Below are 64,151 nucleotides of genomic sequence, written 5' to 3'. Positions count from 1 at the left end.
GAGCATGATAGACGAGTTGTGCCTTCCCTCCTGAGCAAGATAATCTGGCTGTGGATATACAACTGAGTTGAGCTTACCCCATGCAGTGTTCTGTAATGTGAATAGAAAGACAACAGGTATTGAGTCCAGCTTTATAGAAGGAGCTTGAAAAGGAGAATGAAGGAGAAACAAGTATAATTAATGGCAGTATCCAATGCTCCATGACTGGAGTTCCACTTGCACAACAGGACTTCCCCTACTTCTCCCCCAGTATAATGGAAAGTTGAAAAGAAATTCCTGTGGACCCACCCCAATACTCTGAAAATCTGCTCTGGAGGATCACCCAAACTCTAGACGTTGAGGGTCTGCCAGAGGGAGGAGAGAGGAAATCCCACTGTGAACAGAAATCTGTTCCTTTTGTGCAACATCAGTGTTGGACACCACCCATTGTTTTTATTTCGTAAGGCACTGTGTCCAAAATCTTGATTGGTCTTTGGAAGGGGATTTGATGATTAGAACATGATTTGTCCATATGTAAGTTGCTTGTAAGTCCCAAATCCCAACAAAATTAAATTCTGTAATGTGTTAAATTAGGCTAAATAGATCTGCATGCATACACAACATGAGAAAACTTATCAATCCCTACACTGGGTTTGAAATTTGTTTCCCCTTGTGAAACTTAAAAAGGGGTGGCTTGGGACTAATGGAGAACATGTAGATCACTAAGCACTTAAGACAAATATTAAGAATACACATAATTCAAAATACTAAGTGAATCATGCCTCACTCCTCAAACTTCCCTTCAGATTGGACTCTCCCCTGTTTAAAGCAACAATTACCTGCACTTGTTCTTCTTTAACATCATGATGGCTAAATGGTGTACAAGGTATGAAAGATGAACTTCTTGGGAACATGGTCAACCTGTACTGCATTAGATGCCATTTTTCACTGTGCCGCTATCCCAGTTATGCAAACTTCTAGAGCAACCTTGGCTATGTGACTTGGGTCTCAATTACATAGCCATGGCAAGAATTGGATTTGGCATACCAGCGATCTCGTTTCTGAATGTATTGATTTCTAATCATTTACAATGACTGGCCAAAATGTAAATAAGGGTTGCCAGTGAGTGTTTGTAGATAGATTTATTATAAGAGGAGGATTGGTTGGGATAAACTTTCCTTTTTAAGTGAATGCAAGTGTGGCACTTACAAATCTCAAAAACTCAACAAAATCACTTTTCAGAAAAACATCGCAGCTCAGGTATCTCAGGGCTGAGCTAGACATTACAGTAGTCATAGGGTTGACATCTCTTTGGCAAATTTCCCAGTCCCCTGCTATAGTATTTAGGAGAACTTACCATGTGAGTCAGGATCATCATAAAGGACCCTCCAGGTGTTTTGGACTCCCAAGTCCCATCATCCCTGAGCATTGGCTATGCTGGCTGAGGCTGATGGGAGTTGTAGCCAAAAACCTGGTGGTCACCTGGCTGAGGGAGGGTGGTGTGGCGGGCTTTCCTGCCTTAGCAGCCAGCAGCAGGTGGGATGGGGTGGAGAAGAAACTCAATGCTGGTCCCAAATCTAACAGTGGGCTCTACTAAACAATACAGCACATCTTGGGAAACACAAGGATGCTAGTTCCTGTTCTGTTAACATCTACGTCAGCTCTTGGAAACAAAACTCCCCAAACCTTACTCTGTGATTATTTGATAAGGGTTATTGTTGGGCCAGTTTCTTTCAATTAGGTTCTCTTTTGTAATAATCTCATTATAATATTCCCGTATCAGAATTTCTAAAGAACTTTCCCTTCTCATAAAATCCCTGTCCAGATTCTTTATCGTAATGCTTCGGTGATAGGTTTCTGGACCTACTGGATTCCATTTGCTCTGCTCCTGTTCAGTATGCCATAGCAAATCCTGCTTTACTTGACTCTTTCTGCCTAACTTTTCCAACAGTCGCTCAGAATAATAATCTTGTAAAGGACAGCCTTCATCCTTTTTTAAAGCTGTGATCTTCTGGAGAAAGAGCTTGACTTTATTATTAAAACAGCCTTGATTGTTTGCCGTCATGTGATTGTCCACGCTGGAGTACGTTCTCGGTGGTGTGTTATCCAACTCCAAGAAAAGATGCCTAGAGTTAGGTCTCCATTTGTGATTCCTTTGGCTTTTGCTACTCCTTTTTTGCTCCAGAAAGCCTTCTTTCAGTCCTTTATTTACAAGTTCTTCAGGGCACAAAGACACACTAGGATCTGTAGCCACAGATGCTGGATGCTGTACCTGTGAAGGGGGGTTCATCACAATCTCTTGATATCTATAACTCGCCTCAGACAGCTTGTCACATTTCTGATGATTGGCAGTGTAGGGTCTTTTGTATTGGAGATTGTTGATGGACTGACTTAAATCAGCTTGTCCTTCCCAAATGCAAATGGAAACCTTTTTAGCATCTGATGTATTCTTCCTATGATCTCTTCTTTGTATATTAATTTCCTTGACGGCTTCAAGGCATTTCTGTGGATCCTTAGTCTCTGGTTCCTTACCTAGCAAGTCTTTGCAACTGTGATTCTTGGCAACTGAGACTGGTGCCAGATGGGTCTGGATTCTACATGGAGCTGAAATAGCTCTAGAGGCTTCTGCATTCTGTAATACAACTCTTACAGCTTTCTTGCTACCATCAGTCACAACCGTATGCAAATTTGGAAAGAGGCTCCGGGACAGCTGTTTGACAAGATCTGTATTGCTGTGCAGCTTAGCATGAGCCACTTCTGATCTCCTGAGTTTGAGGCTGAATCTGTTGTACAAGATTCTTTGATCAAGAGTGAGGGAGGTTTCTGCCTGCTTCTTCAGGGATTCCAGCATTCTAAGCTTCTTGTTTAACAGGATCTCTTCTTTTGCGTTGCAAGACAAAGCCAGCTGGGATTTCTCACTATCTCTGAATTTAGTCCTTTCAACCATTGTGAAAGGGCAGGTTGAAATTTTATATTTGAAACCAGACAAGTCCTTAATTCTCTTCTGACTCTGCTTTCTCCTTTTCACAGCAGATCGTATATAGTCTTCTGTAGTATCTGTAGTTGGAGTAAGAAGTCTTTGAATTTACTCCAAGGTTGTTCTTAAACCTTGAAACATCTTGCAATGCTACACCAACAAACAAGGGTTTGTTGATGAGATCAAGTTCCTCATTTGTGTTGTTAGGGAAGCAAAAATGGAAAGCTTTTCAATGCTGAGAATAACTACAGATGATAGCTTTATTAGTTTGGTTCTTGCCATGAATGGCCACCTTAAGCTGAGTAAATATCTCTTGCAGGATAATGCCACAGTTTCTATAAACACTATATTTCTAAAGAAGTATCTCCCTCAGAGGAGGACAGTCAAATGTCTTGGGCACACAAACCATTTTGTTGGAGAGCTAGTTGAAATTGGCACAGTCAGAGAATGTAAAATGAGTTGCCAACCATTGGGGCTGCATAAACTGTTGTGGGCACCATGTATGCACACAACCTACTCTATTGGCTGGGATGGGGAACCTATGACTTGGAGCCAAATGTGGTCCTCCAGGCCTTGCTACCTGGCTCTCAGAACTTTCCCCAGTCTGCATGCTCTCACTGTCCTGCTTCATATATCTAGTGTTTTTACCTGTCTGGAATGGGCCCTTGACCTCTGAAAATGCCTCTTGTTTATCTGGATGGATGATGGATAGAAAGGTGTATGAGTGTGTGTAGAAACTAACCTATTATTTGTTATGTGCCTTCAAGTCGATTATGACTTATGGCGACCCTATGAATCAGCGACCTGCAAAGCATCTCTCATGAACCACCCTGTTCAGATCTTGTAAGTTCAGGTCTGTGCTGTCCTTTATGGAATCAATCCATCTCTTGTTTGGCCTTCCTCTTTTTCTACTCCTTTCTGTTTTTCCCAGCATTATTGTCTTTTCTAGTGAATCATGTCTTCTCATGATGTGTTCAACGTATGATAACCTCAGTTTCATCATTTAGCTTCTAGTGATAGTTCTGGTTTAATTTGTTCTGACACCCAATTATTTGTCTTTTTTGCAGTCCATGGTATATGCAAAGCTCTCCTCCAACACATTTCAAATGAGTCAATTTTTCTCTTACCTGCTTTTTTCACTGTCCAACTTTCACATCCATACATAGAGATCAGGAATATCATGGTCTGAATGATTCTGACTTTAGTGTTCAGTGATACATCTTTGCATTTGAGGACCTTTTCTAGTTCTCACATAGCTGCCCTCCCCAATCCTAGCCTTCTTCTGATTTCTTGTCTATTGTCTCCTTTTGGTTAATTACTGTGCTAAAGTATTGATAGTTGTTGACAAGTTCAATGTCCTCGTTGTTGACTTTAAAGTTACATAACTCTTCTGTTGTCATTAGTCTTCTTGACATTCAGCTGTAGTCCTGCTTTTGTGCTTTCTTCTTTAATTTTCATCGGCATTCATTTCAAATCATTACAGGTATTATATAAAGGTAAAAATTTACATTTGTTACTCCTCTCATTTTTGCTCCCCCCCCCCCGGCATGCGGCCCTTGGATTGCTCAAAAGGAAACACATTTCTCATGCTGAAAAAGGTTCCCTATGCCTGTAATTGGCTATATGCAATCAATTGTAATTGGAAACAGATGCCACTATATTGTCAGGGACACATATGGGTGTACACAACTCAAAATAGTCATTTTACTTGATTGTCCATTACACCTGCTCTCTGCTGCAGCCTTTGATATGTGATATGCATCAGCTAAGGTTGATTAGTAACCAATCAGTACATCAATCTGATCTTTACACTTGAGAGTATGTGAAATGCATTTCGTGTGATTGTGGGGTGGAGGAAACAGACTATCGCTGAGCAAATTCTTTAGAAAAAGCTTATGTTAACATTCTCCAACGTATTTTTCCTTCCTCTGTGTGGTGCTTTTTCTATGGAATTTGCATGGCTTTAAAAGAAGATTAGACAAATTCATGGAGGACAGGGCTATCAATGGCTACTAGCCATGATGGCTGTGCTGTGCCACCCTAGTCAGAGGCAGCATGCTTCTGAAAACCAGTTGCCGGAAGCCTCAGGAGGGGAGAGTGTTCTTGCACTCGGGTCCTGCTTGCGGGCTTCCCCCAGGCACCTGGTTGGCCACTGTGAGAACAGGATGCTGGACTAGATGGGCCACTGGCCTGATCCAGCAGGCTCTTCTTATGTTCTTATGTATCATGCTTCCAGAAGGCAACAAGCAGTGAGTGCAGCCCTGTGCCTATGGCAAAAAACAAACCCTGGGTGCAGTTGCCACAGTTACATGGACTACAAGCATTTCCCCATATGGAAATACTTTCTATGTAGGAAACTTGTAAGAGTCCTGCTGGATCAGACCAAAGACCCATGTAGTCCAGTTTCCTGCAGTGTCCAACCAGCAGGGGTGTAGTCATCTAGGGTTCCAGACCCCTTACTTTTGGGGGAGCAGGGAACTATGTCTTCTGTATCCTTTCCTGCTGATTGGAGCCAATCAGAGTGAAAGGAGGTGAGTCAGCCACTGAAAAGACTCTTCTCAGTAGCTAACATACTCGCCTTTAGTTTTAGTATGGCAACCAAGTCGAGAAACTCAGCCAAGAAAGTTCCTTACCTTACAGCATCTTAGTACATTTGTTCAGGTACATGCACAGAAAATAGTAGATCTCGCTGAAAGGCAACAATCTACATTTATCATTGCACTACATCACTATGGGAAAGTACTCCAAATAAAATACTCCAACACAAACTGAAAGTTCATTTTGTTGTATAATCTTGGACAGGGAAGTGACTGTGAGGGGGCATGGTGTGACGATCATGAAGGGACCCTGCACTTCTGAATTTGCCACTATATTACTGCCAGCCAAATGATAGGGGAAGCCTGAAAGTAAGAGATGAGCACAACAGCACTCACTCTCTGTTTCCCAGCAACTGGTATTCAAAGGCATGCTGTCTCTGCACATGGAGGTAGCATATAGCCACCATCACTTGCAGTCTTCTCCAACCACCTTTTAAAACAGTTTAAGAATGTTGCCATCACCTCAGCACTGTGGCAGCAAATTCCAAAGGTTATCTATGCACTATGTGCAGAAGTATTTCCTTTTGCTTGCTCTGAACCTCTTGCCAATCAGTTTCACTGGATGACCCAGACCTGCTTAGCTTTAACAAGGTGGTGACCTCATGCGCCTTCAGACCATACCCTGGGTTAGAATTTTGGACTATGACTGGGGAGACCAGGGCTCTAATCCCCACTCAATAATGAAGCTCACTGGGTGCCCTTGGGCCCATCACTGTCTCTCAGCCTAACCTACCTCAGAGGATTGTTGTGAGGATAACCACATACATCACTCTGAGCTCCTTGGAGGAAAGGTGGGATAGAAATGTAATAAATAAATAAATCATCCTCCACTCACCCTGCGCTGTCCCTTGGGACAGGACAAGCGCATGAGCAGCAATGACACTGCATGGTAAAGAGAAGGAAGTGGTACAGAAGGACCCTAGTGAGTGATCCTTGCCCTCAAAGCCTAGAGCCCACACTGCTTGATCATGTTCCTCCTTTACTTGCCTCTCCCGCTCCTAAACTAAAAGGCCCCAAACATTGTAACCTTCCCTCATAGAGGAGTTGCTCTGCTCCAGTCCGCTGATGGTTTTGATTGCCCTTTTCTGCACCTTCTCGTTCTCTACAATATTCCTTTTGAGATGAAGAGACCAGAAACTGTACACAGGAGTCTAAGTAGCCCTTAATGGTGGGTAGAGTCCCAATGGCATCATGTGAATCAACAGTGAATATTCTCCGGATCATGTCTTAGCTCGCTTCGTCAGAACCTTTAAGAGTCTGATTTTCTGCTCATTCTATGTTGACTCTGAAGAACCAAACAAGGAAACTAGAGTCTTGGTTCTGAACTGATGGATTATCTGACAGTGTCATGCATTTTAAAGAAAGGACTATTAAAGAATTTTTGAAGAAAAGCCAATCAAACACCAAAACCAGAAAAAAATGCCCAATGTTCTTTAAACTACTGATGGGTTAAAGATCTTGGATCATTAAAAGGATTAAAAACAGGAAATCATAACACAATAAGGTGATAGAGGTTTTCTACAACATTCTTCACTGGTGGTCACTTGGGAATGGACATGTGTGTCACAATCATCATGTGAAGGGGCTTTGAAATTACCTGTATATGAATAACTTCCACACAGTGGCTGTAACATATGGAGATGTTTAATGCTGCAGTCACTCAACACATCACATAGCGTGGCTGCAATCCTATATTCACTTACCTGGGTGTAAGTCCCGCTGAACTCAGGAGACACCTTTGGAGGATTGTACTGCATGTCTCAGTTTCATTGTTGGGAAGTTGCCAATGCTGACAGAGCAAATTCCTATATGATCAAAGATATGCTAGCCACTCTTATAACAACTGCAAAATCAGGACAGCGTGGTGGTAATCATATAGGTGTTATTTCAAGCACCCTCCATGAGGTGAGAGTGCTGTATGGACCAACTCTGAATCTTAAATCTAAAACAGATTTGAAATGTGTACAGCATCTATGCAGATATACCAGAAAAATTTAAGCATGCTTACACTAAAAGTCAGGGGTGATGGTCAACATGATTATTATTTAAAGTGTCATTTTGTACAGTTAAAATTTTATTCAGTGCCTAATTTTTTAAAAAATGAACCAATTTTAATAATGTTGAAAAACTGTTACAGGGAGAAGGGGGAGGTGGATACATGATGTCACAGGCACCAGCCAATCAGCACTATGCACAACCAGCTTCTGCTGCAAAAATGCAGAACTATTGTTTTGAGCTTGGTCCTGGAATGAAGATTATGCATCTGAACAAAGTCAGGAGTGCACTTCCACAGCAGCCCTACTGCTCAAATTCTATATATCTGTACATCCTCAGAGATCAAAAACTCAGTATTCCATCAGGCCTTTCCAACAAGCAAAGAACATCAAAAGTAGAAATATATGATTTTGAGATTTGTGACAAATAAGTATACAAATAGCTCATTCACAATGCAATCGTAAAAAAACCCTATATATAGTTTTTTCTTTTTAAAAAGTGATGTCTTTAAAATGAGCAGAATAAATATATGTGAAAGCGGTCAAATTATATTCATTGGGAGGCAAGATAGAAATGGTGCAAGTAGCATTCTTAGTTATATGTATGCATCTGTTTCATCAGTCCACTATTCGTTTACAGAAGACCCCCTTGGCACCGAATACACAGTGAAAAGTGACAATTGCAAATGCAGTTGTATCTGCACAAGCTCTACCATCAAGGAGGTCTGATCATGACTCATAAGAAATCTGTAAGTAACCAATACAAAATGAACCAAAAAAATTACGTTCCTGTAAGGGGCGTAATTTGCCTTCACCCTATTTAAGGAAGACGCGGGAAGGTTCTCGAAAGTAAGGCAGGGCACCACGTGAGATCGATCATCCAACGGTAAGGGCGCAGGAGCAGCAGTTATAAAGCTGCTCCTTCCCCCAAGCGCGTGCCTTTTTTGCCTTGCGGCACCCACCCTCCCTCCCTTGTCAGTATGGGCTTCGCTGGTCGCCAAAATGGGGCTCAGTAGGAATTTTTTGGGGGGGATCCTGATTTCAGAATCCCTTTGGTTTTGCCTACTCCATACTGCTTGGGTTTAATTCAATTGGCTTCTCGGGTTGGGTGCGGTGTGTCTGCTTTGGCTGGCATAGAATTCGGGCAGGTGAGGTATTTGGGGGTTAAATTGAGGTGATTAAGGCAGTCTGGAAAAGGGACACACCCTAAGGAACCATCAGGGCTTCAGGTCTGGTGGGGATCTGGGTAGTGTCCTTGTGGGACCGGCTTGCGCATCATGGTGAACGCCTATACGGCGGGGCCATGGTGTGGAGGTTGGAACCACATAACTGGCTCTAAGAGCAAGGAGGGAGGAATTCACCCACGTCCTTGACTCTGGAGTTACAGATTGAGGAGAATTGTTACCTTTAGAAGGCGAGGGTGTAATCCCTCATAGTTAGGCTTAGCCTCACCTGCCCGAAGTATTTTGAGATAATTGGCTGTATTCCATTTGATTTAGTATGTTATATTTAATAAATATAACATTATTCCAGTTTTGTGTCATGAGTCTTCCTTGGTGTGGGGGCAATGGATGTGCAGCTCTGTTACTAAAAATATCATAAAACGTAAGAATTTGGTATTCACAAGACAATTGCTTCAGTTGAAAACTCTACAAACCCCACTGCTTTTGGTCCATATAAAAATACCCATGTTTACATATTTATCTTTTCTGATGCAAACTTTGTGCTGAATGAAGATCAAAATGCTCCCTTAATTCTTTTACTCTTCCTCTGCTTTTTCTGCCTCGTCACCTGACAGAGTACCACTTCCATATTTCTTCACTTTGGCCTCCACTTTTACAAGTCTCTGTTTGACTTTGGCTTGAGATGCAGTGTACTCTCCATGGAGTCTAGCAAACCTGGTCTGGAGAATGTCTAGAGCTGCTTCAAGCTTTTCTATTTTCTCTTCCAAATCTTTGGGGTCTGCTTCTGCTTTTGCTGCTTCCTCATCAATTAAATTGTCTTTCATCAAAATTTGCCTCCCTTTTTCTTCTAATGCCTTTTTGGCATCAGGGTACTCTGTGAGAGCTTCCATGAGGTCATCTTTAGACAAACAGAACAGATCAGAATATCCTATGCTCCGGATGTTAGCTGTCCTCCTGTTGCCAGATTTGCTGCCTTTGATATTTAAGATGCTGATTTCTCCAAAGTAACTGCCATCACTTAGGACCACAAACTGTGTCACACCATCATCAGCCACAACAGCCAACTTCCCTTCTTTAATAATATACATTTCTCTTCCAATATCACCTTTCTTGCAGATATAATCGCCAGGACTGAAGACTGTAGGTCTTAGCTTTAACACCAGCTCGATAAGGAGCCCGGCTTCACAATCTTGGAAGATACGCACTTTCCGTAGCGTGTCTAGGTGGACATTTATGGCAATTTCAGCCTTCAGTTTATCAGGGAGGTACTTAAGAACTTCTTTCTCTTCTACCGTTTTCTTGTTGGTCCACAGGTAATCAAACCACTTAATAATTCTTGCTTCCAAGTCTTTAGTGACTTTTCGGAAATGCAAGTACTGTTTGATGGAATCAACCTTGGCCTGGAACTCTGCCCTAGAGGCATTCATGTTAGAAATCATAGAGCCAACGTTCCCAACAATGGAAGCAAAGATGAGCACACCAACTAGAAAGTCGATGACCACAAAGAGATATTCTTCATCTTTTACCGGAGGCGGAGTCTCTCCAATGGTTGTCAATGTCAATGTTGACCAATACAAACTATAAATATATTTCCTGGACAGACGTCCATGTTCTGGATGGGATATATTGGGATAGACCCAAGTGTCTGCTCCAAATCCAATTTGCTTTGAAATGGAAAAATATATACATGCATTCCAGTGGATAATAATGAGAATGTACAAGACAAGGTTCCCAATACGAAACATATTTGGGTAGTTTGTTCTTGTTTCTGTGCGGTCAAAAAACTCAAATAGCCTGGCAAGCCTCAGCAGCCGATTAAACCGCAGTTCAGGATAGTTCAACCCAAATTTAAAAAAACCCAGGTCTGTGGGGAAAAGAGACAGAATGTCCAACTTGAACTGGAAAGTTGATTGATAATTTTGTCTCAATTTCTTTTTGTCTCGAACTAGTAGTCCTTGTTCCAGGAAACCTTAAAAAGCAAAACAAATTTTAAAAAGGCAAGAGATTTCTTAAGCAGAAATGCCTGCATTAGAAAGCTGTCCACATATTTTCAAATACATCCATTTTCCATATTTTAACCACTTTGTGACCATCTATGGTGAAAAGCCATCTAAACATATTGGAAATAAATAAAATCAAATATACAAGACATTGCAATGCTTGTTTTAGTTTAGCTTATTTATTTATTGCATTTCTATCCTGCCCTTCTTTCCAAAGATGCCCAGGGTAGCAAATGCAAAAGTGGTAAAATATAATATTACTATGTTATGTACCAATACTCATCTTAACACCTATGGGTAGAATCCAACATGGCATGAGCAGACTTCTGCTCACCCAAGGGGACTTCCCTTTTCTCTCCTGTCCTCTGCAGCTCCCCCCCCCCCGTGCACTCTCAAAATCTGCTCTAGAGTGAGGTCCCTTTGTGCAAACAGAAGTCCTTTCTTCTCACACATAGACAGGGTTGGATCCAAACCCCAGGAAAGAATGCTTTCTACAGAGTTTTGACATTTCCTTTTTTCAAAAACCTCCAAAATAATTTCCTCTTAAATGACCAAAGGTACTGTCTTCATTCAAAGATCTGGACAAGCAAGCGAACAGTTATAGGCTTCATTTTTGCAGTAAAAGCAAGCCAGGGCTGCTGCTGATTTGCCCAAGTAAACAAAAATAAGCAGTGAGCAGATTTAGGGACATAACTGATGTGAAGCCAATATGACAACCACCCCCTAATTCAACTCAGGCCCAGTTCACACATATGGATTGCGACATGGAACCTGCTACCCCAGCCATCTTAAATATGCAACCTCATACTGTAAAAATGGGAAACAATGCACCTATGAAAGCTGAGATACTGTGGTGTGTATTTCCAGGAAAAGCTACCTGGGGTGCAGGGTGGGGAATTGAAAGTGGAGAAGCATCTGGGGAGAACGTTACCCTTTCTCAGCCTACTCCAAATCCTGTCCCCCAGAGGTTTCAAATGCATGTTTGCCCTCATAAATATGCATTTGACTACTTTCAGGGGAAGGGAGTCACTGGCAGAAAACAGCTGGAAACCTGCAAGTGGGGAAAATGTTAAGTACGCCCTCCCCTGTAGCTTCTTGACTCTCAGTCGCCAACAGGAGGACTTGTCTTTTTTTTAAAAAAAGCATTGCTGGTTTAATCAATGTGTTGAATTGTGCTGAGTAAACACTGCTTTAAGTAGGAAAGGATGTCTTAGCTCAGGACAGGGTAAGGGAACCTGCAGCCGTCTAGATGTCACAACTCCCATCATCCTTGATCCTTGGCAATGCTGGCTGATAGGAGCTGGCATTCAACAACATCTTGTTTTTAATTGTTGTAAACCACCCAGAGAGCAATAAATAAATAAACAAACAAACATCTGGAGGACCATAGATGGAATTTATGGCTGAAATGATTACATCCAACTCTATGATTCTACTCTTTGATCCAGTATGGATGCCATTCTTAAGCTCATCAGAGAGTCATTTTTGACTCATCAGTGTAATTCCACGGTAGGAAACTGCTCAAAGAACTCACCTGTCCTGAATCTGACAAATGTGTCCATTACATAGACAACATCAGAGGAATAATCTAATATCAGCCAGAGTGTAATGTGTTCCATTTGAAGCTCATCAAAACAGGCTCTAAAGAAGCACAAAGAAGTTGAAGATTTGATTAGACCTAGCAACTGGTTCAAGGTTACTCCTAGCAACTTTCAGCAAGGGAGAACTAATCACAAGCTTATATTTCCATTACAAATAACAAGAGTTTACAAATGCATAACATTGCTTGGTTTGTGTCCATAACATTTAGAGTAGGAAGCTGGAATTCTCCCTGTACTTGTCTTCCTGCTACTGAATGGTAGGGAGAACAACAAACAAATGGACTAAGCTGAACTGCAATGAGTTATTAATTCAGGAAAAATGGTTTGAGGAGCGTGGTCCATTCAAAAGATAACTCACAGTCTCCATCTCTACTGAACGCGCTAGAGGGCGCCAACAGGTTGTGACAAGCATAGAGATTGCTGCAAATCAGAGTGAAAAAAAGAATGCAACTCCTGCTTCTGAAAGAGCTATATATGGATCAAAGTTGTTTGCTACATGCATAGAATTGTAGGGCTATTATAAGATCTAGATAAGATGAGGTAGAGATAATGGGTGAGAGATGCATAGGCTGACATTCCAGATTTCATAGTGATTTGAAAATGTATGATATGCAAAAAGTTTCAAGGACAATATTAATAAAATATGAATACAAGATTTTCAATTAGCCTGAAGTATTAGATTAAGAAAAACAAGGTTGTGGCAGCTTACGTTAAATGACAGAAAAAGAGGCAGTGATGAGCCACAATGGCATTTGAAGCAAGCTGTGAAAGGACAGAAAGCCAGTGGTTGTGTTGGATTATGACCTGGGAGACCAGGGTTCGAATCCCCACACAGCCATGAAGCTCACTGGGCGACCTTGGGCCAGTCACTGCCTCTCAGCCTCAGAGGAAGGCAATGGCAAACCCCCTCTGAATACCGCTTACCATGAAAACCCTATTCATAGGGTCGCCACAAGTAAGGATCGAGTAGCTGAGAACACACTTTTACTAGTTCTCTCTTTGTTTTGCAGGCATTTCTCTATATATGAAAGTGAAACAGGCAAAGCAGGTGCGCAACTGAGGAGGGAAGTGCTATAGCCTAGAAACACAGCATATACTTTACATGCAGAAGGCTCCAGGGTGAATACTCGGCTTCTCCAGTTAAAAAAGATCACAGGGGGCAGTGCTTAGAAAGATCCCTCCCTGAGACCTTGGCGAACATCCCTCAAGGATGAGGGAGGAATCTGTGCTCAACAGACTTATACACAGATTTTGGTGGTTCAGAACTGATCAAGGTTTGCTCACATCAGACCGCCTCTTGCATTGAGTGCCCATTGATGTCCGAGCCACTTGTGCATCACTGGTTTTTTTTAAAAGTCCAACTAATTGTGTGCAAAATTATACATTTAAAAGAGTCAAGCCCTGTGTAGTACACAGCATACTTGTGTAAGTGTTAATGGATAAGCATTTTTATACAATGATCTGTGTTGTCATATGTATCTGCTTGCGCACAGATTACTTTAAAATCAGTAATCCTAAAGTAATGGATATAATATTATATGTATAATGATGCATATACTATGCAAGAATTATTCATTTTCTCCCCAGTTTCTTTTAGAGATTAAGGAGCAAGATGAGAATTAGAATAAAATCCACACAGATAAACTCAGTATCCAGATTTTCAGAAAATTCCATCCCAAGCTACTCCAAATCAGGACACTCCTAGGCAAGGGGGACCAGCCATTCCATATAAGGCAGCAGCTTCATGTGTATTATTTATAAAACATATTTGAAAACTGCTACTGTTTCAATCTGCACGATTCAGGGCCATTTTAAGGCCCCTCCCCGCCACTTCCATTTTTATTCTTTTTTCCCCATTAGGTTTATGGAGCTCAAGTTAGTGGGATTCTGAAGGAAAAGAGTTGGAAATAATGCAGCAATGCCAATGTCGATGCGCCCCCCTCCATGTGTGAACCTCCCCCTATATGTGAGGTCTGGGGCAATTGTCTCATGTGCCCCTAACCTTTAAAATGGCCCTGGCATGATTGTCTCAAGAGAAAGAATGCAAATGAAATTTAAGAAAAGATAATGAAACAATAACCGGGGCAGGGGTAAGGAGAGTAAAAGGAAAATTGACCAACATTGCATTCAGATACAGGGCATTAGAAACTTTCCATGTTTTTTAGAAGATCCAACATGTGCTGTGGAAAAGAGCAAAACAGACGAACAGCTAGAGTACACATTAAAGAACAACCCTTACCGACACACTATCAAACACCAGTTATAGAATACTGGTGTTGCAATGATTGTCAGCCACCGATAGTACAGATTACTTGAAGGATCCATCACAAAGACTTCTTTCTTCTTCCTGAAAAGAAGAAACATACAGATGTGAACACATGAGATACCACTGATCATGGAACTTCTCTATGTTCTAGAGAGATCACTCTTCCAGCAGGCTAAAGGCTGCAAAGGCTGCAGTTTGTTAAGGAATATATTATCACTAATATTGACCCATCTAGTCTGGTGCAATATAACACCCACATGGACATTCTTAACTTGAACCTGGCAAGCGTATCTTATCAGTCAGCAAGTCAGCTAAAGTGCTTCCATCATATGCTTTTAAATCTAAAGTGCTCCATTCACAGCATCTTCAGGCTTGAACTGATCAGGGTGTTCAATGGATCCATGCTGCCCATACAGATGTGAAAGCCTTTGCTCACCAGACTATCAATTCACACTCAGCCTACCTCAAAAGGTGTAACATAAATCCATGCCAGCATTACATATCGTGACCGAGGGAAATAGCTGTGACATAGAGAGATCCTCCCCCATTCTTTCTTTTTTCTCTCCCATTCCGTTGCCCCACCCTACCAAGTGCACAATACAGTAATACCTCGCATTAACGTACTCAATGGGACCAGAGCGAGTACGTAAACTGGAAATGTCCTTAAAGTGAAGCACTACCTTTTAAAACGTTTTTTATCTCTCCTTCATGCGGGGCCTCAAAGCCCTGCGCTAAAGCCTCTGCTGCTGCGCCTCTCAGCTGATTGCGATCGCACCTCCCAGCTGATTTGCGGTGGTGCAATTGCGTCTATTTCCACCCCCACGCACTAAAGCCTCTGCTGCTGCGCTGCGTTTCTGGAGAAATACAGGCATATGGAGCATGTACATTATAGCGAGGCAACGTTAAGTGAAGCGACGTTAAGCAGGTTATGCTTGTAGTACATCACATATATACACTTGCTAGTTCATGTAGGATAGGGCAGAAACCAGACTTTGTGTTCTTCACCAGCACACTCACTACTGTTACAGTACTGCAGCACTACTCTCACTACAAGCTTACTGTGATGTTCCTGCTTATAGTGTAAATATGGTAAGTGCTGTTTATATAGAAGACATATGGTAAGTGGAGTGAAAGAGGAGGGGGGAGTACATGAGCAGTAGAATGCTGGATGATTGGCTGAGCGTTTGAATGGCTGGGAGTATAAATGGAAGAATGACAGTTGAATCTGGGTGGATGTTGGGAGTGTGGAGAAAGAGGTGTTTGAGGGTGGAGGTCAGGAGTGTGGAGAAAGAGGGAGTTGTTCTGATTAATAATAAGTCAAGTACAAAACAGGAATAGATGAAACCATACGCTTGTGAAACATTCTAAAACTAATCTTGTTATTTCTGATATTTAATAAATACTTATTTGGTTTACCAAAGGCCTGATCCTTGGCTGGGGGATATACATACCAGAAGGGAGGGCAAGGTAATTACCAAGGCTGAACAGAAACAGTATCTAATGGTGGCAGCGGTGAAGGGAGGAATAATAACCATTCAAGTATCCAGAGCAACCCAGAGTTGTATGCGTTATCTATAAAGAGACAAGGGGGTTGGGAACAGCATAACCACGCAGTCACAAAAGTAACCATCTAGAGAGAGACTCAGGCAAAGTCTCTGGGAGTATTGGTTATAGGATGTGACTGGTGGTGCTGCCTAGCAGGGGGATCTAGTGAGATCTGTGCTAGAGCGGAGTGAGAAACCATATAAAGGACGGTCCGGACTGGTGGTATCCCTGGTGGTGCCTAGTGAAAGGCAGTAGCCACAAGCAGGTGGGAACCTGACAGGGAGAACCAGGGAAGGACGTCACACTTACCACCAGCACACAAGGTATGCTACTAACCACTATTGTTATACACTTTTTCACATCAGTAGTGTACTTGAGATGCAATCTTTGCAACATTCTTGGAATCAATGTTCCCTTTGCCTTCAGTGCACCCCATGTATCTGCATAGAAGCAGATCCTCATCAATAGCAACAAGGCTTAGACATCCTTGGATTGCAATCCAAAGCACACTTCACAAATCCTGTTGAACTCAGTGGAATGTCAGAGTAAACATGCTTAGGATTGTGCTGTAAGACTGAAATCCTGTGCACACTTAACTTCCAAGTAACTCCCATTTAACTCAGTGGAATTTATCTCCAAATATACATAAAGAGGCTGGTGTTGCATAAGACTGTAATTTGTTTAGGGATGATGTCAGTGGAATTTCATCTGTTCATACTAGCAGTAAACATAACCTTGCTATTAGAAACCTCAGCTATCAGCCTGATTTTTCACTCTGGCTGGTACATCAGTGGCATGATGTGCCAAATCCTCCAACCACCGTGGCCAGTTAAGTTTGCACAAGAAGCCCAAAGGATAGGATTAGCAGCAGCTTACTTCCTATAGCACAGCCTTTGCCAACCTCCCGCCCTCCGGGATGTTTTGGACTACAACTCCCATCAGCCTGCGCTGGCTTGGGCTGATGGGGTCATCCAAAACATCTGGAGAGCACCAGGATGGCAAAGGCTGCTGCAGTACATTCCTTCTCGTCCAGCCCCCCCCCCAGCTCGTTTTGCTACCCTAACTGGCCAATGCGCCAAGGACTCAGAAAGAGGTAAGGGGAGGAGTCACTCACACCAAGCTCAGAATTGTCTGCCCTGGATGGCAGTGGGTCTCTAGAGTTTCAGGCTGGAGTCTCTCCCTGCCTACCTGGAGATGCCAGGGATTGAACTTGGGACCTTCTGCAGGCAAGGCAGATGCTCTACCACTGCGCTACAGCATGCCTGACTCAGGAATTCCTTATGTGGTTACAGCAGCACTCTGGGGGCCACTTTTTCTTGATTTGTCTCATGGTCCTGCTGTTAACTTTCAAAGATCTGTGACCACATGGACAGGATCAGTCACAGGAGGCGTGCACAAAAGAAGGGAAAGACCCATAAGTCTTGATAAGCCCCATCTAGCTGACATAGCTGCAAGCAGTGGCATTGCCAGGTATTTAAAGGACTCAGGGCACAAGCCCATGACACAAATTTGTATCAAAGTTGCATGTGCTAATTTACAGGTATAGACGCCTCTGGGTAAATTAAGACAGAGGGTGGCTGGGATCTCACCAGCAGTCACTTTGCGGTGTAAGTAAAGTTTCTTTTAAGATTTTTTTTAAAAAGGGGGGGGAAGGAAAAGGGCAGGAGACCTGGGGCTTCCCACCACCACCAAAGCCCATCTTCGCAAGCCATTATACATGAAAGCAACATAGTGAGAAAAATGCACAGAAAAGGAGCTCACACAGGGCTGCTATCACCTGTAAAAGGCACCCTCAAGCACCAAATGGTGGCAGAGATGTTTGTTCACATGTGTAGGTGCAAGAGTCATCCCATGTTTGCAACATATTGTGGGAGAGAGAACTCTAATTTTCTGGAAGTCTTAGAAGGTTCCCAGAGCAGTTGCAGCATTCTAGGGCTGTGTACACAATTAATTTTATTCTAGAATCAATAGAGTTACTCGTGTTTTTTTCTACATACTTCACACACAATCTAGATCTACTGCATATTTCCCCCTGCAAAGTGCTCCTTGAGATAACTGGTATTATTCTGAAAACAAAAGCCCATTGCAGATTGTCTCTGCATTATCTTGCAGTGTGTTTATTTTTTTTGGGGGGGGGGAGGAAAACATATGTAGGCAGTCCCAGCAAGGACATTATGGGTGGGTCTATACCACTTCCTCCTTCATTCCCCTGGAGCGTGTGCTGAGAGGAAAAGGCATGAGTAACCCAATCAAGGAGAGGGTTTTCAAATGCATATCAAGCAACCACACCCAGCCTTGTGGATGGCAGGATCTAGAATCAATTTATTTGTTATTTATTTATTATTTGATTTATATCCCGCCCTTCCTCCCAGCAGTAGCCCAGAAAGCGGCATGCTGTGGATAAGCATAAACTATTTCGGATAGAGAAAAACTTCATTTTTGTGCTACAGAAAGGCTAGCGTATACACAGCCTAGAATGCACAAACATAGTATTCTAGGACGATAATTTGATTGCAGGTTTTGACATGACAACCACTCAAGATCTACGTGACTCAGTAGCAATTAGTTGATTATACTGTTCAATGCCCTACAGCTCAGGAAGAGTGTTGCAAAGATAGTTATTCTTGTTCATACTTACCCTTCTTCCTCCTTTTTCTCCTCTTTTTTCTCCTCTTTCTTTTCCTCCTCCTTAACATCTTTCTTTTCTTCCTTCTTTCTGTACAGCACAGCGTGTAATGAACTTAGCAATGTTGTTGGTTTATCAGCAGCTGGAGCTAGCACACAGGCAGCAGGTTCAGGGAGACTATAGAAGGCCACTCTAAGTTCACCCAAAAGGCGATTCACATACATCACATAGATCAGAAATATCAAGAAGGCAGCAATGGCACAAAAAAAGTTGGCTGATTTTGCAAGAGTCCACACGTTATAAATTTGCTTGCAGTAAATATATGCATTTTTAACAACATAATTCCAGTTTGTTTGATCCTTCAAAGACATCCAGTCCTCCAGTTTATAGGAATACTTTTAAATCAAGTCCAAACCCAACAGCTGAATGTTTTTCAAGGATTTGCAACCATTTTGGAATCCTAAGGAATATACTGATGCTATAGTCATATACCCACTTACATGTAAATGAGCCCCATTGAACTCAGTGGAACATACTTCAGAGGAGACTAGAGTTGCCAGGTCAGAAGCATCCCAAACAGGTCCTAGTGATTTCATAGGGGCATGCCCTGGTGATGTCATAGGGGGCATGGCCTAGTGACACCATTAAGCATGATACATTAAGCATCAACCACATTTATTTCTTGTTGTGAGCTGCCTTGGTTTCCAAACTTACCTCACAGGGTTGTTGGAAAGACTCCATACACACACACACACTGGAGATACATACATACACCCCATATAATAGTTTATCCTCAAAACCAGTTGGCCATTGCAGAACATTTTTATTTTTTAAAAAAAATATTCATTTCCTGCCATATAAAAGCAGTCATACCTAAGTAGGCCCTGACTTAAAAAAAAAAGGAAAGGATTGGAGAGGGAGAGAAAGATTTACAAGTTAACATAATAATCCTTTTCTATGTTCACTCAAAAGTCCCATTGATTTTCAGCACAATCCTAACCATGTCTACTCAAAAGTAAGTCCTACTGATTTCAATGGAGGTTAGTTCCCAGGCATGTGGAATTAGCATTGCAGCTTTACTCCCAGAAAAGCTTCATACTGGGAAGGTTTTCAAAACAGGTTATGAATAAGACAAATAAACTGCCTTCTTCAACAGTCCAGTAACATTTAAACTTGTTTGACTCCTTAATTAGAAAAGTGTAACACTGCAGCATGCACACTTTTTAAAACTTCTGTTTAAAACTTATTTGAAAGATAAAATATATGCCATGTACACTTTTATGCCTACCAAGATCCTGCTGTGATCTTCTGTTGTAGTGCAATCCTATGCATGTTTACTTAGAAGCAAGTAGCAGTCCTATACAGAGAAACTACTCTTTATGCTGCTGAAAGCTATATATTTACTGAATTCCTGATATGAGACAAGCAGGAAAAGGAAACTGTACTCAGAACTTGAAATGGCATTTAGCTATTGCCTGGGGTCAACAAATCTTGTCAATCACAACCCTGACTTCACTTATTGGCTAAAAACCTGAAAGGGCAGGGATTAGAGCAGCCAATACTAACAGAAGTTGCGGGGGGGGGCACTGATATCTTGGTTTATATCTTTTGAACCAGACCACCTAGAAACTTTTTTTTAATGAAAGCTAAGAGTCCAGAGATTAAGGCGAGTCACCCTGAGAGCTGGGAAGGACCCCCAAAAAACAGAGTCTCCAGGCAAAACCTGGACACCTGGCAACCCTAGAGTAGACATGGATGAGATTGCCCTGTAGGCATCAAAACTGCACTGTCAAAGGAAGCGTAGCGCACCGAACACAAATGTTCGGGAATAGCATCATTCACTGACTGCCCCCTAGGGTATGAGCCTAAACTGTCCAGGTTCTTTTTTAGGAACTATGCCCAAGAGGGAAACCCTTAGTGTGGGCATGGGAGGGTGATCAAAAGGGCCCAAGACCCATCCCACAGCCACTTCCTTATTAATTTTCTGCTGCACCACTAACTCCATACCCACCACAGACCTAAGATTCCCTGGCATATAAGGCCTATGTTCCCCAACAACCGGAATTCTAAAACCATAACGGAAACCTTCACCCAAATAAGCTGCATCTGCCCTTCTAGGATACTCCCAGAGCAGACACATAAACTTCAGAATTTTAATCGGCGTGGGGCCCCTTTCCAGAAGGCTGTCCTCCAGCCCCTGGTTTTTTCCCCTTTTGAAAGTCCTTAATTCCCAAGTCCGAGGGCAACTGGTGAAGAGGTGAGAGTCAGAGCAAATGGAACACCAGTGCCTAAATTTACACGGGTTCCTATTACAAAAGCCCTTGGTGCTGTGAACCCACAGGTAGGAGCCACACTGGCAGACTTACCAAGCAAATGCCTGCTATCTGCCCTATCACCCTGCACAGGTCAAGCTGCAGTCATAAACTGCAACCACAACTCAGGGTCCTTTCTGTCCCACAGCAGGTAACGATCCACTGCCACCTGCATCCTAAAGGATTCATTATAGGCCAGCCACGCTGACACGATGAATTCCGTACGCGCTCTAAAAACTATATCGAGGTACTTCACCAGGGCCGCAGCCCCCATGGGCTGGCGCTGGATCACTACCCTCATATAGATCAAAAACCCCGCCAACCATTTGCCCCAAGTCCTATCTACCTTCTTCTTTTTAAATTTCTTGTTTTCCCGCTCATCTTGCCTATCCTTTTCCTTCTGTTCAGGCTCTCGATATAATGAGAACACGCCCACGTATTCCCCTCTCCATATACGCTCCTTTGTGGCAAGCAACAAGTGAGCTCCCAAGGGAGAGGATGTCTCCCCAAAAGGCAAAGCGCCAGCCTGAACATAAGCCAAAGGATCAGCAGGCCCCTGAGGCGGCCCCATAGCAGGGCCACCCACAGGAGTCCACACCTGCCTATAAGCCTCACTTACAGGCTACTGCTCTATCAGTTGAGACATCCCCCTTCCATACCCATATGGCCCTGCACCTGCAGAAGAATAATAAGGCCACCCCTGATGTGATCCCCAGGGTGTGTCCCCATGCCCCATCCCCGGGTACCCAGTACCTGCAGATGTAGACTCATCATAACCTGGATGAACCGCAGCCTTCTGCACCGCAGGAGTCTCAGGAGCCAACACCTCCACCTGAGGCGTCGAACAAGGAGGTGCAAACCGAACTGAGGAGCCCTCCACAGCTGCCAAGCGGCCTAAAACAGAATCCCAGTCAGTATCATACTGACTTTTTTTATTCTGTGGCCCCTTGGCTGTTTTAACTTTTGCCCCACTGACTTCCTGAGGCCACCCATTCCACTTTTCCAAAGACTCGATGCGAGCCAATACGGAAGCCATATCAGGGCCCTCCTCCTCTGAGGATGAGGATTCTTGAGGTGGCGTAGGTGGCCTCAGTGCTGGCTGTTTCAAGGCCTTCCCCTTCCCTTTAGAACCCCCGGCGCCTTTCTTGGGAGACATAATGGTTAAACAATGGTAAACAAATGCACCCCAAAATGGCTGTCTCAGACAAGGCAGATAATTATTCAAAGTGCTGCCCCCCCCAAAGGAGCAAAATGAGCTCCAAAATGGCCACCACACAAAATGTGCTCAAAAATGGCTGCCCACATGAAGGAGCACAATGTGCTCCAAAATGGCCGCCACACAAAATGTAACCAAAATGGCTGCCAGCATGAAGGAGCAAAATGTGCTCCAAAATGGCCACCTACAAATTGTCTGAAAATGGCTGCCCCCCCCAAAAAAGGAGCAAATGTGCTCCAAAAACGTGCACCACACTAATGTATAGGTTTTGACCTATAAAGCCTTACATGGCGTGGGACCGCAATATCTTGTGGAACGCCTCTCCCGCTATGAACCTACCGGTCACTTCGCTCAGCATCTAAGGCCCTCCTCCGGGTACCAACCCATCGAGAAGCCCGGAGGACAGTTACTCGATCTAGGGCCTTTTCTGTAGTGGCCCCCGAACTGTGGAACAGCCTCCCTGAAGAAGTATGCCTGGCGCCTACGCTTCTATCTTTTCAGTGCCAGGTTAAGACCTGGCTATGCTTCCAGGCATTTTAAGCGTTTATGTTATAATTTAAATTTTTTATTTTTTATTTTTCTCTTTTGTTGCTGCTTGTGTTTATTGTTTGTTGTCTGATTTTATTGTTGATATTTTGTATTTTAACCTTTTTGTACACCGCCCAGAGAGCCACTTGCTATGGGCGGTCTATAAATGAAACAAATAAATAAAAATAAAATAAAATTGGTGGAAAAAACCTATTGGCCCCAATACCCCTCAGCAACCCTTGGGCATAGGCCCAACCACTGCCCACTGCCCGTCAAACCAACAGGCCCAAAGGCCACAAGGAGTCCCACACTGACAAAGCCGCTGGTCTCGCTGCTGCCGCAACCGCGCCACTGCAACCACGCCGCTGCTCCTCCTGCTGCTACTACACAACCGCCACTGTTCCAAATGATCGTGCAGAGCCTCCAAGCCCGGCGCTACAGCCTGTGCTGCTGCGCTGCCACCGCCTCTCAGCTGATCCACCTCTCAGCTGATCAATTGCACTGGCTCACGCAGCCTCTTTCCGCCGCCCCCCACGCACCAAAAGAACAGGCCTCAAGCCAAAGGTAGGTGAAGACCTGCTCCTCTGGTGTCGCGTGAGGCAGAAAAGAGGCCAGGGGGAGATGGAGCAGGGCTTAAGAGCCACCCTGCTCCTCCCCTTATGCAACAGGCCCGCATGGCTGCGTCGCGCCAAATGTATGGGGTTTGAAGCCATGCCAGGTCTTCCCCAGCATGGCTGCAAAGGCCCACCATCGCCAGAGCCCTTGGACTGATGATGGTGGGAATAGTCATATACCCACTTACATGCAAATGAGCCCCATTGAACTCAGTGGAACATACTTCAGAGTAGACCTCCACAGTTCTTCATCGCCGTTCTGCTGCTGCCTCCTTCTCCTCCTTCATGCTTGCCCTCAGGCCTTCTCCCTCCACTCCTTTTGCAGCTCCTCCCTCGTGCCTCCTAACACAGAGCACACGGGAAGAGCAACACTGTGAGAAGGCCAGTGTGAGGCACATGCCTTTGGTCCACCAATCACAGGAGCAGACTTCCCCTGCTCCTTCTGTTAACAACCAGCTGGCAAAATTCCTGAAAATGTAACAATCGGCTCTCGCGAGCCGGTACAAGCCGGCTTCAGCACACCACTGCCTAAACCCCATTTCAAATTCTGAGTACAGTTTCCTTTTCCTGCTTTTCTCACATCAGGAATTCAGTAAATATATAGCTTTCAGCAGCATAAAGAGTACTTTCTCTGTATAGGACTGCTACTTGCTTCTGAGTAAACATGCATAGGATTGCACTACAACAGAAGATCACAGCAGGATCTTGGTAGGCATAAAAGTGTACATGGCATATATTTTATCTTTTAAATAAGTTTTAAATAGAAGTTTTAAAAAGTGTACATGCTGCAGTATTACACTTTTCTAATTAAGGAGTCAAACAAGTTTAAATGTTACTGGACTGTTGAACAGGGCAGTTTATTTGTCTTATTCATAACCTGTTTTGAAAACCTTCCCAGTATGAAGCTTTTCTGGGAGTAAAGCTGCAATGCTAATTCCACATGCCTGGGAACTAATCTCCATTGAAATTGCCGCCGTTGCTGCTGCCTGTTCGCCCGCCCGCCATCGTTGTGCCACCGTCGTTGTCATCGCCGGCCCGCTTGCGTGCGGGCGTTGTCGTCGTTGCCGGGGGGCGTGCCGCCGCTGAGGACTCCGTTGCCGCGGCCCGCGCCGTCATTGCCGTCGTCTGCCCGCTTGTACGCTGTCGCTGCTGCTAGGGGGCGTGTCGCTGCTGGGGACTCTGTCGCCGCGGCCCGCGCCGCCGCTGTCGGCCAGCTTGCATGCAGATGTTGTCGCTGTTGCTGAGGGGCGTGTCACTGCTGGGGACTCCGCTGTGACCCGTCCTGCTGCCATTGCTGCCGCTGCCCGCTTGCGCGCGGGGCATTGTCATCGCCGGGGGGGCCGTGCTGCTGCCGGTGGACTTCGTCGCTGCGGCCTGTTATCGCTGCCATCGCCGCCGCGGGTTGCAGGCGTTTTTATTATCGCTGACGGCCGTGCCGCTGCCCAGGACACTACCACTGCGGCTTACATCTTTGCTACCTTCGCCGCTTTTTGTTTGCGTGTGGGTGCTGCTGTTACTGCTTGGTGCTGTGCTGCTGTCCTGGTGCCGTTACTGCGGTTTGCTTTTGGATGGGGGGCTCGAGACTGCCATCGCTGCTTGAAGAGGATTAACTAATTTTTAATGTTGTTTGTTGGGGTGTGTGTGTGGGTTAAATGTGGGGTGAATGTTTTGTATGTTTGCTTGTCTGTGTGGATTTGTGTATTTTTAACATGTGCCTGGGAGAAAAGATTCCATCCTTCGTGGGGGGACTTTCGGGGGCCCCAATTAACGTAGTGACGGGTAATGGGAGGTATGGTGTTAGGAGGAGAACAGGCCAGGTAAGGGGAACTCGTCCCAGACAAATTGTGTCTGTGCCTTGTTCCGGTTCTCCTCATATCCACAGGATTGCTGGTTGTCCTATCAGCCAGCTCTCGGATCTCCAAGTGCTGCTTTTGAATGCCAGGTCGGTACATAATAAATCCTCACTTGTCCATGATTTAATCCTGGAGGAGGGTGCCGACCTGGCATGTATAACCGAGACCTGGGTGGCTGATCAGGGAGGAGTTGCTCTTTCCCAGCTTTGTCCACCCGGGTATTTGGTTCAGCACTGTGGTAGATCTGACGGCCGGGTAGGGGGGGTCGCCATGGTCTATAGGAGTTCTTTTCCTCTCACCAAGCACCCTGTCCAGACGGCAACTGGTCTGGAATGTCTCCACCTTGTATTGGGCCAGGGAGACAGACTAGGAATACTGTTGGTGTACCGTCCACCTTGCTGCCCAACAGCTTCCTTAGCTGAGCTGACAGAGATAGTCTTGGAGGTGCTGTTGAGATCCCCTAGACTTTTGGTACTGGCGGATTTCAACGTCCATGCCGAGGCTGTCTTATCTGGCGCAGCTCAGGACTTCATTGCCTCCATGACAACAATGGGGCTGTCTCAATTTTCTACTGGCCCAACGCATGTGTCGGGACATACTCTTGATCTGATCTTTGCCACTGGACATGGAGATGGTGATCTGGTGGTGGGGTGTTTTTCATCTACCCCATTGTCATGGACAGATCACCGCTTGTTGAGATTTAGACTCACAGCGGCTCTTTCCCTCTGCAAAGGTGGAGGATCTATTAAGTTGATCCGCTCCCGGAGCCAGATGGATCCCGTAGGTTTTCAGAGGGCTCTGGGAGATTTTCCGGCTGATAGGACCGGTGCTCCTGTCGAGGCCCTGGTCGCACTGTGGAATACGGAAATGACCCGGGCTATTGACATTATCGCTCCTGCGCGCCCCCTCCAGTGTAGAGCTCATACCGCTCCGTGGTATACTCCGGAGCTGAGAGCGATGAAACAAGAGAGGAGGAGGCTGGAGTGCAGATGGAGGAAAACTCCCAGTGGATACAACTATGCTTTGGTAAGTGCCACCAATAAGTTGTATACAAAAGCGGTAAGGACAGCAAAGAAGCTCTATATTGCTGCCTCTATTAGATCATCTTTATGCCGCCCAGCGGAGCTTTTTAAAGTCGTGCGAGGGCTCTTACACTCTGGCCCCCACGATACTATGGAAACATCTGAGACCCGCTGCAACGAAATTGCTGGACACTTTCAAGATAAGATCGCATGTATCCTCAGGGACCTTGACTCTGATGTTGTGACAGATGAATCCATTGAAGTGTCCGGAGCAAGGCCTTGTCCTTCTTTATTGGATGAGTTTCAGTTGGTGCAGCTCGAGGAAGTGGACAAGGTGCTTGGAATGGTTCGGGCAACCACGTCTGTTCTGGATCCTTGCCCATCTTGGCTAGTGAAAGCTAGCAGGACTGGGACCACTGGTTGGGCCAAGGAAGTGGTTAACGCCTCCTTGAGGGAGGGAGTAGTCCCTGGTAGCCTCAAGGAGGCAGTAGTGAGACCTCTTTTAAAGAAACCCTCCTTGGACCCAGATAATCTGAATAACTATAGACCGGTGGCGAATGTCCCTTTTTTGGGCAAGGTTTTGGAGCGGGTGGTTGCCAGCCAACTCCAGGCGCTCTTGGATGAAACCGATTATCTAGATCCGTTTCAATCCGGTTTCAGGCCTGGTTTTGGCACCGAAACAGCCTTGGTCGCCCTGTATGATGACCTTTGTCGGGAGAGGGACAGGGGGAGTGTGACTCTGTTGATTCTCCTTGATCTCTCAGTGGCGTTTGATACCATCGACCATGGTATCCTTCTGGGGAGACTCGCGGAGTTGGGTGTCGGGGGCACTGCTTGGCAGTGGTTCCGCTCCTACTTTGCGGATCGTCACCAGAAGGTAGTGCTTGGGCAACATCACTCGACACCATGGACTCTCCATTGTGGAGTCCCCCAGGGATCGGTCTTGTCCCCCATGCTTTTCAACATCTACATGCAGCCGCTGGGTGCGGTCATCAGGAGTTTTGGAGTGCATTGCCATCAGTACGCTGATGACATGCAGCTCTATTTCTCCTTTTCATCTTCCTCAGGTGAGTCTGTTGATGTGCTGAACCGTTGCCTGACCACGATAATGGACTGGATGAGAGCTAATAAACTGAGACTCAATCCAGACAAGACCGAGACATTGTTGGTGAACGCCTTCCCTGCTCAGATGGTGGATGCTTACCCTGTTCTGGATGGGGTTACACTCCCCCTGAAAGAACAGGTACGTAGTTTGGGGGTTCTTCTCGACTCTTCCTTGTCTCTCGAGGCCCAAGTGGCCTCGGTGGCACGGAATGCGTTTTACCATCTTCATCTGGTAGCCCAACTACGCCCCTATCTGGACAGGGACGACCTCGCCTCCGTTGTCCACGCTCTGGTAACTTCAAGATTGGATTACTGTAATGCGCTCTACGTAGGGCTGCCCTTGAAGACAGTTCAGAAGCTTCAGCTGGTGCAGAACGCAGCTGCCAGATTATTGACGAGGACCAGTCGGTCTTCGCATATAACACCTGTCCTGGCGCATCTGCACTGGCTTCCTATTTGCTTCCGGGCGAGATTCAAGGTGCTGGTTTTGACCTATAAAGCCTTACATGGCGTGGGACCTCAATACCTTGTGGAACGCCTCTCTCGCTATGAACCTACCCGTTCACTTCGTTCAGAATCTAAGGCCCTCCTCCGGGTACCAACCCATCGGGAAGCCCGGGGGGTGGTTATGAGATCTACGGCCTTTTCTGTGGTGGCCCCTGAGTTGTGGAACAGCCTCCCCGAAGAGGTACGCCTGGCACCTACACTTCCATCTTTTCGGCGCCAGGTAAAGACCTTTTTATGCTCCCAGGCATTTTAATCTTCTTAACTTTTTAAATCTTTTAATCTGTATTTTAATTTTTGTAGTATTTATTTTGTTTTTGCTGTGCTTTTCGTTGTTTGTTTGTATATGTTTTTGTATTTTTATTATGATATATTGTATTTTATTTTGTTTGTTCACCGCCCTGAGAGCTATTTCGCTAAGGGCGGTATATAAATTGAAATAATAAATAATAAATAAATAAATAGTAGGACTTACTTTTGAGTAGACATGGTTAGGATTGTGCTGAAAATAAGTGGGACTTTTGAGTGAACATAGAAAAGGATTATGTTGACTTGTAAATCTTTCTCTCCCTCTCCGATCCTTTCCTTTTTTTTAAGGCAGGGCTTACTTAGGTATGACTCCTTGTTGCTTTTGGTACAAGGGAAATAATAATTAATTGACTCCCGGCTCCTAGAAATGCAAGCGATGTCTCTAGCTGTTTTTATTCTACAAAGGGTTACAAATCCTCCTGGCAGCCTCTGAAGATGCTATTTGTTTATCTGCATTATATTTATTTAATCACTCCTTCCCCTAATTAAGATCAGAGGGTGGTTCACAATGTAAGAATCAAACAATTAAAATACCCTCCATAAAACATGAAATAAATCTGCAGGTATTAAACTTCTTCATCTCAATCCAGAAGGTAATAAAGCAACATAGGTGACCCACCAAAATATCAGTGTCACCCAGAGGCTGGGCAAATAGGCATGTCTTGACTTGGTGACAAAAAGTCCACCCCCAAAACACGCACACACACACACACCCTCCCTTTTTGCCTGAAATTGGTGTGTGGGTCTTGGGGAAGGGATTAGAGCAGCCAGTTCTAACAGAAGTTGTGGGGGGGCTGATATTTCGGTTTCTATCTTTTGAACCAGACCACCTAGAAACTTTTTTTAATGAAAGCTAAGAGTCCAGAGATTAAGGTGAGTCACCCTGAGAGCAGGAAAGGACCCCCAAAAAACAGAGTCTCCAGGCAAAAACCGGACACCTGACAACCCTAGAGTAGACATGGATGAGATTGCCCTGTAGGGCTACAATCCAAAGCATTTTTACATGGCAGTAAATGCCACTGAACTCGGAGTGACTTGTTTCCAGGTAAACACACAGAGGATCATACTGTACAAGTGATGTTTCTCCTCCCTTCGCTGCTCCCTCCAGATCTCTGCTTGAATTTCTGGACTGAGTATTCCTTCCTCCCACAGCAGTTTATTTTTTATTATTCTGAGTCGCCTTGTTTGCATAAAAAATTAGGATGTGATCCAACATCGAATGAGCAAGCATCTGCTTGCCTTGCCCAACAAACAGAGCGTCTTCTTCCTCTCCTCCACCATGAAGCCTCCCCAAAGCCCCCCAAATCTGCTCCAGAGGGTTGGGGGACCTTTTGGAGCAGAGTTGGGGGGTGCACAGCAGACAGGGGGAAGAAAGTGAAATCCCATTGTGCAAGCAGATTTCAGTTGCAGACATCACTGGGTACAGCCCATTAATTAACTGGTGTATTCTGATGTGTATATGCCCACCTTCCAGGGCAAAGCCCTCCCAAGACAGATAATTCAAACAGTACATATAGAGAGAAACATTCCAGTTATGATTAAAAATTATTTCAACACTATCAGCAACAGTTGAAGGAAATAATATAAAATCCAGCTCACAGCTGATCTTTATTTTCAGTATGCTATTACAGTACATTTCAAAAACAATCTTCTCTTTATAAATTCTGCTTGATACTAGCCTTTTCCCCTAACTTAGATTTTGTACAAAAGCCCGGAATGTATCTATTTGGCCTAGTATGCTAAGGGACTGTTCTGACACCTTTGGGAAAAAATAAAATCCTGAAGGCTGTTGGCCCTTATGAGAAATGTCAGTGGGCACTTTGCATCAGGTTGTACCTTTGCATTGATGCTAGAGCCCATCACGCAGATTGTATGCACTGACGCATAACTAGGCTATAAAACTCCCATCAACTCCCATCCCAACTGAGTGGGGATCTGAACACGAGTCCGTCCAGTCCTAGGCTATGAGTACACTAGCAAAGCGTTTCCGCTGGCCACACCTGGAGGAGGAACAGGTAGATCTGCCGATCAGTTGCAAAATCTCTTTGAAGCAAAAAAGTTTTAGAATGCACTCAAGTTGCTCCCACCAGGTTTCACAGTAAAAAGGGACAGGGTTTGACTAGTGCCATGTGCCCCCATATTCAGAAAAGAGAGGTGGAGACATACTGGAACTGGCAGAATAGTAAGTGTGTCTCTACTACTTGTTATGGAATATGCAAAGTAACTCTGTGGTCTGAGCTGTGTATGTGCCAGTGTGTGTATTTACCTAAGTATCAGGCTTTTACCCTGCATTTAGATCACTGAGACTTAAGACTTAGTAAAATAAGAAAACCTACTTTATTTACAGAAATACCTAGTAGATAGAAAAGGCATACCTAGTTCTAACTAACAAAGTTGGAGGCGCAATGCCCAAACTTGGGTATTGCCCTCATGGCTCAGAAGAGAGAACAAAGACAGAGATGTCTCCTCTCTCCTCAGACAGCCGAGAGAGAAAAACAAAGGAAAGGGGGCAGATAAGCTTCCCTGTGCATATCAGTCTACACTGGAAGGAAGTTAGGTAGAGAAGAGCACAGGTAAAGGTAGGCAAGCCTAGCCAGCTGGAGGACCCTAACTCTATCTTCCTTCTGGAATACAAACAAAAGAACCCAAACAGGAGTTGCTCTTGCCCCACTTCCAATACTACTAATCTAATACTGTAATTACTACATCGCACTACACACAGAGAGCAAATGAAAACTTACATCATTCAAAACACAACTTATTGTGAAGTATGTTCTTTGAGCTCCTGCCATAACAAGCCATACTGTTTCATCTACAGAAGGCAACATTCTATATCTGAAAGATTGTCTCACCCCTCATATACACAGTCAATCACTGCACTGGAGGTGAGGGCCCCTTCAGATATCATCTCATCAGGAGGTCCATTCCACACAATATAGGAAGCGGACTTTTAGTGTTGTGGCATCTACCCTTTGAAGTTCCCTTCCCATTTCTGCTGTCTTTTCAGTGCCTACTGAAGACCTTCCTCTTCCAAGAAGCCTTTTAAACAGAGATCTTTCCCAGTCTGCATCTGTAATGGAATTGTTTGAGACAGTTTCAATATGTTTTGTTTTCAATATTGCCACCCTGGGCTTCTTTGGGAGGAAGGCCCAGATACACTGTATATTTGAAGAAGAAGAAGAAGAAGAAGAAGAATTTCTCACTGAAGTGACCCATGATGCTTCTGAAAGAGTGATCATCACACATCGTATCACCACCTAGGGTGACCAGATGCAAAAGAGGACAGGTCTTTAATAATGGTGTAGAAGAGGGGAATTTCACCCTGCACGATAAGCCACACCTGCCAAAATTCTCTCTTCTACATCAATATTACATATTTAATTTTATTATTTAACAAAATTTATAAACCATTTGACTGTAAAGACCTGTAAGTGGTTTACAAAGCAGTGCAGGAGCCCTGTCCTCTTTTGCATCTGGCCACCCATGCCAAATTGCAACATGAGATGTGCTGAGAAGACAAGTGTCCACCTTAAATAAGGATGCAAGTCTTTGGACTTTTGGGAAGCACCTGAAAAATACCCATAATTTCCTTGCTGGGAATCTTCACTCTCTCTTTATTTATGAGGCCCACTGAAGTTTGCACTATGGATGTGCTGCTTTGGCCCTTTCCCCACACTATCAACTCTGGTAAACAAATCCCAGCAAGCCCATTGAAAACCCAGGCCCTGCACACCATAACCACAGAACTACCACAATAACAGAGAGGCAAACATGCACTTGGAAGCCCTGGGGGCAATTCAGAATAGATAAGTACCAGGCAGGTGAAGAGTTAAATACATACCCCTCTTCCTCACCCACCTTCTATGTCTGCACTCCAAATTCACTTCCTGGAGCTGCTTTTCCTAGGGAAAAGCAGCCTTTGGGCTTTTTGTTATACACATTTGCAAGTAAAGTGACGTGCCTATGCGGTGCCCTTTAACAAGGCTATGATGACTCCCATACAATCTTCACAAGAGGCGATTTCTCTCTCTCTCTCTCTCTCTCTGTAGCTCAGATATAATCTTTTAAGTTACTGCGGGTACATTCATACATGTACTTTACAACTAGCTTAATGACATAATGCCTCCCTCTGTGAAGTTCACATTTGACCAGAGGGATCTCTGTGTTAAATTAATGCTGGGAAATCTTTCCCCTGAACTACTTGAAGGAAATAACTGTAAACATTCAAGAACAGAGTATTTCTAGTTCAATCCTTCTGGACAAGGTGTCCTTTTAAAAAGTAGAATCACCTCTACACTGTTACTCAGATCAAGGTCTAGGTCTGGATATGTAGGATAGCCAATACCTTGTTGCTCAACCTTGGAGAACAGAAGAGCTGTAACTTCCTCCCCACTGAAATGGCAGTGCAAACTGTACAGAAGTGAAGGAAGTTTACAAATGAAGCTAATGTCAGAATAAACCACTATTGTTTGGAAAGGCACATGCAAAGACATCCTGAAATGTGTTTGGAAAGAACACCTTGCACAATGTTAAACATGGGAGAGATCAAGAGAGACATAGGCCTGGTTCACATGTCACAATAAGCCACAGTTTGTTTTAAATCACAGTTTGTGAAAATGCCTTCCCTCCATCAGGTGGGTTCTTTACCCACCCGCATGTGGCTCTTGTTTATTTCTAGCTTACTGCTTGTGGTTTGTTTGAAATAAACTATGGTTTGGGTTCAGAAGACATGACAAGCCATAGTATGACTTGCTTGAGCCCCAACAAGCCATACTATGAGCCATGCCTGTGCTACATCCAAACCAGTAGTGATGGTTTGTTTCTCCCAAAGAAACCATGATTAGAAAGCCAAGAACAAAACCTTGGCTTCAGATCATGGTTTGTTAGGAGAGAAACAAAGCAGGAGCCCAGCTCTGAATGTAACACTAAGCCAGCCATTTCCCCATTGAAGTAAGTAAGGAGTGGAGTGGAGTGTATTCACAGTGTGTGCACAGCTCACACACCAGCGAATTTACTTAAATGTGGTTTATGGTGTTTTGCTTTGCCTTTAAATGTTTTTATGTTTTATTTATTTTATTTATTTATTAAATTTATATACCGCCCGACTAGCAATAGCTAGTTGTTGTACACTGCTCTGACATTTGAGAGAGGGCAGTATATAAATACTCTTATAAGCAAGCAAGCGCACACAGCCAGGGAGACAGAGGTAGATAAGCATATAAACTTAAAAGTTTGGGTAGATTTTATTTCTAAACTTAAATGTGCACAAATCTAGGAGAGACTCCACAAAATCAGCCAGGGAGACCAGGATTTAAAGTAAGGATATAAATTATATATACTGGTGGTCCCCCCCCCTAAATACTATGGCAGGGAAATTCCTAATTAGCAGCATTGTTAGCAAGGAAGAAAAGGATAGCTTGTCATCTACTAGCCAAGAAGGAAAAGAAGAAATCTTACTCCTGCAAAAGCATTATAGCTGTATTAGGGTTTAAAAAGAGACAAAGAGGAAAACTGATCTACAATTGTCTGCAGCACGTTTTGCAAAGTGGGAAAATTACGGTGGGACTAGGCAAGACCCAGGTTATCTATGTTGTACTTTTCACTGGTGTTATTGGAGTAGTTGATGTTAAATCTGGCCAGAGCCCATTGACTACAGTGAGTCGAAGTTAACCCATGAATTAATAAACTAAAGAACAAGAGAGAGAACAGCATGAAACACATCGGCCACTTCGTGCATCCATCCTTACCTCCCTCCTCTACTGAACTGTTAGGCCTTCCCAGATGCTGACAACATTGTTAATGTTGGCTGCAGCACTAAGCCCATTGCATAACTATCCAGGGCACTGGTTGCCTTTGTTCACGTGCAGCCCATACACGTTTGTGACCATGCCTGGTGCTTGAAGCAGTTTAGCCTGTTCTCAGGCATATTAATGCTTGACAGTTGAGGATCTGGCTATTTATAGCATCCATTTGGCTGTGACTCTTAAATGTTACTCAAGCCTTTCCAATCATCCTCACAGGAGCATTGCCAAGACTTACTAGGCGGTAAACAGAAATACAGAGCAGAGGCGTGGCTGGAACACTACAATTAGAGAAAGGGGATATCTAATTGAGAGCCCAGTTTGAATGTTTGTCATTTGGAGGGGGGTGGGATTCGCAGGAGTATAAGTGATGTATGCTTTTGAGTCTCTGTCTCGGATGGTACGTATGAAATGGGGACTCAGAATTCCAAATCATGGTATTATCTTCCAACATAAGTTAACCTATGAGGCCTGCACTTAATGAATGCCCAGATCAGCCTCAGAAATCTTGTGATCAACAGCGGATAGTGCTATATACACTGTTCATAGATTCCTGCAATGGAGCCCCTTTGACCTCTTCCAGTCATCAAGAGGCTGCTACTCAAACTTGTATTGTTAAATAGCATTGCTTTGGCTTTTGGCTATTTGCCGCCCTGGACTCCTTTGGAGGAAGAGTGCGTGCGACAGTCATCTGATTAATACATTTATTTATTAATGTATTTATTATGCTGGAAGGAAGGGCGGGATATAAATCAAATAATAAATAAATAAATAAAATTGGAAAAGCCCTTGTTTGTTGACCGACTTTGGACAAGAGAACAGCATGATTAGTCTAACAAAACTAGCAAATTATGTTTTGGGGGATGTGTGTGTGAGAGAGAGAGAGTGAGTGTGTGTGTGTGTGTGAGTGAGTGAGTGAGGGGGGGACGAGCTTCTATGTTGCTAGGATTCCTGGGGAGGACATGCAGTGCTTCTCAGTGTTTTTTCCAGAACAGAGGCACACTGCATACTCCTGCGTGGAATGCTTGTCAGTGAAAAAGACCAAGGCACCTTAAGCAGGGGCAAATTTACACTCACTGTAAGAGTGTTTCAAAAGCAGCTCTTTCTCCCCCATAACAATGAATGGCAACCAGGCCCACTGGCAGCATCTGGCACCCACAGGCACCTTGGGAAGGCCCAGCACACACACCTTAGCAGGGCCCATTGGCTCTGACACCTATCCTTGGCCCCCATAACACTGGATGGGAGATTGTTACAAGCTACCAATTACAATGTCCAACAATGCCCCTGAAGGACTGATGTAGCTGCCCACCAAGGCCACCAGGTATCCCAGCTGATGAGGGGGGGACTGGTGTAGGAGGAGGCCCACTTAGGATATTTTGCCACGGATCTGCTCAGATCTGGAGCCAGCCACGATGGCAACCATTCACTTGAGTGGAAGAAAGCAAAGAAATGCACTTGAATATATTTACACAAATATATTTGCATTATCTCTTTGCCTTCCCGACTTAACCCAAACTATATTTGTAAGCTTGAACGGTGTCTCAAATTTTGATCAACCCTTCCTCTATTTTCAGTGTTAACTGGCTTTTTCCAGGCTTGAACTATGGTCATTCAAGCTGCAGTAAGCAAATGAACAGCCATCTCTTGGTCTTGATTACAACCTCCTTGTTGTATCAAAATAATACTATCAAGGGGTCCTTTGGGCTTATACATCCTGTGATTTTATGTACTGAAAAATGGAGCTTGTTTATTTCTTACTGGAGTGAGAGAATGCAAGATGAAGAAAACCTGTATGTGTCATTGGGAGAAATATAAACCGAGTAACTCTTATTTTTGGACTTACAATGAATGTCTTATTTTTGCACTCCCAATGTTTCTTATCTTTATATATACACTTCTGTTAATGCAGATCTTTCTATATTTAAATATATACAGGCATACCCCGCTTAACATTGCTTCAACGTTGCCTCGCTATAATGTACATGCTCCATACGTCCCCATACCCCGCTTAACGTTCGCACGCTTCGCAATAACGTACACTTTATTGGCATGATGCCGCTGCCATCTAGTGGTGACTGTGTGAAGTACAAGTGAAGACAATTGCTTCACTTAAAGTAGATTTTCACTTAAAGTATACTCTCCGGTCCCATTGCGAACATTAAAGCGGGGTATGCCTGTAGTTTGTATAACTATCTATATTTAAGTAATAAAAAAAATTAAAAGAAAGAAAAAATTCACAGAGTCGCCATTAGTGTGAGAGGTAAATCAGTTTCTTCCGCCTGATGGCATCAGCCCTTGAGAACCTACGCTTCTCCTGTTTGCATAGATTTTTGGAAGAGGAGGAGGCCCATGGAGGGTATGTTGCCAAGGGCGTACCCAGACCTGGGGCTCATCTACCCAGGGGGTTACTGTGTATCTGGTGCTACTCACATCCCCTTTTAATTTTCATGGTTCACATGACGTTACTGGCAAACAGAAGCTACCACACAGTTTTCCCCCTGTAAATCTGTACTAACCCAATCCTCTGATAATCCAAAAAGGGAAGGAAAAAAATCTTCACTCTGTATCTCTAGGGCTTGCAGATGCTTTGCTCTGATGCTTTTAGGTAGGTATGTCAATCGTTCCCCTATCCAGGCCCACTCCCCCCTCCTCTCCCATTCTGCAAACGTTTTTTATGTTGCTGCAAACGGTGGCTTTATTTCCCCCCAACAACTTGTATATAAAAGCATAACACTGCTCAAACAAAGATTTGTATTTCAGCTGTATTGTACCAGTGAAAATACAAATAATTGCACTTCCAGGTTGTTGTTTTTTTAAATGAAACTTACTGGTAGAACAAACTGAGCATGCTCAGTTGCCAGGTAACCAGAAGGGGTGGAAATGTTAAATTAGAGGCTGTGGCCTTTAGGAAACTATATGATTGATCCTTCCCCTCAAGTGTGAATAGAAACCACTGTGTTTGCAGCTGGTATTGAGTCCTTACTGCACCACATGGTGCAAACAGAAAACAGAGGTGAAAACAGTGTCTTTAGCACGAAGTTATGCTCCCATGAGGATAAGCCCCTGGAGTCAATCCTGATAGCAACTATTCACTTGAGTAGGAGAAACTAAAGAAATGGTCTTGGAGATGCCAGTACGCTGAGGGGTAAATCAGTTCCATGCCCTTGGTGATCTTGCTCCTATTGGCATAGCCTTTTGTTTCTTGGGAATGCTACAGTAGAGTTGTGAGAGAGTGTGTGCACACAGCAAGCACATAGAAATATCTGCTTGACTGAATAAGGAATAGGTATTCTAGGTATCAAAATTATACAAGCTTAAGGACTTAACATCTAGAGAGTATTCTGTTTCCACATGCCCATGAAATTTGCTACATAAGCATGAGAGCTGGCATCTGCTGCACCAGGAATATGATCTTCCAGATGTTGCTGTACTACAGTCCCTATCATTCCTGACCATTGACCATACTGGCTGGAGCTGATGGAAGATGGACTCCAACAACATCTGGAGGGCCACAGACTCCACTTTCTTTAGTGCTGTGTCTACTTCTCACTCTCTAACCAATGACTTCAGTTCTTTGCTTCCTCAACTTTGCTTCTGTATTCTCCCTTTCTCTTCTTATTTCTTGCCAAAATACTGTCAGCTTTTTGAATAATTGAATCTTGGGGCACACCTATGCAAATTTTTCATTCGCATTATTATTCTAATTGCAGAATTTTTGTTTTCTTGGTGTAAAATACAGAAGGTGTGTGGTGGTGGTAGCGGTCGGGTTGTCTCACAGAATAAACAAAGCTCTATTTGCCTTACATTGCAGACCATCCCTACTGCAAAATGGGCAACCAAGCTCTACATGTCATCCTGAGGATGGGAGGTCATAGAAGGAATCAAGCCTTCATAATCAAAGACCCTCCTCCGAGTTCCTACTCATAGGGAAGCTCGGAGGATGGCAACGCGGAAAAGGGCCTTTTCTGTGGTGGCCCCCGAACTGTGGAACGATCTCCCGGAGGAAATACGCCTGGCACCATCGTTAATATCTTTTCGGTGCCAGGTCAAAACTTTTCTTTTCACCCAGGCTTTTTAATTAATTATGTTTAGTATACGCTGACATTGTTTTAATTTTTAATAATTTTTAACTTTTTATATGTTTTATATTGATACATGTCTTGTACTTTGCTATTTCTTGTCTTGTGAACCGCCCAGAGAGCTTCGGCTATGGGGCGGTCTATAAGTTTAATGAAATAAATAAATAAATAATAAGCCTAGAATCCATATGATCAGGAGTACCAGGAAAGTATGACTCAGTGGATACATTCTCTGAAAGCTATTAACATAGACTTGAAGCCAGTCTTACAATATAAGCAAAAGCCACATCCAATTAAAGCCAATGGTCAGACTCCCATTTAATTTATGGGACAACATACAACATGGGTAGGGAATCTGTGGCCCTCCAGATGTCGTTAGACTCCAACTCCCATCAGCTCCAGCCAGTATGAGCAATGGTCAGGGATTATGGGATTTGGAGTCCAACAATATCTGGAGGGCCAAAGGCTCCCCATCCCTCGTGTACAGTAACTGGAGAAGGGCTCCTAAGGGCAAGTGTGCCTGCATTTCAATACCACACTAAGTACTGTTCTGCTCCAAACAATATTGTTCTTCTTCTCTAAACCCAGCATCCAAAACAAATATTCTTCCACAGAAACCATATCCACTTACTTTTTCAATCCACCTGCTTCTTCACAGTTTAACTGGGTGTTGCTGTCTCTACTTGGAACATCTTTGAGCTCTGGCCCCCGGATTCGCTCGAGAAAAGAATCCGGCCGTTGGTCTTCATGATGCAGGTGCCTCCTAGCCCACGATCTCAGTGATAAGATAAACCATGATAACCTGAAAGGAAGGAGGGGACGAGCAGGCAGTATGAACATGAACTGACCAGGGTAATGTTAATATCTAGAGACTTCAGAAGGTTTCGCAAGGCTGGCATTCAACTTGTCATTATCACTGCAGGCCCATTCACAACTTTCACAAACAGAAGGTGTGTATAGAACCCATTCCCTTATCCACCTCACTCCTTCCATTTTGATGCCTGCATTGGACGCAGTGAGTATGCACACCTCAATCTGCAGCTTCTTTAAATTTCAAAAACTGAAGTAAAGATTACACATGTGTGTAGGAACATATGTATATTTGTCACATCTAGGTGGGGGCAGGGTTAAGGGAGTGAACAAGTGCCTGGCTATTGGGCCAGCCTCAGGCATTTTGCTGCCTGACGCGCAGCAGTAAATACTCCTCTCCCCTCCAGTCAAGCTTCATAGTTGCCAAGACTATCCAAGTTATTTTGGCACTTGAAAGAGAAAATCCCATAAGCACTTCTCTTTTCCCCAGGCAACAACAACACAAGAGCAGTAAATTAACTAACAGTTTGCTGCCATTTCACAACATCCAGAAACATCTGGCTGAGGCAGCCACCCCACTTTGCCTAACAGCAGGGCTGTTCCCTGCATGGTCCCACACTCACCCTGTTTTAAAGCTGTGAATGAGACTGTGCTATTGATGTATTCATAAGATGTGAATGAGCCTTGTGCTACTGATGTATTCGTAAGATGGACTAAGTCCAAAGTAAGCCAACAAAAAGCTTTCACATTCTGTGTTCTCCACTGTTAATGCAGAGACCAAGCTATTTTCGCTGAGCAGGTTCTCTGGCAATGATAGCAACACAACCTCCTTCACGTAATCTTAAGCTGCTACAAGATAACAATTCTTTGTCAAAGTGGCATGGTGAACATTTGGCTTTTGTCCAAACAATATTCTGGAGAAAAATCTTCAGTGACGGTAAAAGGGGACTGATTCAGTATTTTACTAAGTCATTTTTATGCCAATATTCACAAACGTACATGCATGTACTTTCACATATGCTAGACTCTTGCTTACAACCAACAAAATGTTGAGAACATAATGTGCTGCAAGGGCTTAGTGCTGCTTCACACACCAGCATTTTAGTTGGTGATGAGACAAGCTCCATTGTGGCTTTGAGACCTCCAAGAACATCATGGATCAGCCCCACCTCCTAGAAAACTTTTGATATGGGAGTTAGGCAAAATATGAAATATGACCTTCTACCTCTGATAGAAAGGCAAAAGAAGTTTTGCCAACAATACCAAGATTTCACTGTCAGTATTACATTTCTCACTGAACTAAATCAGAATGTGCTTTCAAACATCTCCTTGATTACCCCAAGTGACACATCCAGAAACTAGACCAACCTAATCATACAGATCAAGGTCAACTTATCCTCTATTTCTTTTATAAGAGCTTGATATTAACTAAATTCATTTCATAGGCATTATCATTGGCCATCCTCATTTCATCCCTTTGCTTCCAATGCTAGATACCATTAACCACTTGCAAGGTCACTGCTCTGGCATTTTCTAAATGAAGCTTACCTAGCCATTGCTCCACTCCCAGCGAATGAGCTTCTTCGAGATTCAGACAGGCCGCCTGTCTCCATGGAAATGACTCTCTGCAATTCGGAAGATGTGTCCTCACACAGCGAGTGAGTCCTTTAGAATCAAATAGTAAAAACCAGTAGAACAACACATTTAGCTCCGCTTGACGCTTACTTGCTATTCCTTGAGCTCTTCCATTTCGGCAACAACCGTAGAGGAACATGCATTCCTTGCTCAGTCACAAATACCATTACTGTCACGAGTGACATGATGAAAACGCAGTACATTAATAATCTTCCGCCTGAGTTCTGCATGCCCTGATGACCATGAGAATTTTGCCACATAGAACTTAGTGACAGATGCATTGTCTGTGCATTTATTAGTCTTTCTGCCAGACCCATTCTAGATGGTCAAGGCAGAAAAGAAAAGGTGAACAAATATATATATGCAGATATTTAGTTGGAATCAAAGCTGAAGAACTAAGAAACTCAACAGATGCTAAAATCCCCTTTGGGATGAGGGCAGGGGAGGAAATCCATTGTATGACTAAAGTTGTAGTCCTAACCCCACTTACTTCTGGTAAGGATTGCACTGTAAGGTTACAGTTCTATACTCAAATAACCTAGGAATATGTCCCATTGAATTCAATGGCCCTTATTGTTGACAAGAATGCACTGCAAGAGGTACATTAGAGGACCAGCATTTGTATATATGAGCTTAAGTAGCTCTTTTTATATAGTATTATAGTATTCTATTATATACAGTATTATATATTCTTCACATTGTTTTCTTCTCACAGTAACCCATTGGGTGGCAGACTCTCTAGGATCACCATTTCACAAATGGTAGACAAAGGCAGTGGGCTGTATTTGACTAGGGCCACGTTCACACCATACATTAATTCAACTATTATTCCACTTTAAATAGTCATGGCTTCCCCAAAGAATCCTGGGAAGTATAGTTTGTGAAGGATGCTGACAGTTGCTAGGAGACTCCTATTCCCCTCACAGTGGATTTCCAGAGTGGTTTTAACAGTCAGTCCCTCTTCCCAGAGAATTTTGGGGATTGTTGCTCTATGAAGGGAATAGGGGTCTCTTAACAACTCCCACCACCCTTCACAAACTACACTTCCCAGGATTCTCTGAGGGAAGCACTAAAAGCAACAGAGTTAAATAAACTGTGACTAACTTAAGTACATTGATTTCAGTGTATCTACTCTGAGTATGACTTAGTTGGATACAATCCTGGATGGAAGCAAACTTTTAGTCAAGAATATGGCTGAATATGCACCTAATCTCTAGAACCCTCCAAGTATGCCACATTATGCCTTCCATGGCTAATTGTCTTCCTAGCTTGACATTCTGGGTATCCACCCAAACAATCATTGTTTGGAAGTCATTAACTTGACTGAACCCTCTTACTCTTTATGCCACCTCATGTATCACCCTACTACCATATTTAACATGTAATGTTTTATTCCTTACACATTTTACACTTTACCGACCTATGTAAAGGATATCTCTGTCTCTACCATCTCCATCTCTGTCTTTGAGAAATGGAAAGCAAGCTCCCAGAGCATATCCACAGAGATGTTACTGGCATAGTAAACATTCTTGCAAACACTACACAATTATGGCTCACTATCTCCTGGTAAGTTTTCATAGTGTAGGTTGAGCCCAGAGGTGGTTCAATGCAATCTAGATAAACACTGGAGCATCATTATCTCACCATTTTTTGTCATTCCACCCCAAAATAGTGTCACTGTAGCCATACATGAAAATGTACAGGTGGGTGCAGAGCTTGGAAAAGTAACTTTTCTGAGCTCTGTGAATTACACATAACCCTTAAAAGAAATTTATTTTTAAAAAATGTTGAGCCAATACGATACAAGGTGGGGACAGGGGGGATGGAGAGAGAAGGTAGATTGAAATCTACTGGTAGATCTCTGAGTGAATTGCAAAAAACCAGCAAGGGTTTCTGCCTTCCTAGTATTGTCTAACAATTTCAACAACTAAAAAGCTTTCCCCACCACTACCTAAATTAGGTTGCTAAAAAAGAAACCTTGGAGTGCGAGGGGGGGGGAATCAGAAGTGGAAAGAACTTGTGAACTTGTTTCTGGTACTGATCCCAAATTCCTGGGCTGAGTATATGCTCAGAGGCACCCTGTTCCTTAATTATTACCATGTGTTCTGTCCACCCACCTGAGTCACTGTTTTCCACCTGGCCCCAGCTGGTCGACCTCAGGGTTTTAGCAAAAAGGACACCTGCAAGCTTGACATCTGCCCACCCTTGATGTAAATCAACTAATTAATGGTATAATAACTAGTATTAATGTAGCATTTTCTTGAGTGGTCCAACACTTGGAAAAATTCTGTGGACAAATGTAAATGGTTAGTTGATCCATGATACCTACAAATGTGACCCGAGCTTAGTTTCGCTTCCTGTTACATTATGGGGAATATAAAATACTGTTAGAATTAAGTGACATTCACATGGTAAAGCATATGTGAATTCTGAGACGCTCTTGGGGGCACAGGAGTTGCTTTTAGTCTAGATTCACTTTCTCTTGTTAGGGCTTCTTGCACTGATGTCTCTGCTACTTAGAAGGTATAAAAAACTAACCATAACTAATTATCCTAAAATACATACTTCTTAATGTTTTGGTCTTGAATATATCCAATTTCTGATTTTTGAGCCTTCCTGTTAATTTCCAGTATTCTCCTTATGCATACACATGCTGAAATTTCTTTGCCCATCTTCCCCCACCCCCAAAATGGCACCCCTAACTATACAATTGCCTTTTTTTCAGAATTCAATTGTTATAAAGCCTGAATAAAACCCTTCAGGGAAAGGCTGTAGCTCAGGGTTAGAGTGCATGCCTCATATACAAACATTCCTAGGTTCAATCCCTGGTGTCTCCTGGTAAAGCCAGGAAAGATCCCTGCCTGAAACCCTGGAGAGTTGGTGCCAATCAGGGTCTACAATACTAAGGTAGATGGACAACTCTGACTCGGTATGAGGAACGAATGGACGTGTTTACTTCAGTTTCTCTCCATTCTTCATTTTTCCAGTCTTAAATTCAGTTCTCCACATTTCTGCATCAGTTTTCCATTTTTTTTAAAAAAAAGTACTCATGAAAATTCATCAGCATTTTAGTATGCATTTCTCCTAATACACACATTTGTGTGTGTAATTTTGCCTAATATGCATACTTTTGGAAGCAATTTCCCCTAACATAATGCATTTTTGTACACATTATTTGGTTGGAGAACTGCACCACAAAATTCAGACAAGGGCAGATGTGAAGAATAGCTGTTTTTCAGTTTGTATATTGTTTTACAAAGTACAAACTAGGTAGATTTGCCTTTCAATGTGAACTGAATTGAATTTCTCCCCATCCTTACCTGTAAAAAGCTGCTTCCTCTGTTCCTAAAATGCTGTTAAACATAACATTAAGATACTTTATTCTACCAGTATGAATTCAGACATAGACTATCTGCTGGGAAGTAAAATCAAATCAAATTTCAGGAAAAATCAGTGCAGAAATAGCTGGGTCTGATGAACATCCGTTATGTATTCCAAAGGTTATGTGAGTTTAAAGTTCCCATTTTAAACAGTCATTTGGCAAACATAGGCTGCCCTCAAGGAGCATGCTTCCCAAAAGAGAGAGGGTTGCCACCAGACTATATAGATGCAAAAGTCAGTAGGGCAGGAAATAAAGCACCAGTCTATGCATGCGCTTTTGTGTTGTGAGGAGCTGCTATTGCATGTGTGTGGGTGAGAGAGGAAATGTTGCTGCATTTGAGAGAGAGAATTCACATTGAACATGCTAGCGCTGCAAAAGGCATAAATGTTTTCTCCATGCTTAATTATACTGTGACTTCAGTTGTAGTCCATGGCTTGGTTCCCTTCCTCAAGCAATCTGTTTTGCATAATCTGTCAGCCGCAAGCTTGGCTAACTCCCTTGAGCATATAACATCTGTGTTGAGGGATCTGAACGGGCTGCCAGTCTGCTACAGATCCAGGTTGAGGATTTACTGTGGGTTTATAAAACCCTGCCATAAAAATGTACTCTCTGCTCATTCTAAGCAAAGAAGATCATAACATATCGGTTTCAAAGAATATGGGAATAACTCAACCAAAATAAATTACTTTTAATTCCTATTAATTTCAGTGGGGAGATTAAAGAGACACAATAACTTTGGACTAGGCCAGGGGTTGCCAACTTTTTTCGGTCCATGGGCACATTTAGATTTTTCAGCAACTGCTATGGGCTCCACCTCCTGTACCCACTTCACCCATCCCACGTCAGCCCCCCTGAGATAGAGAAACAATGTCCATGTGCACATGCTTCACTTTTAAAAGTCAGTTCCAGCAGAAATAATGTGAGCCTTCGCAGAGCTGATAGAAGTGTCACTCTTCCAACTTTCTCCTTCAACTCTATGTGCTTTTAAGGAAGAAAAGGGTAACCACCTCATCATCTTATGACTCAAGGGGCAATGTGTTGAGGAAGGGGCTCAGAGGCTTTGTGAGCACCAAGGGAAGGTGTAAAGGGCATTATTGCACCCATGGGTGCCATGCTGGTGAGCCCTGTAAACTATACTCCCATAAATAAATACTTCCCTACTGTTTGGGATTTAGGTTGTACTTTATTTGGGGGGTGAGGATATATTGAAAGATGCAGAACATAGTTTACCTGGTAAATCCATTTTCAAGCCTATCAAGGTCATCAGCCACAGTCTTCACAGACAGCCTATGGCCAGCAGGACAGGAGTGATAGGTATCAACTTTAGCCATTTTGCTTTACATATCAGCCTTCAAACAGTACCTGAAATATAGGAAGAATGTATTGTGAATCCTGCATTACAGAGTAGAAACTTCACATATATGTGTGTGTATCTAGGGAATAAAAAGAGCACAATCTGTAAGGAGATGGTTAAACCTGCATGGAGAGATTTTAAGCATGTTTCTTAGAAGACAATCCCATTAATTTAAAAGGGGCTTTACTCCCTAATATTTAAGACTGCAGCCCCAGCACTAAACTAGATGTGACATTAATTGTATCATAACATTTGCATGCATGTCTCTTTTTTTCACTCACATAATGCTTGACTTGACTCTAAGAGGTCTTCTGTATCTCTAAAAGTTGTGTAGAGGGAAGGGAGAATTCCACCTTGTGGTTTTTCCCATTACAGAGTTGCAAGAACACCTGCTCTTGGCTGACTTTCTCTTCTAAAGATACAGGATCAGTCTCAGGCCCAGAACCTGGCAAACCTACTTATATATTTTCACAACAGCAGTGTGAGATAAGTTAGTTGGCGACTAACCCAAGTTAGGAAGTGAGCAAAACAATGAGCAGTGAGTTTAAATGTAGCACTGCACATGCTTAGAGTATTTTCTTTTTATTTATTAAGGTGGTAAAAATGATTTTGTTTGTGTTTTGATAAGAGTTGGGAAACTGCACATGGTCAGAGTTTTTTTTTTCGTAGTCCACAAAATCTTATGCAATAATAAATTTGCTAGTCTTTAAGATAACACAAGACATATTTTCTGGTACCTTATTTTATGTATTCCTTTTTGGGGAAGGGGGGAATCACCTTAATCCAGCCTTGAGCTTAATCAATTAAAAATATATATAAATTTGGTTTCACATATTTATTAATACCATACAATCCTATACGTCTCTGCTCTGAAATAAGTTCGGTTGAGTTCAATAGAACTTACCCCCAGTTTAAATGTGTATAGTATTATATTCCCCCTCTAGGATGCACACCTTAACGTGGTGAGGGGGTTTGAGAGTATTGAAGAAGCTGAGAGCAATGCTGTCAGGAGTTTTGACCAAGGGGCTAGACTCCTAGCAGGGGCACCCACAGTGGAATGGTCAAAGCTGAGACACCAGGCTAAGTTGCATCCAAACGCAGAGGAAGGCAATGGTAAAGCACCTCTGAATATCTCTTACCACGAAAACCCTATGAACAGAGTACCCAAAATTCAACACGAGATAGTGCTGGAAGATGAGACCCCCAGGTCAGATCAAGCTACTGGGGAAGAACAAAGGACAAGTACGAATAGCGCTGTGACTAAGGACGCAGCTGGGTCAAAGCCAAAAGGAAGCCCAGAGGCTGATGCGCACAGATGCGAAAGGAGAGTCCAGAGTTGTACGACGCACACAATAGGAACATGGAATGTGAGAAGCATGAACCAAGGAAAGTTAGAAATTGTCAAGCAAGAAATGGAACGCATCAACATCACAATACTTGGTGTGAACGAACTAAAATGGACGGGAATGGGACATTTTCAATCAGGCAACCACAAAATATTTTATGCAGGAAATGAGAAATCAAGAAGAAATGGGGTTGCTTTAATAGTGAGAAGTGATGTAGCAAGAGCAATTAAGAGCTACAACGCAAGGTCTGAGTGAGTTATATCAATGAGATTAAACAGGAAACATATCAACATAAACATCATCCAAGTCTATGCTCCGATGGCAAACGCAGAAGAAGAGGAATTGGAGAGGTTTTATGCAGACGTACAGGAAGAAATTGATCACACACCAAAACAAGATGTGCTGATAATCATGGGGGATTGGAATGCAAAAGTAGGGAACAGAGAAGAATTAGGAATTGTGGGAAAATGGGGCCTAGGATTCAGAAATGAAGCAGGAGAAAGACTTATTGAATTCTGTGAAGCCAATAATTTGTTTCTTGCAAACACATTTTTTGAGCAACCGAAAAGACGACTGTATACATGGACATCACCAAATGGTCAATTGTTGTTATGTGCCTCCAAGTTGACTACGACTTATGGCGACCCTATGAATCAGCGACCTCCAAGAGCATCTGTTATGAACCACCCTGTTCAGATCTTGTAAGTTCAGGTCTGTGGCTTCCTTTATGGAATCAATCCATCTATTGTTTGGCCTTCCTCTTTTTCTACTCCCTTCTGTTTTTCCCAGCATTATTGTCTTTTCTAGTGAATCATGTTTTCTCATGATGTGTCCAAAGTATGATAACCTCACTTACATCATTTTAGCTTCTAGTGATAGTTCTGGTTTAATTAGTTCATAGGGTCGCCATAAGTCGTAATCGACTTGGAGGCACATAACGACAACAATTCATGGTGGAGCCATTTGTTGTCAGGCTGGATGCAAAGTGTGCACATATGAACCTGTCATGTGACTAGCTTGCCACAAGCACAGACCAGTACTTTGCATACAGCCAGAAACTTTCATCAGCTGATTGAGTGATGGCAAGCCTCTACTTGTTACAATCTCTCACATAATGGCAGGTAACCTATACTGAAAAATTATGTGTACAAAGAGCATGTGAACTGTCCCTGAATCTCCAAAATATAAGTAACACTAACAAAATTATATCATAAAATGTCACAACATCAGACAAAAATGAAGGGAGAGAGTTCTTTTCACATATCGAAGTGATCTAAAATAGCTAATCAGGCTGGAGACAGATGATAGTTTATGAAGAGTTGAAGTTTTCCTGGGATCATTGTTGCCCATTATGTACCTATGGGGTGAGGGAACCTATGGCTCTCCAGATGTTGCTGGACTACAACTCCCATCATCCCTGACTATTGGCCATGCTGACTGGGGCTGGTAGGAGCTGAAGTTCAAAAACATCTGGAGGGCTACAAGTTTCCCAAATCTGGTGTACACACTCATTTTTAAGTACAAGTATTGTCTCTCTAGTCAGAGAGAGAGTACTACCAAATATTAACTTTTTGACACATACAAAAGGAATTCTTGGGCACTTTGGAAGACTCTGTTCTTAGCACGTTTGCGCATTTTTGTAGCCTCCCAGTGTCTAGACAGGAAGGGGAAAAAGAAAGAAAGAAAGAAAGAAAGAAAGAAAGAAAGAAAGAAAGAAAGAAAGAAAGAAAGAAAGAAAGAAAGAAAGAAAGAAAGAAAGAAAGAAAGAAAGAAAGAAAGAAAGAAAGCCATTTCCAGTCACTTGTCACAACTGGTTTTTCAAGAAAAATATGCCCTTTGCTAAATTCTAAGTTTCTAATATGAGAATTCCCAAGGTCACACAGTGACCTGATCAACCAGAGACATCCATTCCCAGTCTTTTATAGGGTTCTGCTTACTGTGGAGTGGAAGCAGACTCGCACTGGCATTGCCATCAACTCATCTTCAGTCCAGGTCAAGTAGCAGCGGGAGGGGAAGGGGAGGAAGAAAGGAGGACAATCTGCCCACGTCCCATTCTGTTCAAAGCAGTCTTTCTGCTAGAGGTCATCTTGTGGCAACCACCTCTGTTCCAAAAATGGAGCGTACGTGAAAAGACTCGGTACCTTGATTTGCTGATGTTGACAGTGTCTTCACTGAAGGGCTACAAAGTGGAGAGGTGGAGGCTGACATGATGGCTATCTTGCCAGGCTCCTCCCCACCCCCCAGGTTCTATTTCAGAAGGATGGTAACCGCTCTGGGTTCTGAGGCAGGGAGATATGGGGAAAGTCTATAACCATGGCAGGAGCCACAGTGGAGTCCAGTGTTTCTTTATCTCCTCATCTCACGACCCTCGCCCAGAGCATCAGAGCCACTGCTACAATGTGGGCAGAAAAGGCAGATGGGGTAAGGCCCTCTCAGGACCACCCTGGATTCTTTGAGTAGCCCCTCAAAAACAATGGGCCTTTAGATATAGGCATGTGAAAGGTTTGTCATTTCTGCTCGTGGCACAGGTGGAGGAAGGGCCTGTAAATTACTGGGAAAACTGGAAGGAGTGCCTGGGGCAATGCTTTGCTTCCCTGCAAGTATGCCCCAGTACAGCAGTTTGTTTTGTTCCACATAACTCAATGGAAAACCCCAGGAGTGGGATTAGCCCTTCTCTGCAAAGTTCTGCCCATTCACCTGCCCAACATTACCTTGAACACCATTTCTTATACAATAATAAGACGTAGCAAAATGGAACGCATGGACTTTTAAAATATATATATAATACATATCACATTATGCATTAAAGCAGGGATGGGAAATCTGTGGCCCTCCAGATGTTGCTGGACAATTCCCATCATCCCAGACCATTGGTCATGCTGGCTAGGGCTGACATGAGTTCAAGTCCAACAATAACTGGAGGACCACAGGTTCCCCATCCCTGCCATTAGAACTTGAATCCAGCACCTACACACAAGTAAAGTCCCCATTCCTAAAAGCCACCACATTACTTTCCCACACACTTCAAGAACAAATATCTTGTTATATAAGATATAAGTAAAGTGGGTAAAAATTTGTGGGAAGCCTTGCATTTTGGAAAAGTCAAGGTGGACAGTCACAGAAGAAAGATTAGACCCCCACCTTTAAGCAATTTTCTGAATTTCACATGTTCTATATTCCACTTTGTTTCTTAAGAAGTCTCACACCATGGGGGGCGTGGCTAGTCTGCCAAGATGGTTGCTTGACCCTGGATCACCGTAATATTCCTCTTTTTTTTTTACTGCGAATGGATGATTGTCTATAGTTTTCATGGCCTGCGAGTAGCTTCGGTTGAGGGACTTAGAGGAGATCATAAATGCTCTAATTTTAGTTTTCCTAGCTTTAACATCCCTGTTCTGTTACATTGCAACTTTTGATAGCTCAGTGGGGGTGTGTGAAACATGCTCAAAATGGTGACTAATAAAGTGAAGGCAGGAAAACTGTCAAAGGACACTGCAGAACTCCCTCTGGCAGATTTAGCTGCACAAATACAACAAACACAAATTAACCTTATGGAGAGTTGGCAAGCTGCTCTCAAACCCCTTGAACAGTCATTTAAGGACCACCCAAGTTGCAGAATTCGCTACAAGTGATGATGAAGCTTTTGAGCTATCTTTAAGACAAAAGGTCAGAACAGACAAGTTAACAAATCAAGTACTAGATCTCCAAATTAAACTGGAAGATCAGCAGGATCGTAATCACAGACAGAATTTGCACATACATGGGTTCCCAGAAGGGACTGAGAAAGGAGATACGATTTCTTTTATTGTTGAATTACCCAAGCAACTGTGCCGCAGAAGATGATATTGAAAGGGCTCACCGTGCTCTGCGCCATAAATCACAGGATGGTGGTCCCCCTAGGGACAGTGTTATTCACTTTGAGTGATTTTGCAAGTAAGAATCTGTGCTGCACTGCAAAAGCTTAAACAGACCTCCTATGAAAATGCTGAATACAGATTTTTCAAGATGTCTGCCCTGATACCCTGCTGCACTGCAAGGGTTTCAGGCTGTTCACTGAGATTCTGCAAAAAGCTAATATCCCCTACCGCTGGGGTTACCCTTTCAAGCTTATGGTTCATCAAGAAGACTGTTTTTATACAGCTTCAACGATAGGTCAAGCATCTGTTTTATTACATGATCTTGGGCTTGAGCTCCCAAGCCCACCATCTGAATCTCCACACAACAGAAATATACTTTCACCTTCAGCTGAATGGTCTAGCCAAAAGAAGTGGGGTGCTTCTAAGTCTACATCTCCTAGCCCTTCTGTAGATCAAACTGCTGGCTCCTCTTCTGAACCTGACTGAATTTTCTATCAGACAACTTCCATTCTTTTTATATGTTTGCTATTCTGAGGAATGTTGCTGCTTAGCTTTGGATTCTTTCTCTGCCACTATCCCAATGATGGCAAAGTCAACTTGTGGGCAATCCTGGGATCTGTTTCCAGATTGTGAGGCTGCAAAGTCTCCCCCAAGATATGGGTTGACCAGCTGTTTTAATTGTTTAGGTCTTGTTGTGTTCTTAAACGTTTTTTGTCACTCCATGCCCTCTCAAAGTCACATTATTCTTCCAATTCTCACCAGTCCAACCTCCAGCTATAACAAACTTAAGAAATGTCTGGACTAAAACTGTTTTCCCTTAACATGAATGGACTGGAGACTTCTGTGAAGCATGCTAGAATCGGAACTTTATTACGGAAGGCAGATATCACCTTTTTGCAAGAAATTCATCAAAAAGATGTATCCTCTAATAAACTTAAAGGTCGATGGATGGGCAATTATTACATAGCTTGTGGATCATCCAAATCCAGAGGAGTTGCCATTATTATAGCTTCTAGATGTCCTTTCCACATGGCAGAATCACTTTTGGATCCCAAGGGATGCTACTTATTTCTTCGCGGTTCTATAGGAGACTCAAAAATAACTCTGTCATCTATCTACTACCCAAACACTCTCCTTCCTGCTTGAGACTTTAACTCATCGTGAAACATTTGATGAAGGTAATGTTATTGTTGGAGGTGATTTTAATGATGTTCTGCACTACGGTAAAGATAGGAGTGGAGCAAATCGTCCCGCTCCCTGTCCTAACTCAGATTTCTCCTGTGTAATAGATAAAGTAGCTTTAATAGACATTTGGTGGGAACTTAACCCAACAGAACACAATTACTCTTTTTACTCAAAAAGGCATAAGGTTTATTCAAGCATAGATATGTTCCTATCTCCAAAACGCTACTCCCTGCTGTTGTTGATGCAGACATTGGTCCAATTCTAATATCTGATCATACCCTTCTCTCATTGGTGGTAGATTTGAGGCAAAATGGCTCCCGCACTGCTGGCTGGAGGCTCAATACATCCCTACTACACCAAAGAGATTTGGTCAGCAAACATAGGGAGTCACTCTCTGAATATTTTAAGCTCAACATCTCCCCTGATCTCACCCAGGCAACAGTGTGGGATGCTATGAAATCAGTAATGAGAGGTTTGTGCATCAAATAAGCTTCCATACTAAAAAAAAAGCAGTGGGAAGCTGCTAGAACAGCTCTAACTGCAGAAATCTCTGCCCTTGAAACAGCCCATAAAAACAAGGGTGGCTCTAAGATATACTGCAAGCTTACAGCAAAAAGTACAGAGCTGCAGGCTTACAATATAGACACTATTCATACATCTCTCATTTATACAAAACAGTGATACTTTGAATACGGAAACAAGAACTCTAAGCTCTTAGCCAATGCAGTGCGCAAGCTGAGACTGATAAATGTTCTTTCTAGTGTGCTCTCTCACGAAGGCCAAAAATGTTGTACCATGATTGATACCAGTTCTGCATTTGCTGATTTTTACACTAATCTGTATGCTACAGACTCACCAGAAGATTTTTCTATTGACACATTTTTAACAGACCTTCAAATTCCCCCACTGAGCCTGAAGCATAGAGAATACTTAAATAGTCCTATTCTTTCTGAAGAAATGGAAGTCACTATAAAACATCTGAAAAATGGAAAGGCTCCAGGTCTTGATGGCTTTGGTGCAGAATTTTATAAGACATTAAGTGAAATTCTCCTTCCTCATCTACAAGCACGGATGAATGGAATTATGAAAGGAGATAGGATCGAGATCTGGAAACAAGCTAGAATAGTTGTCATCCCTAAACCTCATAAAGATTTGTGTTCTCTGGGGTCCTGTTGCCCAACAGCTCTCCTGAATCAAGATGCTAAGCTACTTCAATAATGACTCAGAGACTAAATGTCTTTATCTCTCAATACATTTTATTCCTAAGTGGCAACTTTCAGATGCTGTAAGACAGGTTCTTAATATTGTCCATCTTAGTTCACGAACAGGTGCTCCTCTTGCACTACTTTCCCTAGATGCTTTGACTGTCTTGAATGGCCTTTGCTACTCTGCTTATTAACTAAGTTACATATTGGTCCTTACTTCCTTAATGCCATTCATCAGTTTTATTCTGGTTCCCAAGCAACAATTCGTATCAGTGGATTGGATTCCCCTTTTATTAATTTAACAAGAGGCACCAAGCAGGGATGCCCTGTATCTCCTATATTATTTGTAATTGCAATACAAGTATTGGCCGATAAGCTTAGAGCAGACCCTAATATTAAAGGTTTGGTTATTAATTGCCAATAGCACCTTATCAACCTCTTTGCAGATGATGTATTCCTGTTTTTACCTCATAACGTGGTCCCACAGCTGCAAAGCTTAGTTTTAAAGAAGTGGTGGGATTAGAAATCAACTACAGAAAGGCAGAACTTTTTTGCATCAATTTCCCTTTATGAGCCCAGACTCACTTGAGTAATGTATTTGGTCTCCTGCTGGTGTTTGGTGGCTTTAAACATCTAGGGGTAACTATTACCAAAGATTTAAACAATAAAAAAATGCAACTTTGATCCATTAATACGAACTATTAAAACTATTAACTATTAAAACCTTTCCCTTTCTTGGCTTGACAGTGTGGCTGCGGTGAAATGGCCATTCTGCCCAAAGTCCTCTTCCTTTTCCAAACTCTCCCCATTTATCTCCTTGAGACACTCCTACAGAAATGGCAACTAATGCTTCACTCTTACTGTAAGGGCACTTATGTAAAGCAGTTCTGTATTGCTCAGGTAATAAGGGAGGTTTTGGCATGCCAAATCTGCAACTATATTACGAAGCAGAGCAGATTAAACAATTAGCTCAAATGATTTGTTTTGATCTAAGTATACCTTGGATTTTAATGGAAATTACTTTGGAAGTGAAATGCTCATCAGCACAATCACTCTCTTTATTACCACTGTCTAAATGTGCTCTTTCCTCAATCACACACCCTTTCTTGAATGCCACCTTAAAAATCTGGACTCAGTGGGTCTGCAAACTAACACTTTGGCCATCCCCTCTTCTTCCATAGATCACTCCAAATTTCATCACATTGACAAATATAGGCAATTTGAAGTTTGGGAGCAGAGGGGATTGCTAACGGTGTGAGATCTGTTTGATGAGGATGTCCTTTACAAATTTCTCAATTAGAAAAAAACCCTCTCTGGATTAGGTATAGAATGCTACAAGTATCCTCCTTTATAAACCCAATTTACAAAGCAGAAGGTTTGACACGGTCTTTAATATCCTGTGAAGCCCTGTGTAAACAGGGAACTTCTAGCCCAAAAGGTGCTATCTCTATAATGTATAGCCTCCTATTAGAGTTTAAATATGGAAAAGAAAATTCAGCACGTAAAGCTTTGGCTAAAGATCTGGGGAGGGAAATCACAGAAGAGGAATGGAGTGATATATGGGTAGGCCCATGCTCAAAAGCCACCTCAGCCCTCATCAAGGAAAATGCTTTGAAAGTTATACATCGGTGGCACCTCACTCCAGTCAAACTGATCTATATCAACTCCTCCTTCTCCCCTCTGTGCTGGAGGGGATGCCCGATCCATGGCTCTTTCCTACATTTATGGTGGGACTGTAGTAAAGTGTAGTAAAGTGAGACAATTCTGGAGAGATGTTTTTCAAATTGCTAGTAAAGTTCTTAAAGCTACAATTATCCCAGATCTGGCACTTCTTTTCCTTAAAGGGGGTTTCATTGTTCCTAAAACTCAGATGTCTCTCCTATCCAGATTCCTACTTGCAGCGAGGCTTGAAATAGCCAAAAATTGGAAGGGGACAGAACATGTATTGATAAAAAATTGGTTTACCAGACTTTGGCAACTTGCACTAGAAAAATTAACTCAGGAACGGAAAAAAGCTGGGGGGGGGGGAGAGATCCTCCGATAAATTTACTCCAGTATGGTATCCCTCTTTATGTTATGCTATCAAAGATGGGGCAGAAGCAAGACCACCCTCATCATTAACTTCTTTTTGGTGGGATGTATACCCTGCTTTTAATTCTATTATTCTGCTTTCTGGTATTCTTTCTATTTTATTTATAAGGCTTCCATCGCTGAATGTACTCTTTTTCTATTTTATATAGAGTGACATGTTTATTGTACCTTGTTTGTTGTTTTACTTTGTTGTTAAATTTACTAGAAATCTCAATAAAGCACTATTCAGAGAGAGAGGAAAGTCTCACATCTCCTACTTCTCTGTTTGTATATTCCATAATAGGCAAAAAAAAACTTTGCGTTTTAAGAATGTACCTATAGCCAACAGATATTTCTATCAAACTTTAAAAAGCAGGGAAATTGGGCAGCTATAGTAAATGCACCAGGGAAGCAGGAAACCTGACCTCCTCTCTGAGATATTGTACTGCCCTACAAATTTGTAAAAATACAAACACAATTTGGGTTGTTCTTTCGCAGTCCAATCCACTCCCAAAGTAGCTTGGAAGAGTTTAGTAGCATGTGCCACAGTAAAACTGTGCAAGTTTGCTGAGAATGGATTGATCATGTGCATGCTTATTGAGTTCAGTGGGATTTACTCCCATGCAATCATGTTTAGGATAGGTGAAACTGAACATGCGGGGAGGGAGGGCTGGAGTGGGCACAGGAGGAGGAAGAAGGGTGGAGGAGGGGAGAGAAGAGGGGAAGGGGAGGAAAAGGTAGGTCTGATTATTTGCATGCTTATTGAGTTCTATGGGATTTACTCCCGTGCAATCATGCTTAGAATAGGTAAAACCAACCATGGGGGAGGAGGAGAAGGGGGGAAGGATTGGAAGGGGAGGGGGAGGGATGAGAGGGTTGAAGGAAGAGGGAGGGAAGTGGCAAGAGGGAGGAGATAGGAGGGAGGAGGAGGGGAGGTCAGGTTTGTGTTATGGAAATATATGTGCACAGATCCTCAGCGGTCTGAGCCGCGTGTGTGCCAGTGTGTATTTACCTAAGTAGCAGGCTTTTACCCTTCATGTAGATCACTGAGACTTAAGACTTAGTAAAATAAGAAACACTAACTAACTTGGAGGTGCAATGTCCAGACTTGGGTATTGCCCTCATGGCTCAGGAGAAGACAGCAAAAACAAAGAAGTCTCCTCTCTCCTCGGACGGTCGAAGAAGAAGAAGACAAAGGAAGGAGGTGTAGGTCAGCTTCCCCGAGCATATCAGTTTACAACAGAAGGGAGTTAGGTAGAGAAGAGCACAGGCAAGCCTAGCCAGCTGGAGGACCCTATCTTCCTTCTGGAATACAAACAAAAGAACCCAAACAGGAGTTGCTCTTGCCCCAATTCCAATAGTTTGATCATTTGCATGCTTTTTGAGTTCAGTGGGATTTACTCTTGTGGAATCATGGTTAGGATGGGTGAAACTGACCTGGAGGAGAGGGGAGGAGGAGGAAAGGGAGGAATGGTAGTGGAAGGGAGGGGGAGGGGAAGGGGAGGGGGGAGGAGTTTGGGTGGGTGGACACTGGGCAGATGGGAAGCCCCTTTCCTTTCCAAAAGGAAAAGGCTGTGAATGGTATCATTGTTTTTCAGGGTTTCCACACCATTTTATTCTACAGCAGGCACATGTAGCCTCCCACCCAAATTTAAACCAAAGCTGTCCCTGGCCACATCCACGCCAGACTTTTATTCTACTTTAAACAGTCATGGCATCCCCCAAAGAATCCTGGGAAGTGCAGTTTGTGAAGGGTGCTGAGAGTTGCTAGAAGACATCTTATTTCCCTCACAGAGCTACAATCCCCAGAAGAGGGGCTGACTGTTAAGCCACTTGGGCCACTGGAGCTCTGTCAGGGAAACAGGAGTCTCTAAACAAGTCTCGGCACCCTTCACAAGCTATACTTCCCAGGATTAGTTAGGGGAAGTCATGACTGTTTAAAGTGGAAAAAATGTCTGGTGTGGGCCCCTGATTAGCCAAGCCAAGCAGCTATGAGTCTGGTTTTTAGAACACTGACAGTTGGTTCTTACTGAGCATGGCCTACGCTATCATAGAGTCCAATGTTAAATTTCTTAAATTAATTAAAAATCAGCTATGCATTTTTTAAACTTTTAAACTGCAGACGATGAAGGTCAGAGTATGAGGCAAGGTCAGTAATAGGATTACAGGTACTATGTGAACATGGCTGATTTTTAATTAATTTCAACAAATTAAGAGACCACTGACAGAAAAAAAAGTCCAACAGGGGTCTGTATTGTTTTGTCTCTTGTTTTACACTTTCACCTCTCATCTCTCTGACTGTTTTGTGTATCACCACAAAAACTTGGAAGGTTGTTAAGCTTTTCTGAGTTCACGACTATACATTTTGTAAGGTTTTGTTTTGAAATGAGCTTATGGGAAGCAGCAGAATTGCATGGGGATATTTTCAATTTAACATTGCAGAATGCAAACATCCATGCTGGCTATAGTTTACAGCCACAAGAGTGGCTGTATAATAAAGCAAGTAGGGCAATCTGACCCACAGCCCTCAGGACCTTCTCAACCTGCCCTCCTTCCTATGCAACAATTTGGCTTGGGGATTTGTTTTTTTAAAAGCTTCAATTAGTGCCAGTTAGGCATTTTTGAAGCCTAATTGCCATGCATGGGGGGCAGTTATTGGTGGGAGTCACTACTGATTTAACCCTCCCTTCCCCATACACTGCAACCTTCCCACCAGCAATAAACAGGCAAAAGAAACCTCAGAAGTGCCCCTGAATTCATGGATCTGTTCTCAGCAAAACTTTTCCATGTATCTTCAGACAAAAGGGACCTAGTGTCATCAAAAAGTAATATGAAAGAGAAGCGGCCTTGGGAAAGAGTCCAATTCAGAGAGGCGTGTACAATTAGCAAGAGGACGTGTGTATCCTGAAATGTTCACCCAAGCTATGAGCAGGCTGCAGGGGGAAGACTATAGAATCAAGCTCGAATCCCAGGCTAAGCAGTGAGAGAAGGGATGGGGTGGCAGTGGAGCTCCCCCCTCCCTGGAGCAACAGAGAAGGCAGAAGAAGCTCTCCAGGGCAGCCCCAGTGACTGGTGTATTAAGAGTAGAGAAAGAGACTAGAGTAAAACCGGCAAAAAGGAAAAGCAGCTCTCGGCTTTGACTATCCTGTTAAGGTCTTTATAGGGATCAAAATGTCAAGCAACTGGCTTGCTCTGGACACATTTCTGGCCACCTTAAAGGAATGAGCTTAAATGCTCTCCCTGCCTGGAGAAAGGTCTTGCGTGGTTTGAGAGGCTTGCCACGAAGTTTGCTTTCTAAAACTTTCTAAAAAAAAAAAAAAAGCACCCTGGAGACATGTCGCAGAAGCCCTTCCACGCCGTTCCAACGTAAATGGGAGCAGATTGAAAGACACTTTGCACATACTCAAAGGTACTGTTTTCTTAATTCCCGATGTCCTCGATCTGAGCCCTAAGCACTGAAAACAGGTTTAAGGATGTTTCCTGTCCTACTCTGTTCATCTAGTAACAATTAGCAAGTGAACCGTATGATTCTCTCCCTCTGTGAGACTAACAAGGTACAGAGACATTTTTGATGCCCACAATCTACTACCCTGTTGTTCTTGGGGTTTCCGGTCCTCCTCCTCTGCAGTACAACTGAGTTCTTCAACCGAATGCCTTCTGCCAGTAAGTGGAGAAATCCCGCGTTACTTACGCTCCTTCACCTTCGCAGTTACTTTGCCGAGAGTTGCGAAGTTTCCTACCTGTTTGGTGTAAGCAGACTGCGGGGACAGCGTGAGCATGGCCTCTTCGAAAGGCGGAGCGAAGGGGGAGAAAGCAAAACCAGCAGAGAGAAGCTCGTTTTTAAACAAGGGCAGCCTTCAGACACTCCTTAAAGGAAACCCTCCCGCCAGATCCATGCGGAGGGGCGATTTCCCCGCCGGCTCGCTGGTCCCATGGAGGCAACTCCGAGTCCTCTTCTGCTGAGGTCCCAGTTCAACAGGAACGCTTCGCTTCTCTAGAAACCCCCAGCCTCGCCCGTGCCCATTGCCCGAAAAAGTGGCGACTCTGGCCGGTCCCCTCGCCCTTTTTCTCTGGGCACTGGAGCAAGGTTGGGGTCAGCGCGCTGTTTCAGCACTAGCAGCGGAGGACAGCTCCAAGCGGGAGCCAGTGAGCACGACGCGGGTTTGGGGGGCGGCGGCGGGCAGCGCAGCCTCCTCGGTCCCGGTGTCTGTGCCCTCCCTCCTTGCATGCAAGCCCGCCTTCCTCCCCCTTCCCCCGCGCTTTAATCTGCCTCAGGAGTACACGGCGTTGGCCAAAGAGCCCGCCCAGACCGGCAGCGCTCCTTGAGTACAAAGAAGTCTCCCACATTCAAACAGCAAAACTCCAACCCCCTCTCCCCTATGAGCCCCTGACGCCGCTGTTGGAGGGCGAGTTGAAGTCTCCGGGTCTACTTAACGCATTGGGGGGAGGAAGAGAAGAGATTGACAGCGTCTGTTTTCAACAAAAGGCTTCAGTCTTTTCAACCCGGGTGGGCGAGAGGCTTTATTCAGCTGACTTCTGCATTTCCCATTAGAGGCCTTCAAGAGGCAGCTGGACAGCCACCTGTTGGGAATGCTTTAGCTTGGATTCCTGCATCGACCAGGGGGTTGGACTCGATGGCCTTACAGGACCCTTCCAGCTCTATGATTCTGTTATCACCACCCATTTACTACTGGCCACTTCGCCAATTATGGAGAAGCAAGCTTAACTTTGCCACTAAAAATCCTCTCAGCATGGAGCTGCATCAAGTCATGGTTCCTTATAAGGGGATCTGTATGAAGCCCTCTGCACCGACATGTTTTGTTTGATCTTTTTAGCATTCAGGTATGGTTATTTGTGCATGTTTAGGTGCACACTTTAAAATAGCCTTCCCCAATCTGGTGGCCTCCAAATGTTTTGCAGTCCAATTCTCATCAGTCCCATCCAACAAGGGTGATGGGATGATGGGAGTCGCAATGCAAATCATCCAGAGGGTACCAGGGTAGGTAGGGAAGGCTTAGTTTGTTGGAATTTGTGGTTCAACTCGAACTAGTGGGTTGAGGCTGCATGGGGTTAAAAGGGTAGACAGAGAGGAAACTTCCTGATTGCTAGGCTAATACCTGTCCTTTGATCTCCTGCTGACTCTCCTTTCCTGCGACACTGATATGCTTAGGATGTTGACCACATCTTCTGGTCTCCTTCCTTCCTCTTCTTTCTCTTGAGAGGGAGAGCAGACATCTGTTTTTTTGTCTCTCCCTCTCCTCCAAGCATGAGGGCAAACACTAGGCTTAGTGTTCACATCTCCAACTTAGCTAGTTAGCTAGATGTAGAACTCTTTCCTATCAAGTATGTACTTCCAGAATAAAGTAGTTATTTCTTATTTTAAAGCTTAAAGTCTCTGTCTGACTAATTCCAGAGAAGGTGTAATCTTTAGCAAAGATTCAAATACACAAAGGCTCACTCAGATGCTCAAATACCTAATTTTGCTACTCTGCAACATAGTTGAAACATTTTAGTGTACATCTGAAGCATATAATGTGTGAAATGGCCTTATTCTTGTTCCCACACCATGTTTGGTTTCAACAACCAGTTTATCTGAAGAGGTTCCAGAAGCAAGAGACGTAATGGCCATTACTTCTTGCAGCCCCATCAGAAAACTGTCATTTCAAAAAATCCAGTTTGTTTGCTTGGGGGGGGGTGTCTTTAAGGCCTTTATATTTATGCCATTCATTTTAGTGCTCCCAGTACCAAAATGTTTACTTCTCTCACCATCAGAAGTTAAGCATATAAAGAGTCTTACTATACTGTGCTGGTCTTTCATGGAGGCAGGGGGATTATCATGGCAGTGGTAGTTGAGAACTTTGCTCTTGCCCGTGCAGTCCCCTGTAACTAGCATATGGCTAATGAACTGGCTGGCAGACTGTGAAAGAGGGAAAGTAAAGAAAAATTTTCCCCACCCAATCCGGTTTTAATGTTGGTTTTAACATTGCCCTTAATATTGCACTCACATGAGCATAACAAAGGCCTGTCTAATCCGGTGTCCTCACAGTGGCCCAACAGATGCCCATGTACTGGTAAGGTATTTTAGGCCAGAAGGACAAGAGTTGTTGTTCCAAATCCCAGCACTATCTGTGCCATGCTTTCAGTTTTCACAGAACTGCTGCTGGATCTTGCATAGGTATTTAAAAGAGATATGCTATTTGCTGCCACTAAGGATGCAATTTGCAGTAGCAATTCAGGTGATAAACCAGAGTTAACTTGACAAAGGCTATAAACACACTAGTTGCCAGATCAAAGCATTTTCATTACCCTCACCTTGAGGGGGGAATGGATTGATCTGCCGATCAGTTGCAAAATCTCTATGAAGCTGGATTTTTTAAACAAACAAACACACACTCAAACTGCTCCCACCAGGTTTTGCAGTAAAAAGGGGTAGGCTTTGGCTAGCATTGTGTGCTCCTGTTTTCAGAAGAGAGAGGTGGAGATGCACTGGAACAGGCAGAACAGTGAGTGGCTTCTACCCAAAGTGAATGTACCTAGAGTTCAGCAATCTGATACAGAATCTCTCTGCAAGTTCTTTCTCATACGCTACTATTTTAAAGTCACAACAGAACACAAATATTTCCAGCTCTTTTTGGTTCTCCACACTTAAGCCATCAAGAAGGGTTCTCATTCATGTGAATTTATCCATATCCATCTCAGTTTTCTGCAGCTTTTGGTTCATTTTTTTAACAGTTACCCATACCCCAGCTTATCACTTTAGAACTAAGTCAGCTTCTATCACAAACCCAACAACATTCTGTAAGATCAAGCCATCTTAACTTCCTTTCCCAACCCAACAAAAACAAGTGCAGAGAATGAAGGATTCTTGGATTCTGCATTAGAGCTGCATAATATTTCCCAGCACAGCTAGAAAGTCCAGTCCTACAGGTCAAATTGATTGGCAGAGTCAGCATAATCTAGCAGCTAAAGAAATAGATTTTAATCTTGTTCTGGAAGATCCAAGTTCAAATTCTTCTGGCTTTACTTGGAACTCACTGGAGAAACATTAACACTTATGACAGCAATCATGTCCTTAGCTATTATCTTATACCAGGAATGGGGAACTTGGCTGGTTATGGCTCCATGAAATGTGTTTCTTTTGTGCACATGAGGTGAAAATACCTGTCATATCATATACATCTACCTCATGTCACAGAAAGAAGTACAGCAGGGCCCACTCATATGGCAGGTTACGTTACAGACCCCTGCCGAAAAGCAAAACCTGCTGAAAAGCGAAACTCATTCAATAGAATGGTGCCCGATGCATGAAAAACACCGTAAAAGCAGAATAAGCGCCATATGAGTGGGACCTTACTCTAATTGAAAGCCGCCATATTAGCAGAAGACTGAAAAGTTGGCCGCCGAAAAGCGGGGCCCTACTTTACTAAATCTTTAATTTCTACTGCAATGTGCAAAACATTCCTAAGAGTTTCCTGCTCTGTATTTTATGTCAGATTATGTTTCAGATCTAACTATGCATTCTTCTCCTTCTCCTTCTTCTTGTCGTTGTCGTTGTTTAATTTTGTATCCTGCCCTTCCTCCCAAAGGAGCCCAAGGCAGCAAACATATCAACAAAACAATTTAGCAAGGAAAAGAAAAGCATTCTAAAAATGCATGAGATCCATCATCAGAATTTGGATGTTATATTATTATATAATTTATACATAATTTATTATTTAGGAAGCAGACACCCAGGAACAAAGAGGTAGCCTTAAATCAGCACTGTTAACATACTTTGCATCAACATCATACCTTACCTTAGCCAGGCACTCTATGCCTAATTCGTTGACTTCAGGTCATCAGTCTGTGATGGGCACCACTTGAAAATCAGATCTGGAAGTGCTATTTCTGATTTCAGTACATCTCATGCCTTTATATGCAAATTAAATCTAATTCATCTTTGAGACTGAATAAAATTACCATGGCATATGAGTGTCATATGTCTGAAAAATGGAATTAAATAGTTTTGATATCCAAATTAATGTTTGGCTCATATAACAAAGAGATGTAGCATTGTGGTATCTGACAGATGCCACAAGATTTTTGAAAATTTGAATTAAATAGTGTTATCTTTTTTAAAAAATAGAGTACAAAACCTGGGCAGTTTTCCTTCTAAACTGTCTAGCCAGTGGAGGCTACTGGGGCACAGCCCTCACAAGGAGAATATCCAGCACATTTTGAAAATCCCCCCCAAAAAATCTCAGAGCCCTGCATTCCTTCCTGTCCTACACACATTTTATCCTTCTTTCTGAACTCAAGAGAAGCTTTGGAGAGCCATTTCTGTCAATCTCCTGTTCTCTCACCAATCAGCATTCTGCATCACTCAGCCAATCCTAATCAAAAAGTATTGCTGACGAGGTCGTTCCCATGGGTCTCTAGGAGGGCTGCCAACTTTTCAGCCCAGGTTGTGCAGTTTTCAACTCCCTCCTGTTATTATGAGGGCAATCTATGGAGACTACATTGGTTGAAGAGGACTGAAGCCCTTTCAGACCTACCAGAATCGTACATCTGTTCTGAGCATGCTCAGAGCTGTTTCCTTGCAGGCCAGATCTCCTCATAGCTTTTAGAATGATCTGGTAACCAAAAACAAAAAACAAAAACCTAGGGGTGTTTTCTAGTTTGAGGACCTTTTGGTTTAGTTTAGTTTAGTTTTTATTTTGTGACAGAAAGAGCGAGAAAGCAAGCAAGCAACAGTGGCTATAGTGTGAGTCTATTCCATGGGGTGAGTCACCCCATACAGAGAGACAGAGAGGAAGTGGATGGATGGGGTATGTGGGTATTGATGTGCTTGGATTCACAGGGATCCCCTTTGCCCCCAACACACACACACACACCATCACCACCACCCAGTCTATCCATTAACACAGCTGAACCATGGTGAAATAGATGAGCATTGGGGGAGAAGGGGGCAAGGCTGCAGAGTTCCACTGCTTCGTTGAGTGGCAGAGAATAACTCAGCAGCAGGGGAAATGGATGGGGTTCCAGATAAAGGTTAATTTTATTTGCCACACAGCCACCTGTTCTCCACTGCTCAGATGTTCCCTGCTAATCATTTGAGGTTGAAAAACTGCCCCGCACACACAGACACTTCCACCCTAGCTGGCAGAAGCCACCAAGCCTACAGACATGGAGGAGAATCCACTACTCCATGCTG

General features: G+C 43.3%; 1 protein-coding gene across 3 annotated transcripts; it reads right to left on the bottom strand.

Annotated features, from left to right (window-relative positions):
* Positions 1-9,306: 9,306 nt before the first annotated feature.
* Positions 9,307-45,272, bottom strand: CNGA3 (cyclic nucleotide gated channel subunit alpha 3). Of its 3 annotated transcripts, XM_061629407.1 has the most exons (10): positions 45,172-45,272; positions 40,473-40,589; positions 38,746-38,916; positions 33,835-33,881; positions 27,639-27,647; positions 21,428-21,492; positions 18,782-18,852; positions 14,572-14,679; positions 12,266-12,372; positions 9,307-10,700 (listed from the first exon to the last, which is right to left on the bottom strand). In XM_061629407.1, exons 1-10 carry the CDS (start codon positions 45,270-45,272, stop codon positions 9,307-9,309), a joined length of 2,190 nt encoding a protein of 729 aa, XP_061485391.1. The 3 variants fall into 3 exon arrangements, with proteins under 3 accessions (XP_061485391.1, XP_061485392.1, XP_061485393.1); XM_061629408.1 differs by lacking the exons at positions 21,428-21,492; positions 27,639-27,647 and adding an exon at positions 15,279-15,302 and having other exon boundaries at positions 18,782-18,859; positions 33,828-33,881; XM_061629409.1 differs by lacking the exons at positions 18,782-18,852; positions 21,428-21,492; positions 27,639-27,647; positions 33,835-33,881.
* Positions 45,273-64,151: the final 18,879 nt, after the last annotated feature.

This window comes from Rhineura floridana, chromosome 5 (assembly GCF_030035675.1).
Source record: "Rhineura floridana isolate rRhiFlo1 chromosome 5, rRhiFlo1.hap2, whole genome shotgun sequence".
Lineage (NCBI taxonomy): Eukaryota > Metazoa > Chordata > Lepidosauria > Squamata > Rhineuridae > Rhineura > Rhineura floridana.
The sequence above is the reverse complement of the archived record's forward strand: the minus strand, read 5'-3'. Positions and strand labels throughout refer to the sequence as shown.

Excerpts from the sequence above, each read along its gene's own strand:
- CNGA3 (XM_061629407.1), bottom strand. The coding sequence starts at position 45,272 with ATGGCTAAAGTTGATACCTATCACTCCTGTCCTGCTGGCCATAGGCTG. Across the intron at positions 12,373-14,571 it reads TGGTGTTTGATAGTGTGTCG|AGCCTGTTTTGATGAGCTTC; the intron begins GTAAGGGTTGTT and ends GTGCTTCTTTAG. Across the intron at positions 10,701-12,265 it reads ATTTGTCAGATTCAGGACAG|GTTTCCTGGAACAAGGACTA; the intron begins GTGAGTTCTTTG and ends TTGCTTTTTAAG.